Source organism: Pongo abelii, chromosome 16, assembly GCF_028885655.2.
Source record: "Pongo abelii isolate AG06213 chromosome 16, NHGRI_mPonAbe1-v2.0_pri, whole genome shotgun sequence".
Classification (NCBI taxonomy): domain Eukaryota; kingdom Metazoa; phylum Chordata; class Mammalia; order Primates; family Hominidae; genus Pongo; species Pongo abelii.
The window spans coordinates 63023659-63095747 of record NC_072001.2 but is presented as its reverse complement, the minus strand read 5'-3'; the positions used below and the strand labels follow the sequence as shown (position 1 = coordinate 63095747).

Sequence of the window (72089 nt, the reverse complement as noted above, 5' to 3'; positions counted from 1 at the left end):
GAAATGTCATGTAAATGAAATCACAGACATGTAACCTATTGTAGCTGGTTCTGTTACTTAGAACGAAGCTTTTAAGATTCATCCAAGTGTTGCATATATCAGTCATTCTTTTTTTTTTTTTTTTAATTGCTGAGAAGTATTTTGTTAAAAGGATGTACTAGTTTGTTTAACCATTCACTAGCTGAAGAACTTTTGGACTATTTCCAGTTTGGGACCATTATAAATAAAGCTACTATAAACACTTATATATGGGATCTTATGCCGTTATTATTTTTCTTGGGTAAATCCCAAGGAGTGGAATTTTGGATCATTCGGTAAAGGTATATTAAACTTCATAAGAACTACCCAATTATTTTACAAAGTGGATGTCCATTTTTTTTTTTTTTTTTTTTTGAGACAGAGTTTCACTCTTGTTGCCCAGGCTGGAGTGCAATGGCACGAACTTGGCTCACTGAAACCTCTGCCTCCTGGGTTCAAGTGATTCTCCTGCCTCAGCCTCCTGAGTAGCTGGGATTACAGGCATGCACCACCATGCCCAACTAACTTTGTATTTTTAGTAGAGACGGGGTTTCACCATGTTGGTCAGGTTGGTCTCGAACTCCTGACCCCAGGTGATCTGTCCGCCTCAGCCTCCCAGAGCGCTGGAATTACAAGCATGAGCCACCGCGCCCGACCAGTGGATGTCCATTTTCTATTCTCATCAGCACTGTATGAGAGTTCCAGTAGTCCTGTATCCTCATCAATACTTGGTATTACCAGGTTTTAGCCATGTTAATTAATGTGGCTTAATGGTAAGTCTTGAAATCAAGCAATTTCTAATTTGCATTTCCCTAATGAGTAATGTTTTTTAGCACATGACTTTTAAGTGCTTATTTGCCATTCACAATATCTTCCTTAATGAAGTGTCTGTTCAAATCTTCTGCTGATTTTTTTAGTCTCTTATTATTGAGTTGTAAAAGTTCTTTATATATGTTTTGGTATAAGTCCTTTATCAGATATACAGAGTGACCCTTGTGGCTTGTCATTTTTCTTAATTCCAGTGTATCCATTAATTTTTTTTTTTAATGGCTCAAGCTGTTGTATCCTCTCTAAGAAATCTCTAGCGAACCCAAGGACACAAAGATTTTTTTTCCTACTTTTTCTCCTGGACATTTTAGAGTTTTAGGCTTTAGATTTAAGTCTATGATCCAATTTGTTAGTTTTGTGAACAGTATAGGATAGCAGTTAAGATTTTTGTCATATAAGTGTTCAGTTTTTCTAGCATTCTTTGCTGAACAGACTTCTTTTAGCCATTGAATTACCTAGGCATCTTTATTGAAAGGCAAGTAACCATACATGTATGGATCTATTTCTGCTTTATGTCTATCTTTATGCCAACACCACATATCTTGGTTAATATGGCTTACTGGTAAGACTTGAAATCAGATAGTGTAAGTGCTCCAGTTGGGTTCTTCTTTTCCAAAATTGTTTTGTGTATTTTAGGTCTTTCAGATTTCCACAACAATTTTATAACCAGCTTACCAATTACAACAAAACCCTTTAGAGTTCTGAGTAAAAGAACAGCATGAACTGACTTACATTTTAAAAAGGATCACTCTGGTGGCTGTGACTTGCTCAATATCAAAGCTACTGGATAGACTACATTTGACTATCCATTACATAAGGATATCTCAATCCAGTGGGTCAAATGAAAAGTAAACAAGTGTCATCTTATTAGCAAGGGTGCTCAAATAAATTTCAACGTACTGTGTCACCTAAAGATTTTTTACAGAACATTTAAGAATATTAGAATGTTAAATACATTTGGACTAGGTCCAGCAGATGAAACTGACTTATGATTGCCTTTGACAAACTATTTAATGCTGAAGGGAGTGTCACCGAACCCAGGGAACACTTCCCAAAATAAAAGATGCTGAAGGCTGGGAGTAGTGGTGCACACCTATACTCTCAGCACTTCAAGAGGCCGAGGCAGGAGGAACCCTTGAGCACAGGAGTTTGAGGATAGCCTGGGCAACATAGCTAGGTTCTGTCTCTGTTTACAAAACAACAACAACAACAACAAAACTCTGGAATTCATGTGAATGTGTTGTACAGGGTTGCAAGAAGCTGTGGAAGTTGTCATTTGATTACTAACTAGGTTACTTTGGGCAAATAATTAAATCTGAGTTCCATATTTTCCAGCAAAATAGAGATATCACCATTAACTACCCTATCTATCATAAGACTTGTGAGAATCACATGTGACAATGTGTGTAATGACATTGTATGGACTCTGGAGCCCAGTGTATAAACCTTGGTCACTAGAATTGCAAAAAATATATAGGGCTGACTTTGTGGATCTGCTTATATGTTATTGTTTTTTATTACGTTTCCTGCTTACATATTTTAAAAAATGTATTTAAGCCAGTATTTATGGGATAGCTACAACATGGTACATATTATTATGGGGTAGAAAAAAACTGTAGTTAATCCAGGAGGTTATAATTTTATCAGGAAGACAAGTCTTGTACATGTAAAATAATGAGATACCAACAAAGTTCATATTTGGAAACACTTTTCTGCTTTGTGTGTTTGTTTGTTTTTGTTTTGTTTTGTTTGAGACAGAGTGTTGTGTCACCCAGGTTGGAGTACACTGGCACAATCATGACTCACTGCAGCCTTGACTTTCTGGGCTCACGCGATCCTCCCACCTCAGCCTCCAAGTAGCTGGGACTACAAGTGCATGCCACCACACCCGGCTAATGCTTTTGATTTTTTTGTGGAGATCACATTGTTGCCCAGGCTGGTCTCAAACTCCTGGGCTCAAGTGATCCTCCCACATTGGCCTCCCAAAGTGCTGGGATTACAAGTGCGAGTCACTGCACCTGGCCTTGAAAGCACTTTTCAATTTGCTGATTTCTCTCACACACTTTATCTCATTTCATTCTTACAAACAACTCTATGTAGTATGTAGCACAGTTATTTTCTGTTCTCATTTTACAAATGAGAAACCCTGGCCCAGGAAGCTGAGATTTCTTCAAAAGTATAAGGCTCATAAACAGTGGAGTTGGCACCTAAATACAGACTAATTTCTGACTCCTAGCCCAGAAAATCTGTTTTGATGGTTCTCAAACTTTGATGTGATTAAAAATCATTCAGGGAACTTGTTAAAAATGCAGGTTCCTGAATCTCACAGGCAGGGTTTCTAAATCACTTGATCTGTGTCTAAGAATCTGATCTTTAACAGGTATTTCATATGATTCTCTTTCAGATGGCCTGCAATTTGTTCCCCACCAATTTTTTTTTTTCTGGTGCACAACATAAAAAGCAGAAGCAGAGAGCTACTACCCTTCTGTGTAACTGGCATGCAGAGTAGAGTGGTTATGAGCACCAATTCTGGAGCCAGCTTGCCTGCTTTTAAATCCTGCTTCCATCATTTGCTAATTGGGCAAATTATGTAACCACCCTGTGCCTCAGTTTCCCTGTCTATACAACGGGGATAATACTAGTGCCTACCATGTAGGCCTATGATGAAGATGAAATAAATAATTGTTTAATTGTTTCTAAAGTAATTAGAGCAGTGCCTGGCACACAGCAAGCTTTGTGCTTGTGAGAAGGAACCCATAAAAATATGAAGGACGAGGAAGAACAGCCCTTCTGAGATGCAGAGGCCTCATTCTTCACCCTAGCAACCCCCCATTCCCTCCCCTCATAGTCACCCTTCTGATCTTGCAGTTATCCATTAGCATCAGGTCCTGGGAAGGCTGACTGTAGCCAGTTATCTCTGCTTGCAAAGGAAGTGGAAGGTTCCAATGGGCTCTCCGGCCCTAAGTCGACTTTGTTGCTTTATCCCATTTAAATCCACATTCTCTGCTAAAGAAAATAAACCAACACAGTAAAGCTTGCTGATAGCCACTCAATCTGCATTATGGCACACAATGATGGCTGGAAGTTAAAGGTTTGATATATAGGTCTATTTTTTTATTGCCAGTCCCTGCCCCTGAAGAAAGTATTAAAATTTCCAGATGAGTAACCAAACAATAAATAGATGAGACAGTTGCCGTGAATATCTGATTTTTTGCATAATAATGAGATATTGCTGGATAATGCACTCTGCCATCCCCAGTTTGTCTAAATTATCATTTTGATTGGTCAAATGCATAAGAAAGATATACCAATAAAGTCGTGTCAAGTGCTCCGTTGTAAATTGATGCCGGATGGGGGCTCTTTAGGGTTGAGGTGAGGTGGGGGCAGGGAGAACTGATTCTTCAGTAAGTAACTTTAGGTAGATGTTTTCTTCAGTCATTCATAATCAAAGGCATCTGAAATTCTAGCTTCTCCAAGGCCGCATGCATAAACATGAAGTAGTTTGTGCCTTCTAAGGCCTGGTGTGTTGTTTTTGGAATTGAAAATAAGAACCAGATTTGGAACAGAAGGGTTGTTCTAGGACATCTGAGGTTTGTTTTGTGTGGAGAATTTTCCCCTTGATTTTGCATCCCTGAGACATAACATCAGAGTGTTGATAGAACTTTTGAATCGAAAGACCGTTCATTAGGAAACAGGATGTCAGTAAATCCAAATAGCTCTTTTTCCACCTTAAAAAAAAAAAAAAGGAAGAATTCTACAAGTTCCAAAGTGGGGTGAAAACTAAAATTGCCTGAAGCAGTTTGACTTGCAACTCCTCTTTCTTCTTAGTTATATAACACTTGGTTTAATGTGTTTGGTAATTCATCCTGGATTCTATTTTTCAAATTTTCCTCCTGCTGTGTTGAATGATCATTTTTATCCTTTGCTGTTATTTAAGTGTTCCATGGCCCTGCCTTGAGGTCGGGAGCTACATCTTGGCATGATTTGTGTGCCCTGCAAGACTCACATATAGTAGGTGCTCAAACAGGGCAAAGGCCTGGCACTCAGCATTCTAGGATGCTAAATAAGCTATCACTTTTTGAAACATTTCAAAGCAATAACCATGTATAGAATTGTGTGGCATTTATTATAAATAAATATGGCAATCATTTATCAAGCACTAATCAGGAGCCAAACACCATGCAGACATTAGCTCCTTTACTACATACATGTCAGCAAAGAGAAAAGTCTTACCCCCGTTTTGCTGGGGGAAAAACTAAGACTCCAAAATGCTCAGTAGTTGGGCCAGGGTGACACACCCAGTAAGTGAACTTGTACGTGTCTGGCTCTAAGACTCTGCTCCTTTCACTAAGCCACACATCCTTTGCCGTTACCATTGTTAAACTTCTGTTACTCCATCCTTTTTTTGTCTCTTGGATATCCCAGTCAATACTAAGCTGACACCACCCCACCCCAAGCATTTGAGTCTTTTGCAGTTTGGCATCTAAGTTGGCCCAGCCATGACAGCTGGAAACTGGCATCCCCCAGAATCCCATACATCCAAGGGGCTATTGGCAAAGTGGAACTAAAAAAACCTCTTTCAAGTGACAAAGCTGAAGATTTCCTGGAAGTCAGCTTTCTGATGCAGAAGGCTGCATACTCTAGTAAATGGATACTCTAGTAAAAATTTAAAAAGTAATAAAACTGGGGAAATTTCCCTCTGCTGCCCAGGCTGGAGCGCAGTGGTGCGATCTTGGCTCACTGCAACCTCCACCTCCCGAGTGCAAGTGATTCTCTTGCCTCAGCCTCCCGAGTAGCTGGGACTACAGGAACGTGCCACCACACCCAGCTAATTTTTTTGTATTTTTAGTAGAGATGGGGTTTCACTGTGTTAGTCAGGCTGGTCTCGAACTCCTGACCTCATATGGTCTGTCTGCCTTGACCTCCCAAAGTGCTGGGATTACAGGCATGAGCAACTGCACCCTGCAAAACTGGGAAATTTTTTGCTTAAAAAAAATATACCTGTAAAGAAATCCCTAGATGCAATGGAGAAATAGAATTTAAGCTTATCTCAAAATCTGTAAAATATACAATGTGGTGAGTTGGGTATTGAAGGGAGACACTACAACCTCAAGAGAAGAATCTTGTTGGACAGATTTGTTGTGGTTAATTTATCATTAATTAATGACATCTGAGGATTATGGGAGGAAAGGGATACAAAGTGCGAACTAAACTAAAGTCTCTCCTGTATTTGTGAGTCACTATTGGAAATGACTAAAAGTGTCTAGGACACTAGCTATTCTGACAGATACAATTTACAGCTCATTGCTTTAAACTCTGTATGTCTGTGCACTGCTCTCCCTCCCCAACCCTGTTCCCTCTCCCCATCCAGTGAGTGTTTTTTTTTTTTTTTTTTTTTGAGAAGGAGTCTCACTCTGTTGCCAAGGCTGGAGGGCAGTGGTGCGATCTCGGCTCACTGCAACCTCCACCTCCTGGGCTCAAGCAATTCTCCTGCCTCAGCCTCCTGAGTAACTGGGATTACAGGCGTGCGCCACCAGGCCCGGCTAATTTTTTGTATTTTTAGTAATGATGGGGTTTCACCATGTTGGCCTGCCTGGTTTTGAACTCCTGACCTCAGTGATTCGTCTGCGTCGGCCTCCCAAAGTGCTAGGATTACAGGCATGAGCCACCACGCCTGGCTCCAGTGAGTTATTTGAAGGTACAGATTGAGTAGTTTCCAGAGCCGAGCATAATATATGAGCAGGATAAGTGTAGGTAATTTTGGTATAATACAAAATAGAAGATGGTGCTACCAGTGTAGATGTCTCTGACTCCTTGAGTTTGGCTGTTCTTTCAAAAATACCCTGTTACTCAGCATGGCCTATGGAGCCACAAGCTACTGTTACCTAAAAGGAGAAAAGCCGAAGAGGAGAGGAGGATACGGGTGGAAGAGAAAAAGAAGCTGGACGAACTGAAATGGATTTTGAGAAGTGGCAGAAGCCCAAGATTGCAGCATATTAAAGAAAGCGATCTCTTTGAGCCTGCTTTTCTCCGGAGCCGTAGTGAATGAATAAAGTTTCCTGTGTTGTGTGAAAATAACAATAATAATAATGATAATAATAATATTCGGGTTTTGTCCCTGGTTCCTGACGCAGAGTTCCTAAAACACTTGGAATTTACTGTCTTTTGTATGCTAATGAGGTGGCTCAGGGGATGGTGGGCAGTCTCTACAGCTTCTGGATGGGAGCTGATCACCAGAAAACCAAGTGATTACAAGGTTCGAAATTTCAGCCTCACCTCCTGACCTCTGGGGAAAGGAGAGGGGCTGGAGATCACATTCAATCACCAATGATCAATGATTTAATCAATTTGCCTTCTGCCTCCATTAAAACCCCTAAATAACACTGTTGGGTGGCTTTCAGTTTGGTGAACTCATGGATGCGCTGCGAAGGTGGAATGTCCAAGAAGGCATGAAAGCCCTGCACCCCCACCCCCTCACCTCCAAATACCTTGCCTTGTGCATCCTTTCTATTTGGCTGTCCTGAGCTGTATCCTTTATAATAAACCGGGCATTTGTTCTAGTGGATTACAGAATGGGGGCACGGAGACTCTGAATTTGCAGTCAGCTGGTAAGAAGTGCAGGTAACCTGAGGACCTCATTTGTGGCTGGTGTCTGAAGTGGGGCAGTCTTGTGGGATTGAACGCTTGACATGCGGGTTCTACACTAACTCTGGGTAGTGTTAGAGTTGGTGTAGGAATATGTAAGAATTGCTTGTGTCAGAGGCATTGGAACTGGAGCGACACCATCTTGAGTAGGGGCTGGGTAAAATAAGGCTGAGACCTACTGGGGCTGCATTCCCAGTAGGTTAGGCATTCTTAGTCACATGATGATACAGGAAGCTGGCAGGACTGGTATCACAAGATTCAGGTTCTAAAGACCCTGCTGATAAAACAGGATGTGGTAAAGAAGCTGGCCCAAACCCACCAAAGCAAAGATGATGATGAAAGTGACCTCTGGTCATCCTCACTGCTCATTACATGCTAGTTATAATGCATTAGCACACTGAAAGACACTCCTACCAGTGCCATGACGGTTACAAATGTCATGGCAGCTTTGGGAAGTTACCCTATATGGTCTAAAAAGAGGAGGAGCCCTTAGTTCTGGGAAATTCCTGCCCCTTTTCTGGAAAACTCATGAATAATCCACCCCTTGTTTAGCATATAATCAAGAAATAAGCATAAACATAACCAACCGGCAGCCCTCAGTGCTGCTCTGCCCCTGGAGTAGCCATTCTTTCATTTCTTTACTTTCTTAATAAACTTGCTTTTACTTTACTCTATGGACCCATCCCAAATTCTTTCTTGTGAGGGATCCAAGAACCCTCTCTTGGGGTCCAGATCAGGACTCATTTCCGGTAACAGTTGTGGTTGTTGTTCGGAAAAGACTAACATTTGGGGTCAGAAAAACAAACAAACAAAAAACCCCACATAACGTTTTATGAATGAATGAATAAATCAAAGAATCTTTGTTACCTGATGTGTTTTAGCCACATGTAAATGAAAACCTGATTCAAACTAGGAGACTAAAGGGCATTTACTCGTTCATGACACTTCAAATGTCAAAGGCAGAACTTGATGTACATCAGGTAGCATCCAAGAGAGTGACTCAATAACGTCCCAAGGACTGTTTCTTTTTCTCTCCACTCTTGCTTCTGCAATGCCAGCTTCATCTTAGCAGTTTCTCTGGGGTTCCTACGAGGGCAGCCAGCCACTCCCATCCACTTCTCACTCAGTTCTATCAGGAAAGAACAACTGACTTTGAAGCATTCCTGCCACATTTCTTAGAATCACTCTGATAGGATCAACTAAGGACCACATGCCTGTCTGACCAGTCACCGTGGCTGAGAATGGACTGCTTGTCTTAGTATAGGTTTCTTGGTAGAAGCAGCTTCCTTATTACTTCATGCACTCCCAAAGTGAAACTGTAGGTTTTGGAAAGGTGAGAATAGATGCTGGGAAGGCATCCAGCTAATCTTCATTCTACTAGGAATGTGCTTACTTGATCTAACAAGTAATGTGTTTCCTAAATTGATTCATTTGTTTATATACTACCGTATTATGACATATTTTAATCAACCAATCCCTAGCAAATGTTATATTCAGGAGAAGTCAGGTCTTACCATAAGCTAACTGTGTAGTGTTTTACATATTGGCTCAAACCTATGGCGTGTTTGATAGCACTTTGTAAACTACACAGTCTGTAAAAATATGAGATGGTCCCATGAGCAACTAGAGAAATATAAGGATATACTGAGAGTTGTGACTAGCTTCTGCTTTCTGATCCGAGTTCTGTAACAGGATATGAATAAATTTATTAACAGCTCCCACATTTACTATCAAATGGATTACTTGATAAAAATCTAGACTTCATCTTGGCTTTTTACCAGATTTGTAGCTCAGTAACCATCCAATAAATATAGGTTGGCCTACCACAGGCCAATTCATACTCCACATTTTTAGCTCAGATGTTGGCAAACTTTTTCCCTAAAGAGTCAGATAATAAATATTTTAGGCTTTGCAAGCCATGTGGTCTCTGGCACAACTTAACTCTGCTTTAGTAGCCCAAAACAGCCACAGAAAATATGTAAATTAACAAATATGCCTATCTATATTAAAACTTTATTTATGGTCACTGAAGTTTCAATGTCATATAATTTTCATGTGTCACAAACTATTATTATTCCTTTGACTTATTTCAAGCATTTAGAAATGTAAAAACCAGGCCTGGCACAGTGGCTCACGCCTGTAATCCCCGTACTTTGGGAGGCCGAGGCATGCAGATCACGAGGTCAGGAGACCGAGACCAGCCTGGCCAACGTGGTGAAACCCTGTCTCTACTAAAGATACAAAAAATTAGCTGGGCATGGTGTCAAGGGCCTGTAATCTCAGCTACTCAGGAGGCTGAGGCAGGAGAATCGCTTGAACCCAGGAGGCGGAGGTTGCAGTGAGCCAAGATAGCGTCATTGTACTCCTGTCTGGGCGACAGGGCGAGACTTCATCTCAAAATAAAATAAAATATAAACCATTCTTAGTACACAGGCTATACAGCAAGCTGAATTTGGCTCATGGGCTGAAATTTGCCAACTCCTGTTTTAGCTCAATGCCACAAACCCATAAAATTTATGGAGAGGAGATGAAAATGGTATTACCTGAACCAATAATTTGTGCATTCACAAAGAAAAAATCTCACTCTACTTTGCATGTAGGTTCTATAAGTTCAGTCATTATTTTTTGTCCCTTTCACTCTACTTTTGAAATCAATGGATGGTCCAAAATTTCTAGAATTCACACTTTTACCTTAAAAGTTAAAAAGATTTAAAGTTTTTGAGAAAACATGAGAGCAATTTCAGGTTACGGCTGGACACCTACAAGATTGGGCTACATCTTTGTTGGAGCTGGTGCAAGCTCAGCAGGTCCTCACCCAAACTCAACATTTTCTCCCAAAGCCACTTGCTCCCCACCATTGCTATTTTCCATCCATGGCATCTCATTTCTAGTTAACCAGGCTTGAAACTTAGCGTTACTGTATAGTGAGCATTCCAAAGGAATCCTGCTCAGCCTCAGGAATTCTGTGTAGTGGACCTGCCTGCCTGGGTCCCAGGGATGGAACTTGACCCATATGTGGCCAATCAGAGAACTATATCTCTTTAGTTACAGTGATGACCCAAAGAGAAAGAATCAGACTCCTCCATGGGACTTTTGCTAGAACTATCAGGTTAAGCTGAGTTTCTGTTACTTGCAACCCAAGTAGTCCTGACTAAATGAATTGCCATTCAATTACTTTGATCTTTACTTCTCCTGCCCAGCACCTTTTCTCCCACTATCTAGTCAGTTACCATGTCCTCTGATTTGTGGGATGTGTCTTCCAAATGTATCCGTTTCCTTCAATTCTTAATTACTTCACCATTACCTCTTTCTATTTGTCATGTTAGCCTCAGTGGTATCCTATTCAATAGATACTTTTTGAAGGACATGCTGCTGTATGTTACAATGGCAGTAGACTAAACTGGCAAGGGCACTGGATTTAGAGACAGGTAGAATCTGGGTTTGAATCTCAGTCAGCCCCTCATCAGGAAATGTATTAGCTCCTTTAGGTATCAGTTTCTTCGTGTGTGTAATAAGGGTAGCTTTTAGGGTTGATATGAGGATTAAAAAAGAATAACATATGAATCAGACCGTATACATACGCAGTGGGCATCTAAGAAATTAGAGTTCTTAGGACTGGGTGAAAGGAACTGTGAAAGCCCCAACTCTCATCCTTGAAGAACATTCAGGTGTCCTTCTCATGGGGCTTGCACCCTCTCCATCCATCTTCTCATTACTTCTTATCTTCCTGCTATGTGAGGCCATTTCTGTGTGCAGCCTCATTGCTCATAAATCTCCTAAGGCCTACACTGGCTCCACAGACTCTTTACTCTGGCCTCCAGAAAGTCCATCTGCTCTCTTCACCTGAAATTATCCCTATAAACATTATAAAAATTAATCAGGGAAGAAGTGGGGAGAAATGAAAATACACCATGCTTGTAGCACATTCAACATTAATCATTAGGTCAGCTTGCACTCTGAGCTGCTTCCTCATAATTTTTTGCCTGCTGCCCTAGGATCACTAGACCCTCGATTATAGTTCTCCTTAACTGCTCTACAGATGACAACCTGAGCATTGTGAAATGTTAGGTTTTCCATTTGAGATATTCTTTCAAGTCCTGCATGTCAATGAAACTACTGATGTCAGCTGGTCTGAAGCACCCCAAGAGAAGATGACTCACCAAAGAATGTGGTTTCTACATCCTGATAATTTTATCACTTATCCTGTCCAATCAACAACCCCAATTTTCCAGCCCCTTGCACTCCATGAGCCCCTTAAAAACTCAGCCCAGAGCTCCTTGGGGAGATGGATTTTAGTGTCTCCTCTTACCCCTCTTATCTCCTTGCTTGGCCACCCTGAAAGTATTAAATTCTTTCTCTGCTACAACCCTTGCTGTCTCTGCATATTAGCCTGTTGCTACACAGCAGGCATATGAACCTGTTGGTCCTGTAACACACTCAATATGACCTCCCTCTGGTCTCAACCATCAGGTCTCTTTCCACCAAGTGGGAAAAGTCACTATCTGCCAGATATGCCACCCAAAGTCCTTATGCTAGTAAACTTGAATTTGAAATATTTGTCTTCACCCAGTCCTAAACCCCAAATCCTCCCAAGGCCTTCTGTTCCTCCTCTTTCTCTTCTTCCTTCTCAGAACTTTCAGAGAACCTATTCTTTCACTGAGGCATGCTCTCCATGTGTGTCTTCTTTACTAGATGGTAAGTTCCTGGAAATCAGGATTTGTTGGGTATGTATTTGTAACTATGTCCCTGTTGCCAATTCCTAGCATAGTAAAGTATCCATGTCCATTGTTCAGTAAGCATCAGTTGAGTAGACTTTTATGGTGCTGATGGATTAAGTGATCCAGGCTCATAAACACTCTATTAGTCAGGATTCAGTTGGGAAAACAGAACTAACACTAGATGTTTTATTTTTAAATTTATTTACTTATATTTTTAAGAGACAGGGTCTCTTTGTTGCCCAAGCTAGAGTGCAGCAGCATGATCATAGCTCACTGTAGCCTCAAAGTCCTGGACTTCAAGTGATTCTCCCACCTCAGCCTCCCTAGTAGCTGGGACTACTGGCATGCACCGCTGTGACCAGCTATTTTTATATTTGTAGGCTGGGCACAGTGGCTCATGTTTATAATCCCAGCACTTTGGGAGGCCAAGGCAGGCGGAACACCTGAGGTCAGGAGTTCGAGACCAGCCTGACCAAAATGGTGAAACCCCGTCTCTACTAAAAATATAAAAATTAGCTGGGCATGGTGGCGGGCACCTGTAATCCCAGCTCCTTGGGAGGCTGAGGCAGGAGAATTGCTTGAGCCTGGGAAGCAGATGTTGCAATGAGCTGAGATCGCACCACTGCACTCCAGCCTGGGCAACAACGGGAAAATGCCTTCTAAAAAAAGAAAAAAAAAAAATCAGAACAGAATAGGGAGAAAGGGACAACAAGGACCCCAGTCTTTGCAACTATATACATCTTTAAAGATGGGGTGGGGGCTGTAATAACTCCAATGGCTAAGCTTGGCCACTGGAGTAATAGCCCTAGGACCTCCTATAGTGAGCGATCATGTGCAGTACCAGGTATAAACCCTTATTTGGCAATTTCAGCCATCAAACCAGCGTGAGACAAATGAGAAGCTTGGGTGAGCCTCACTAGCCTTATCCAGCCGAAACACATATACCAAAGCACAGCTCTATTAGGGAAAGGTTGACAGACTTTCCAGACACACAGCAAACTGGCAGCCCATAACTCAAGTTGGGAGCATAAACTGTTACTCAGGAGTCACTCAGAACTGAGACCAATGGTCAAAATGGAGGCTAGAGTTGGGACAGTAAACACAAAGACATACAACCTTCTTAAAATGCACACTTATAAAAACAGACAAATGCCAGCCTTTTGAGAGTTGCATTGAAAAAGCTATGTGAGTGCCCAAGCATACTTTAGAAAGCACCACTAATGAAGGCTGAGCATTAAGAGAAAACACCAAATGTTGGTTTCCTCGTTATTTGGTTCTATCAACAACAGATGAAACTATATTTACTGAGTTAGAAAGTTACATCATCCTGATTCTTCCTTCTTTTTAAAATCACATCAAAAGTGCAAAAATGGGTAGGGCGCGGTGGCTCACACCTGTAATCCCAGCACTTCGAGAGGCCAAGACAGGCGGATCACAAGGTCAGGAGTTCGAGACCAGCCTGACTAACACGATGAAACCCTGTCTTTACTAAAAATACAAAAATTAGCCAGGCGTGGTGTTGCACGCCTGTAATCCCAGCTACTCAGGAGGCTGAGGCAGGAGAATCACTTGAACCCAGGAAGCGGAGGTTGCAGTGAGCTGAGATCACGCCACTGCACTCCAGACTGGGTGACAGAGTGAGACTCCGTCTCAAAAAAAAAAAGTGCAAAAATGGTACTTTTTCCTCCTTCTGATTTATTTTATGATCTGATAGAGGCTGTCAGGGAAGAAAAGGGCACTTAGGTTGGTAATTTTCTTCTAACTATAAGAATGCATTCCTGCTTAGATTTCATGTGGCTGCCCTCAATTCTGGGAGATTTAAGTTAATCCTGATGTATGGATCCAGGTTGGTTGGCTATACACTGAGGTCCATTTTCAAGGATGGGATGGAGATATTTCAATGTGACTTTTTTGGTACATGATCTGACTGAGATCAAAGATCAAAAATTGCTGTAAGCTAGAATACAGGACTATGTTTAGTTCTATAGAAGGTTTTCTTTCCCCCAAGTAAGTTAAATAGAAAACAGTTTAGGAAGAAAATGCAGTTTAGTGAAAGTGTCTTTATATTAAACCAACCTTTACTGAGAATCCATAGGGTGTAGATAATACTTATTAGCTGGGTAACCTTGGGCAAGTTGGTTAAATGCCCTGTGCCTCAATATTACCATCTGTACAATGGGCATAACAAAAAAAGTGCATATTTCATAAAGCTGTTATTGCGATAAAATGAGTAAATTTTTTTTAAAGAACTTAGAACAGTAGGAATGATCAGCTCAGAGGATGGTGGCTCGTTGTTTGAAGACTATAGAAAAGTAGTTGTGAAAATATTACTTTGGTTTTATGATTTTTTTCCCCCAACAAAAATCATTGATCCCAATTCAGGAGAATGATTTCAATCTCAGTGACTAGTTACAGCATGAGGTGCGGACCTCATGCTTATCCTTCTTTATTCTCTTCTATCTGTTCCAACTGACAAGCACTGATGGGTGCCAGGGTCATGCCTCGTGCACTGTGTAGCCACCTTATTATTATTATTTTTCAAGATGAAGTCTTGCTCTGTCACCCAGGCTGAGTGCAGTGGCGTGATGTTGGCTGACTGCAACCTCCGCCTCCTGGGTTCAAGCGATTCTCCTGCCTCACCCTCCCCAGTAGCTGGGATTACAGGCACACACCACAACACCTGGCTAATTTTTGTATTCTTAGTAGAGACGGGGTTTCATCATGTTGGCCAGGCTGGTCTTGAACTCTTGACCACGTGATCTGCCTACCTTGGCCCCCCAAAGTGCTGGGATTACAGGCGTGAGCCACTGTGCCCAGCTGAAGCCACTGTATTAAAAACAAATAAGGTCTCAAGAACCCGGAGTGGGGAAGTCTGACACAAAAGTGTCACATAAGAAACGGCAAAACAAAATGCTACAACAAGGACACAAAGCCTGAAGTTCAGATTTCTTGCCTGCTTTTCCATCCCCTTCCCCTCAATCTCCCTTCTTGGGAATTAGTCATTTCAAAGCAGTCAAAGAAACAAATTGGTCAACATCTGTTGAGGGCCTGAACCCTTTGGACTCAAGGCAGTCTGTCTGGAAGACTGTTTGTAATTTGGGGGAAGATATCAGAAACTTAAGAAATGATTCCAATTCAAGGTGGATCTCTTTCTCTTGAGATTTGGGGTTAACCAATGACCATTCCCTCTAGTTGCACAAACTGCCCAGTACACCTATTTCAAAAGTGTACGGCGGGCCATGCAGTATGAACTGCCTTAAAATCATGCGCACTCACATTATCAGATAAAGACTTCATTTTTTCAATTTCAACACCTTCATAATTTTTTATTGTTAGTTGCATTTGTGTGGCATCTGTGGTAGGACTGAAGTTTTCTGTTTTACTTTACTTTTAGAACCTGACTCTGGTATTGTTAAATCATTGGGCTGCAGATAAGACAATATATCAGAGGGATTCACAAGTAAGTAAAATAAAGGTATTGGTTTACCTGGAATCTCTCAGGACCTTTCTAACACTAACATTCAGTGCTTTCATGATTCTAAGTCAAGCCGATATTGCTCTGGGTTCCTGGGTGCAGGGTAAATAGCAATGGAAATATAAGAGCAAAAACTGAAATCCTAAGTTAAATTTCATTATTGAATTTGCAGGAAGCTGTTAAGGAATTCAGTATACCAAAAGCTAATTTATTTTATGTAATTGGAACTAGTGTTTAGTTAGGTATAAAATATGTTCACTGCAACAGTCTTTGTATTAGCAAAAATAAACAAACAAAACCTAAAAGCATTCTAAATGCCCAAACAAAAAGAATTCACTCAGTGGCATACTATACAACCTTCAAAATCAATGGTTATTAAAAGTATGTAGCTAGATAGGAAAATGTCTATGATATGCTGGAGAAAAGCAAGATGTAGAAATGTATTACACTGAAATAACTATGGAAAATATTGGAAGAAGAAACGAATGATTTAAAAATATGCATAATGCAAAATATATAAAATATTTCTATAACAAAGTGTTTTTACAGTACAAACTAAATTTCTAAATGAAATAGAATATAACCAATTATATATTTAGAAATCAATATAAATCTCTCTCTAAACTGCACCATTTCTCATTGCAGTGAAATTCCAAGTAATTATTTTACATGATTTATTCAGCATCTGTCATTTTAAGAATTGGATAATGTTTGGCTACACAGCAAAGAATAATTAGCACTATAATTAATCAAATTGCTGTTTATATTTCTATGTCAAAGTTAATCATTTTCATTTTCTTGTTTTATGTGAGGGGTTCTCTTTTACTGAAGCCAATAACATCCACAAGTAAGCTTAAATGCATTTCACATATTTTAATTTTACAAACTTAATATCACAGCAGAAACTTAATCTCAGTCAACATTCTTAATTACTGACACCTGGAGCAAAAGCATAGCGTTCTTACTTAAGCTAAACCAATAGGACAATTTTCAGAACACTCACTCATTCAATCATCAATTTTTCTGTGTTAGGCACAGGAACTACTGTGTTAAGCATAATCTGGACTAATCTGATAGAAGATGTTATCCTTGGTTGTTCTCCCTTATTCTCCCCTTCCCTTTCCCTGTTTACCAACACACAACACAAGAATGGGAACACAACTTTACATCTTCTAGGCAGTCATAGAAATACTTGGTTCAGTCTGAAGAATCCATTCAATGTGGGAGGGTTGGGTCGTCTTTGGCAGTTTTTCTCCAATATGAAATCAAGCTAAGAATCTTCAAACAAACCATTATTTCAGCCTTTTTTTTTTTTTTTTTTTTTTTTTTGTAGCTCACCTGGCACCCAGAGTGATGTGGAACTTGTCAATGATCATTTTATTGTTATACATAGACTTTTAGTCTATCAAACATATGTAAATAAATAAAATATGTGTTGATATTTCCAAGCAAGCCAGACAATTGCAGCTCTGGTTTCACTGTAGCAGGTTTAGTGGGGAAGTTCAGATACTCAGAGTTTTCATGTTATGTGAAACCATTCTTGGCTGTAATGTCTCTCCAAGGAGCTGCTCTAATTAATGCAAAACACTGGATATTACTTAACAAATACTAAGCTTCTTCTAAGCACAAAATTAAAATCCTTTGCTGAACAGTTTCTCTATATGCTGTCATGTGCTGGAATTACCAATATGTTGTATTTCATGAAGAAGAGAGAAATCTGTAGCAAAAGCAGAGTTTGAAAGCAATTATTTCTGCTAACCAACAACTCTTTCGGTACCGTATACTTAGTAAACCCAGTTAACCGGGAACACTCATGGAGAGAAATTAACTGAGTAAATAAAAATATACACGCTGCAAAGCATGAATTAGAATCACAATGTCTCCAAACAGCAGATACTTAAAGAATGTGTTTTATCTCTGAGCTTAATCTGCTCTAATTAATGCTCCAAGAGTTTGTTCCTTCAAAAGACTGCAACTGATTTGACATCGGTTATTTGCAGACACAGGCAAAAGGAGGCTGCACCCAAAGAATGCTTTGTCCAAATATTCTTGAAGATACTCTAGAAGGACAGTCTTCCAGGAAGATTTTAGTTAGCCAACGACAATTTTTCATGGTTAATCTCTGATTAGTTTATCATTAGTTCCAGTGAGTTTGATAGCCTACGGTTATATGCAACCAACTATTTTTTCAACATCTTTTTTTTATACATACATATATATCTGGAGGTCTGAGCCACTTCCCCTTCTCAGTCCTATTCCCAGCTCCAGGCACAATCCCAAGAATTAAATGAAGAATAGTGTCAAATATGACTTCATAATTCTTGAAGCTAACATGAAAAATGTTAAAGGTACCTGGAAATAATACCAGACAAAATTTAAAAACACAATAGAAAACCTCCAAATATATTCTCCTTTAGATCAGATCTCATTTTGATTTCAAGTTTGAGAAAAATTGGTTTATTCCTCTGCAATCACATCTTGAAAGCTGATAAGTCTACTTCTTTATTTTTTCTTACACGGTCTCTAGAAATACCTCTAGTAGTCATTGTAACCTTTCTACAATGTTGGCGGATAAAAGTCCACAAAGTTTACCAAAACAAAAACTTCAAGCATGGCAGGCAAAAGATATAAGTATCCCCACAAGATTATCTCCATCACCCTGACACATGTAGCTTATTTTCCCCACTCCAGGGATGAAAAATGAAAATGTAAGAGAATTCTGACTTGGAAATTCTAACCAAAGAGTATCCTGTCTCCTGATTTTAACATAACCTGTTTAACTATCACAGTGCTCAGATAGGGTAGCTAGCAGAAAGTGGTGTGTGTGTGCGTGCGTGCGCGAGCGTGTGCAAGAGAGAGAAGAGAAGAGACTAAGAGAGACAGACAGGAGAGACAGAACAGGTGAGGTTGCAAGCTCAGCTATCTATCCTGTTATGACACCAAAGACCAGATACATTAGTTGAAAGAAGAAAACTTGATGACCCGGATGTGATTCTGGTTTTTGAAAACAAGCGGTTTATGTGATCCAAGCCTAGCAAAGAGGTAGATTTGGAGATGTGTATGATATAATGATGTTTATATTGACATAGGTAAAGATTTGTTTAAATTAAACTTATTATCTCAGACCTGACTGCTGATCACCAAGAGTTCCTTGAGAATCCCAAGTCCCACATTGCCTGCCCCCACTCACTTTCTTCCCCTCCCCCATTTTTTTCAGAAGCCAGAGGATGCCTGCTGCATCTTGCACTGTAGTGCAAACAGATTCCCCCAAAGAGAGAGGAAGATAAAATGAATTTAAATTCCAAAGGGGTTCCAGTGCCGGTTTCCTAGTCCCCGAGTCAGCAATGTGTTTGTGAAAATTCAGCCTTTTTGTCTCCCAGTAAAAAGGAGCTAAATCTACATCGGTGGCCCAGTCTCGGATTGCTATTCTTTGCATTTTCTATTCGAGTGAATGAGAGTGAATGAAGTGGCCGGGACCCTTCATTTGATCTACTCAATTGCATAAAGTGACAGAATTCTAATATATTTGTTTAATGCCCTTCAATGGGCTTTCACTTTTTTTGCCTGCAAATGAAGCATCCGTGGGCAAAGTTTCATCCCCCTTTAACACTGGGACATATTTCATAACTGAGGCCATGGTTTGCAGTAATCTTGAGAGGAGTTTTAGACTCAAAAAGTGGAAAATAAAGAAACAGATGTGAAGTTATTGTAAATTCCTAGAGTGGGCTCTGGGGCTATTGTGCCTCCACGGCGGGCGGTCCAGGGGCTGTGCCTTTCATGCTGTAATTGAAACATATTAATTAGATAATTTGTTGTTAGTTTAAACGAAACAAATGCATCCCCTTTGAGGCTTCACAGCCGGTGGGTTTGGGTGGTTTTGTTTTGTTTTTGTTTGGTTGTCTCTGTGCATATGTGGCTTTTAGGAGAAAAAAATTAATTGACATTTGTATTAAGAATTTAAGAATAGATCCTGATCCTTTCTGTTTCTTAGCTGAATACCTTTTACAAAGGGAATTTTCATTTGTAAAAGTATAAACCCGCTCCTCACCCCTACACTCTGCAATCCCCCAGTTCCCCCAGTCTTGCATAAACAAATGTAAATCTTACTCTCTGCAGCACCGGCTTGGACTCTTCCTCCTTCCTACTTCCCACCTCATCCTTCTTGAGCACCTGGCCATATTTATGCTTGCAAGACTCTCAATGTTCTCATCTCTTTAAAGGAATTAAACTCACTGCTATAGTATTTAGGCCATTTTGATGATCATTTACTAGCACCACTCCTCAGGGTTTTCAAAGCCCCCAAATCAGATAATAGAAACAGTGAGAATTTCTGTAGCTTCTCTCTTGAGAAAGTGCATGAAATTCATTCATTGTGTCAGCGCTTCCTCAAATCACAGAGAATCCTGTTTAAAAACTCAGTCAAATGCAGAGTGATGTAAAACCAAAAGTAACAGAATAGCCAAGTTTCCAAATAAAAAACCCGAAATCTAAGAAATCAATACTACTTGAATTTACAAAATAGAAAATAATATCACTTATCTCAGTTCTCAGGACAAATCCCACACAGACACCTTCCCACTCCATTGTGTTGTCTCTTCCAGTTTTATTTTAAAGCTGTGTGTATTGACATTGGACTTGAGCCAGGTGAAAAGATTTAACATGACAAAGAGAGCCATTGAAGGTATCATAGTTATAAACTTCCTTATTTGTGGGGCACTTCAGCTAAACAGGGCATAAGTCTCAAAGCTGGGGGGTGAGGCGGGGATGGAGTGGGGTGGAGGCATGTGTGTTTGGACGGCCTTTGGATTTCTGATCAAGGTCAAAATATCATCGATGGATTTTTTTTACTTTACTCATTCAACTTTGTCTGAGAAAAGATGCCTGCATTTGTGAAAGGAGGGCTCACAATGCCCAAGTTATTTCATTCTTTGCAATACACCATGACGAACTTACCAGCTGAAAAGAGCATTTTCAAATACTGAGTTGAAATCTCTCCTTTGCTAAAAATCAGAAATAGGATCTGTATCTTATTTACCTCTAGGTATTAAATGTGCATATGTACACCTCACTCATCTCTGAATTCTAGTGCCTACTATAAGAGGAACATTTATTTAAGCTGATGATTTATAAAATGTTTGAGGCCCATGTTAGCCCTTTATACTTCCTTCATCCCCAGCTTGAATTCAGTGTTACCAAATTCAATAAGATTAGCATATTCCAGAGATGGCCTTAATTTTCTTTTGCAGGAAACTGTGAAAACGTATTTAATTAAAAAAAAAAAAAGTATATGATTTCTTGTTGAGAACAAAGTTTTAAGAGTTTCCTAGCCCAGGGTGGTTAAGTTTTCCAGGCTTTCTTTAGCTGATCTTGTTGATATAATTGTGAATTGGGCTTGATGAATGAGTTTAGTTGTCCCCTGTCTGACAAGCTTTAGTAGCTTCATGCATTTTAATCAGTCCAATGATTCATTTATTTTCCACTTTTTTTTTTTTTTTTTTTTGGCTGTGTGTGGGATCCTTCTTTTTAAAAAATGGTCAGAACAGGATTAATTACCCTTTGCATAAATCCTAAGTTGTTTTTCAGGTAGTCCTCTAAATATATAATGGTTGCAGGTGCTAAGGATCCTCCTATGAAGTACAGTGATTGTGGTTTCTATGTGGCTCTCTCTGTGTTGCACAAGGGTCTCTTGTTTAATCATTTTACACAGTAAAGTGTTAATCACCCTTTAAGTTTCTCTTTGCCTTGTAACTTCATTAGGTGAATACACATTTCATTCTGGAAACATTGTGACCGTTTCAATGAAGTGTCAGTTAGCCTGGAGCCATAAATTCTTGGCAAATTTTAATTCTCTGCAAAAATATGAAGAAAAGCAAGTACTTAAAGTCAGGCATTTGAAGTAACTTCATTCATATCTTTAAAATAAGTGCATCAAGCATTATCTTCTCAGAGGAAGGAGTGAAAGAAATCTGTTCAGTTCAAAGTGAACAGGTATCTTGACATGAAGGTGAACCTTTAGGTAATTTCTATTTAAAAAATTTTAACAACTGCAATAATTTAAAGGAGCAAGGAACTGAATACTCACACTAAATAAGATGCATCAGAATATAAGCATTGAGTAAGCAAGTCTGTTTTTACTTTTTAAGTCTCCATATTTTCTACCTGATTTCTACATAAGCCTTATATTTATAAGTGCTATATTTCATAAAATGTATATTTTAATATAGACAAAAATACATATAAAATACTTATTGTTTCAAAAACAGGTTTTCTTTCACCACTGCACCTGTGCACCTGATCTTTAACAGAAATAGTCTGTTTCCTTTTTCCCTATACACAAATACCTTCAAAATTCTATCTGAATAATTTCTCCCACAATCTCCAAGTGCATAAGAGGAGGTTTGACTGTTTTCACAATATGATATGAAAAAGGCAAATTTACTCAGTGTATTGCAGAAAGCATGTTTAGGGAAGCATTACATCCATCTTTTGCAAAATTATTTGTAGCAACTCTTCAAAAACACACAAAACTAAAATTTGAATTTACATATTTTAATGAGAAAATATTATTTGGACTAGGTCATAATTTAATGTAGACACCTTTTTTTTTTTTAAATCCTTTGTTTTAAAACAGGCATGCTGGGAACAAGAACATCAATATTTAAAATGCCATGCTAATTCTGTACAGGGAGGGAAAATGAAAGGTAAAAATTTTACAGCTCTGATGACACTACAACTTTTTTTTTTTTTTTAACTTAAGCAGGTCACACCAGAACGACAGTTCGTTTTCCAGCCAATTATCTAAGATTCTAAAGGAATACAGCAAACAAAAGTGCATTTTACACAGTGTATAATCATTCCTATTCACAAGTATTTACATCTCTTTGCAGCCCTTTAGCTTCTTGGAAAAGTTCTGGTAGCAAACAGAAAGACTTGTCCGTGGGAGAGCTATCCGGTGACATCCCTTCATGTTACCAGTCAGCTTATCTAAGTTCTTCCCGGGTTGCCCTTGATGCTTTCTTGGTTTGGGCTTATTTCATTTTCTTTCCTTCTTTTTTTTTTTTTCAACAATAAAATAAATAGCTAAAAAGGTCTCTAAGTCATCGGAAAGCTAACATCCCAATTAACTTTCCCATCCCCACTTCCCTCCCTTTCTAAACCTGGCCAGAAATGAAGAGTAAACATTCACATTACAACAGGTACTTATAATATGGGCTTTGCCCGTTCGTCCGCCTAGCAAGACAGATTCAAGTTCACTGTTTACATATTACTGGGCGCTTTGTAAACAATACAAGGTTACTTTTAGTTTTGTTTTGCTGCGTGAGGACGAGCGTCGCCTTCTCAGCTTGGCAGCCTCTTTCCTAACTCCCAGCGCCTGGAGCCTCTGGAAGGAGACAAAACCCCAAACAACAACAAAATCTCCGCAGAAGCCCAGGAGGCAGGGCTGCAACCCCGGGAAGCTGTGGTCGGCCCAGCCCCTGCCGGATGGGCGGAGGCGAGTGGGGTAGGAAGATTAGTGGCTCCTTTTTGCTGCAGATTTCCAAGACGTAAAGAGATCCGGCCCTCCCCTGCGCTGTTGCAGCCCTCGCGGGGAGGGGGTGTGGGGGGGATCTGTTCCTGGAAACATCTGAGGCAGTTTCTCTAGTCTTGAAACTGCGCAGAGTTCGGGGCTCCGCCGATCCGGGCGGAGGGAAGACGCGCTTTTCTCGGCGAAGAGGGGGTGACAGGGTTTCCCCCGCCGGTCAAATAGGAGGGGGTTTCGGGGCCTCAGGGAGGGGATGACTCGGCTCAGGTGGCCCCGGCCTTCCTTGACGTGGGGGCGAGGACAACTCTCACGCGCCTCCCGGCCCATCTGCAAGTCTGTGTTTTGTCTCCTGGGTCCAAAACAAAGTTCTCTTGGGGCAAGGCGGGTTGGCCGAAGGTGAAATGAACAAGTTAGGGTGGCCGTCCCAGATTGGGGCCGGCAGGACTGGGAGCCAGGGAAGGCGAGTGAGGTGGTGGGGAGGAGAACGAGAGGGGGCGTCGGCTCCTGCGGGTCAGTGCACCGCCACCGAGTGCAAGGCGGAGGCCGGGCTGGTGAGCGTTTCGCTGGGGGTGGCGGGGCTGCTTTGGCTGGTGGCTGTTTGCGAGGACGTGGGGCTGAGCGAGGGCGGCGAGTTCGAGAGCAAGGTGGGGATGGGCGCTGGCAGCGCAGGCAGCGCGGGCACGGCGGCCGGCGTGGGCTTAATGGGCACGGGGATGGCGGGCAGCGTTTGTCCCGCCGCGTGGCACAGCGGCTTCAACGGCACGCCGTAGGCGCTGTAGTCGCCACTCGCCATGGAGATGGGGGTGGCCGAGTCGATCATGCCGGCGGAGCCATACACGTGTGGCCAGCCGGTGCCCAGCGAGCTGCCCATAGTAGTCAACTGGTTGGGGAGCGGGTAGGCAGCGGGCACCGGCTGCATGGCGGAGAAGGCCAGCCCCCCAGGCATCTTGTATTCCCGCGCGATGATGTTCTCGATGGCGAAGGGGTGCTTGAAGCCCGAGGGCTGCGCCACGCCGCCCAAGTTGTAGGCGGCGGGGGGCATCTGTGGCAGGTGCGTGCCCGAGGCCGCCAGCGCGCTGAGCCGCAGCTTGGCCTGCTGCTGCAGGTACTGCGCCGCGTCGGCTGGCTTGCTGGGCGCCAGGTGGTCGGACTTAATCACCTTGAAGCGCTTGCGGCGCCGCAGGAAGCTGCCGTTCTCGAACATGTCCCCGCAGCTTGGGTGCAGCGCCCAGAAGCTGCCCTTGCCTGGCTGGTCCGGCCGCCGCGGGATCTTGATGAAGCAGTCGTTGAAGGAGAGGTTGTGGCGCAGACTGTTCTGCCAGCGCTGCGTGTTCTCCCTGTAGTAGGGGAAGCGGTCCATGATGAACTTGTAGATCTCGCTCAGCGGCAGCATCTTCTCGGGAGAGCTCTGGATGGCCATAGCGGTCAGCGAGATGTACGAGTAGGGCGGCTTCTGGTCGCTGTACGTGTTGCGGCCGGGCCGAGGCATCTTCTTCCTCGCCCTCTTCTTGCTCTGGGTCCGCGCGGGCCGGCGGACTGCTCGGATCTGGGAAGGGGGTGGTAATAAAGGAAGGTAGTATGGATGTACAGAGACACCGGCGGGGTCAGCCAGGCCGAGTAACAGACTTCGGGGGTCGGGGGTGGGGCTTGCGGCGCTCGATCAGCCAGCGCCCGGACTCTTTCGCCAGCAACTTTGCGGGCTTAGTGGGCGCGGGAGGGGAAGCCGGCGAACGGCGCGAGGATAGCCGGGAAGTAAGTCGGCACTGGGGCAAGAACAGGGGTCAGGGACAGAACAGAGAGCTGCTCACCTTAAAGTTGCTTCAAGTTGTGCGTCCGCATCCGGGAGGGCGCCACTGCGCGCCGCTTCTCTCTCGGCGCGCAGTCCGCGCGCAGCGTCCGGGTCCGGTTGGACTCGGCGCGAACCTGGGCTCTTGAGCTCAGCCCCGCAGCGTCCCGTGCCGCCCGGTCCGCGACGCTCCTGGAGCGTCCTGCGGGCAGCCGAGCTCGGCGGCGGAGTCCCGGCGCGGGTGGTGGCAGCGACGTCTTAGGGCTCCGGAGGGCGCTGCTGTGGGCTCCGCGTCTCCGCTGAGCTAGGTGGCTGCTTCCATGTCCTCCCTCGAACCATCTGATAGTTTTAAGCGGTGACAGGAGCAGAAAAGACCCCTGTAGCGGCGCTTCATTAATGTGCCACTTCTTAGCTATCATATGACAATCGCCTTGGGAGGAGGAGGAAGAGGAGGGGGAGCGGGGGCTGCAGAGGGAGGGGACTGAGCGAGAAGGGAGAGCCCGGCCAGCTCTGGTTTCTTTCACACCTATTTACATGGACACCTTGGCCAATAGGAATCACTTCCAGCTCAAGACTGGGCGAGGGGGAAGAGCCTCGGCCACTGGCAGGCAGCTGGACGCGCCGGCAGGTGTGCGCCGTGTGAAGGTATGAGGAGGCGGCCGCCGCGTTTGCAGGGAGCCAGGCGACCACTCACGTTCGCAGATGGAGCAGCCGCGCAGATGATGTTTGACGTGGAAATTGCTTGGCTGGGGTATTCTGTTTCCTCTGCGTTGTATCCGGTTTGTATGATTAGGTAACTTTAGGCACGGCTTTCCCCTGAAGCCGACCCTTTTCCTGCGCTTAGCACTACCCGGGGTTGGTTGCATGGGTTATAATAATGAAAAGACACCCTTGCCCCCCAGTCCCCCGAGAGTTAGGTCGAAATTTGACTTGACCTTCCTATGCAGCTGCTTCAACTTTGTATAGTTAGGTGTGTAGCTTTGAAAAAGTGATGGGGTTTACAAATACTTTCAAAATGTGATTGGACATCCCCATTTAAGAGCCCATTTTGAATGTAACTGTATTGACCAAATTTTTTAAAATTAAATCCCTAGTGCATCTGGGCGAAGAGTCCAGGTATTTACTTTAAAAGTCCTCCGCGAATTTGGTTGGACACAGGATGGAGGCTCAGGGGCTGTTGGGGCAAATGTTGTGCGGACCTGGGGAGGGCCTGAGTTTGTTTGACACAGTTTATCACCAGGTAAGCCTCAGGGGCTCTCGCTTTTCCCAGGTGGTTTGAAACTTTAGGACTCAGGCATATCCTGGAAGTTTTCATTTTACACCCGGAACTCCCCGTCCCAGCCCTCCCACCCCCCAACCCCCACCTCCCACCCCCCATCCCCCCATTCCCGCTTTTTTTTGGTATAGAGAACTTATTTAGGATTTAGAGTGTAGCAAAAGCTGCCTGCGATCCCACTAAGACAGCAGTATCTTCTACAACTTGGGGAAAGAACCATAGAGTTTTCCTTCTTGGGGAGGGGGGAATGTGCCTCGGGTCACTCCGCCTGGTGCGAGCAGCAGGCTCCCTTCGGTTCGGATTCGCCTTGGGAGGGTTAAATGAATCATTATTATTATCATTATCCTCATCGTCGTCGCTGCCGTCGTCATCATCATCATCATCAAATTGCTATGAAATAAATAGTGAGTCGACCCCGCCTGCATGCACGCACTCTATGAGTACACACCAGGAGTTCTCACGGGTTTCTGCACATTCTCCGACCTTCAAGGTTTTTAAAAGACATTTATTTTACCGTTGTTAAAAACTCAATACCTACAGCCCACACAGAATCATCTTCAAAGTCCAGAAATGGGAGAACTTTTTTTTTTTTTTCCTAGTCGTGGTGGTCGTAGAGAATTCTGGGTGTTAAGTTTCAACACTTTAAGTGATACTAGAGCATTATTAGTGGAGCTGTTTGGGGTTAGCATAAAAAAGATCTTTCAGCGCGCGAATGCACACACACACACACAAACACACACACACACACACAACTTCATTAACTACAGTTTCGGAGGCGGTCAGTAACTCACCAAAACGTAACTTAAACACGATGAATTTAGGAGATTAAACAATTTCATTAATATTGAAATGGCTCTGGCTCTGGGCTGCCTCGCTTGAGATGCAAGCGCACGTTTTTCAATATTAACAGAAGTGCTTGAAGAAAAGAATAATGTCACCTTCTTAATTCGGAAAAAATAACCGGGAGGAGGAGATGGGTGCGAGGGGCTGGGGGAGGGATGTTGACCTATCTCTGGGGGTATGGCTCGAGAAGGGCAGATAAATGTATTGCCCTTCTCAGCAGATAAACCACTTGGACTCGGGTGGAACCTCTGCCAAGTTTTGGCCGGAGGCAGCCGTACTCGTCCCAGCTACTCGCGCTTCAGGTCATAACGAGGTGCGGCGTTTGGGGAGTTACTTGGTGAGGCCAGATTCGGATCGAAGGTCCTGGGGAGGAAGGAGCTGGGGAGTCCAAAGAGCCAGGGAGCCTGGGGTATCCGTGATGAGGAAAAGTGGGCAAGGCTTGTGTTTCCCAGAATGGAAAGGAGCTGGTCCACAGCTTTCCTGCTCCCGAGTACAGCTGGCCTCGGTACAAAACAGTTACTGTGGGCAAGGCAGGAGTGCTCCTGCGGTGGAAGGGTACCAGCATAGACCCCCCCAGGAATTTTTAGGATCCTGTTAGTAAATATGTGCATCCGTTCATACTGATATGTAGACCGATAAAATATCGTGGGCGGCTGGAATTGGGATGTAGATAGGAGTGAAAGGAGTGTCCCCCAGTGACAGCCAGGAAGATTCTTTCCTATCTGGCATGGGTGCGTGTTGAGGGTGGGGAATAAGGAGAGAGAAGTGTTTTCTTATTTTAACAATTGGCATTTTGTTGCCTGGCAAAGAGGCCGTTGTACGCCTGTCGAAATCATTGCTCAGAGTAAACAGGAGATTAACTAAATTCTAAGAGTAAAAACGTTCGGGTTAAAAAAAAAAAAAGTCTGAAGTTGGAATAAATCTTTGTCTATCTCCCCGGGGAAGTTGTCACCCCCAAGTTTGTAACATGCGAGGATACAAGTAGGAATTTGTTTCTGATGAATCTTTAAAGTTTGGCTAGTGTGGAGATCGGAGTTTGACGCACATTGCACACGACCAGGGTTACTTAAGTAAACCGAACCCAATAGCACAAGTTTGCCTTGGATGAGGAGAGAAGTTGTGAGATACACATTTAAAACTTGGGCTTTGCTACAAAAGTTTTATCTTGGTTCTGCTGGAGGTCTACAAAGCCCAGGGCGGGGAGGGAGGATTTGCATGTTATTGACAGCATTTTAAGACTGGTATTACGAAAAGGAGGAGGGAAGGAGCACTTTCCAGAAATCTTGAAAAGTGCATCAGAGTCTATTGTGCAGAACCCAAAGCAAACAGGGGGTGGGGGTTTGGGGGAGGCACATCCGACCCGGTGGCTTAGGGAGTTGTTGGGAAAACTGTATAAAATACACATAAGTCAATTATACCCATGTGCAAACCAAATGGAAATCTCTTTGGTGCAATAGCCATTCATCGCCTCCGCAGAGCCCACCACCGACCACCTTTCTGCTTGGAGAGTTTGCAATGGCCTCTTTTCCCACAAGCTGGACCACACACCGCTACAGATTTCGTAATAATTTATGCTAATTTCCCTCCATAAATCCACAATTCGCTTCAGTGGCACCCGGGTTGCTGAGGGAGTAAAAAGGAGACAGAGGGGTGACAAATACAATATTGATTTTGATTCCTTCTGTTGTCAAGCAGGTGTGTGTGTGTGTGCGTGAAGGGTGGAGCTGGGGCTTTGGGGGCGGGGGCTCCAGGAGAGGAAATCTGTCCCTAGTCCCCGCCAGCCCCTCCATGTACACTCTAGAAAATAACGCGCCCTGGTTTGTTAATATTTACCAAACATAGACGGGAGGCGGAGGGAAAGTACCCGGCAGCTTCCGAAGGTTTCCTAGGTGCCAAAAACAATACCCGTCGTCCTCACTTGGAAAATGAACTCTGCGCTGCCTGGAGCGTTTCGGCTAAGCCTTCCTTTGCCCGGTCCTCTTCTTTCTCCCTGAGTCTCCCTGAACTCCTCTCCGCTTCCTCAATCTGAGTCTCTCCCTCCCTCTCCTTCTTTCCCCTCTCCTATAGCACTCCGGTCCTTCACTCCTCTTCGCTACACTTTTCTCCTCTCCCTTCTGCTTTTTGCATCTCCTTTACCAAATTGACAGTGACATGTGCTGAGGGAGAGGGTCGAAGGCTGGTGCGCCGTCGATTTCAGGTTTTAGGGCCTTGCGAGTCTCCCCTGCCCCGCCCCACCTCTCCAGGCCGCCTCCCGCATTTGCCCCAGTGCTGCGCTAGCTCTGGGAACCCGCGCTAACGCATCGCGCCTCTTTGTCCCATCAGTCATTCTTCAAATCTGCACTTTGGTGGCGTGAAACGACTTAGCCTCCCTTTCAAAAGGATTTCGTTCCTGGGGTATTCAGCACTAAAACAAACTCCCTCAGCCTGTCAGTGGCCAATTAAAAAAAATTGCCATCCCGAGTGTCCTGGGGGCTGTTTGTCCTCGGAGTCTGCGCCTCCCCCACCAGCCCCCCAGCACCGCAAGGCCTGGCTTTAACGTGCTGGATTGCGGGACCAGAGGGAACTAGCTCAGAAAGTTCTCCTTTCCCGGGGTCACCGGACAACATCGACTTGGAGGTTTGGGTTGGGGGGCAGAGACGAGCACCCGGCGCGTGTCAGGGGAAACCTATCCGCTACGACTCTCCCACGACTGTCTTGGGAGTTTGAGCCCTCTCTTCCAGGCCACTCCGACTGAGTCTGGCGGGAAATCAAACTGCCCAAGGGAGAGAGGCGGGGGAGGGGACACACTTTCCGCTCTGGTGCCAACTGCCGACGGGCAGTGAAAGGACTCCGTACCCACCCACACCCCCTACCCCCGCCAGCGACCCCTGAACTGTGCTGCCGCAGGAGCATACTTTTTCCAACCAGTGGGGAAGAATGTCTGCCGGGGAACTTTGGAGCCAGCTATTTCATCCGTTGGTGACTGGGCTACAAGGGGACCTTAACTCATCACAGACAGGAAAAAAACAAAACAAAAAACTTTGACAACTAGTATATTGGCCATAATCAGATCTCCCCTCCGGGCTCAATCTTGTGGGGGTTCTAAGACAAGAGTCTCCACTTCCTGTTCACCCTTTACTCCCATCCAAACTGGGGGGCTCAACTTCAAGGGTGTCAGTTTTTTAGTCCCCACCAGAATAACTTGTCCAGCAGTAAATAGGGCCTCTGGCTGTGGCTGGGGCACCTAGAGTTAAATCTGTGTTTTGCTTGGGAGTGAGGTAAAGGGAGGCAACACCCCACACATTTTAATAGTATATCCCAAGCAGCTGCTGCAGTTTGGAGAGCATGGAAGGCCCAGTTTCCCCTCTACCTCAAGCATAAAATAAAGAGTAGCCAGAGTTAGGTGCTGGTGCAGCTTGATCCCCATCCCCAAGAGGTGCCACCCGCTCTCCTCTTCCCCCTCCCCCATCATAGTGAGCAAGCAATTTCAATGCCTGTGAAAACAACTCTTTCCCTGCTCAGCACAATGCCCTCTCTTTGGAATTGGTTTGCTAAATACCATTTGATGTTTGCTTGGCTGTGATTTGTTCTGAGACTTCAAGGCTTTAAAATCTTTGTTTCCAAATCAAATCCCTCCTTTGCACAAACAGTTGCATAGCTTTAAATTGGGCATTACCATGCGCACAAATGTATTTGTTTAAAAAGTGATTTGCAAAAGGTTGGTGGAAGGATTTTGTGTTGTTGCTAAACCCTCCCCATAAGTTTTGCTCTGTACTGTGTGAAATAGAAGAAGCAATTCAAATCTATTATTATTATTGGAGGAAATATTGCTAACGCCACCTTGGTATTGAAGGGATTAACTTGCTTTTCTCCCAGCCCCTAACTCTGGGGTTAAGACAGCAGTAGATCAACTGTATAATGTGTGCACTGTTCGCTCATTTGTACAAGCAGAACAAAGGTTGGACTAAGCCAAATTGCATTGCACTTGTGAACCGAGTCCCGATGTGAAGTATCTTTTACAGCGGGGGGAATGAGAACAATTTCGTGTATGTCTAAAAGGGAATAACAAAGCCACTTTCTCGAGCATCTCAAAGTGAAGTAGCGAGGCGTGACATTCCCAGGGTGAGAAGGGACAAAAGCAGGGTCAGGGAGATGAAAAAGAGAATCAAACAGCCACTTTCACATGTCTGCCCTCAACTGCTGCACCTCTCCATAATAGGAAACAAATGTTGTAAAAGGGGGGATTGCTCCCATTCATTCAAAATAGCAAATGATAGCTAAACAACATTGTCAAAACTGAATCAACTTCTGTGCAGTACCACCCAGAAAAAGGTATTGTGTTTTGTTTAATAGCGGGGTGGAGCAAAGGGGTTTTTTTTTTTTTTTAAGTGGGGAGGGAGGGAGAGAAAAATCATCCTATACTGTTCATATTAATTTTCTTTGTCGAAAATTATTGGTTTGCTGCGTTTTTTTAAAAAATCAGTATTTCTGGCTGGACACCCACTCTTAAAATGTTATTTTGGGGGGAGGAATTTTGGAAAAACTGCAACAGGAAAGTGATTTTCAGCTTTATAAAGTGTTTTAAAGCTTCCAATAAGTGGGAAAAACGGTTTAAAGCTCCTTCAAATGTAGGATTGGGGAAAAATAAGTTACTGATTGAATAGATTAAGGTAAATCCCGGACAGTAGGCTAAAATGTGCTTTGCTAATAAATTGGAATAAAATCGATGGGGGGGGGGCAACTGCAGATATGTGAAATGAAGAATATTTTGCATCTATAATATATATATTTTTTTTGGTGGATCCTTCTGCTTTAATTTGTTTTGAAAACGGATAACCTATAGATCTTCAGCCTTAGAACCCTGCGCTTCTGCTTTGTTTGTTCAGGCTGACCAAGGAGGAGAGCTTAACCAGGGTGAACGTGTGTAGTATGTGTTTTCTTAATGGCAGAAGCAGGTTTCGCTGAAGACCACAACAGCTTTCAAATGTAATAACTCGCTGTGTTCCTAGGAAGGTTAAAAACTATTTGTTGATCTCTCTCTGTCTCTCCCTCTCTCCCTTTCTCCTTCTCTCCCTCTCTCTCTCTGCTTTTTGTTTTCTTGTCTCCATGCGTCCCCCGCTGAGTTGCCACCCACAAAGCGGGTTTGAAAAAGAAAGAGAGAAAAGAAAGAAAGCGGCTGATCCGTACTGGCCTCCCCCAGCTAAGAATGGCTAGGGGGCGGGGCTTGGCGGGGCCTGCAGTGCAGCTAGGCGCTCGCCGTCCCTCCGCGGCAGAGTCCTTCCGTTCATTTCGGGTTCACCTGGGACTAGCGCGCCGCTTCGCGGGTCCTAGCGCGCGGTGCCAACCCCAGCGCGGTGCCAACCCCCCCGCGGTGCACTCTGGCCCTCCTCGCGGCCGGCCTCTGCTTTGGGCGCTCTAGCAGCGCGGGGGCTGTTGGCTGACTCTTGGTGGGTTGCAGTTAACTGACACAGCTTGTCAGCAGGGGAAAACCAGGTTGCCCTAAGGAGTTACCGACGCCGCAGAAATAGACCCCTGCCCCCTGCGTTCCTCTCCCCCATTTTCTCCCTCCGTCTCCCCACCCCTTCTCGTTCCCGCTAACCTTTCCCTCTCTACTCTCCTTCTCCCGCCTTTTTTCTCAGCCTACAGTTTCAATTCCAGCACAGGTATAAACACCAGATTTTAGGTCAGCAAACTGACTCGAGGCATTCCCAGTAGCGCAAACTTTCCGGGATTGGCAGGGCATTTTCTTCTGTGCTCAGCTAGCCTAACCAAAAGGAAAGAGGTAAAGAAGGGAGGGAGGAGAGAAGAGAGAAGCAGAAAACAGAGCCCCAGCATCCCCCCCTGCAGCGCATCACTGGCGCATCTCCGCGGCGTAGCGGTAGGCTATACCAGGTGGCTGGCGAGTGGGGTAAATCATTAACCCGATCTTCAGAGGATCGGCGAGGTTTTTCGAAAACTTTGCCACTTAAGAGTTGCGGCTGACGTCGTTCACTGGCCCAACGCAAGAGACCCTAGTTGGCACCCGCCCCCGCATTTAGTTTTACTTAATATTTTTACTGGGAAAGAATCTTGTAAATATATTTATATACAATATTTATGTACTTAAAATAACCATTAAGTCTGCACTGCCACTTTTCTCTTAAAGTGTCACCTCATCTCCATCTTTTGGATAAATCTAGAACCACGGAGGATTTAATAATTCCAAGAAGGCTGATCCAGCAAGTGATTTTCTTTGGAGTGGATAACCATTTGTTTATAGCCATAGCGATTTGATTGGTGGAGCCGATGGCCTCCCTTAGCCAAGGTAGGCTGTTTTTTCTTCCCTCGCAGGTAGTAAAGGAAACCTTCTCGTCACTTACTTCACCCCTGAAAGCAGTTTGGGTTCACAGTCTTTAAGGAACACTCCAGAATACCAGGAGTTTGGGGAGGATATTGATCTTTCCGTTCAGCCCATCCATCCTCTTTTTACCGGTTTTTTTTTTAATTGCAAAGAAAAAAAAAAGCTATACACAAACGGGATAAAATAGTTGATCCATAATGAGACAGTTGCTTCTTTTTCTTCAAGTCTTTTATCGCTTCCCAAAAGGACAGAGGGAACTGTGGGCCTCATAGGTTTCCCAGATTTTCCATAGTTGTTAGGAACTTAGGTTTTCCTTCGCGTCCGCTTCCCCGCGACCTGTTGATGACTCCGAGTGGCGGAGCGCGAAGCTCTGCGTTGAAGTTGGTTATGTAAACTGCTTGTGTATTTCACATTATCATCGCGCTGTCTGGAGGCAATGTAGATTTTCTAAAGATCTAATGAATAAACAACCAGCAACTGCTGGCGGTGTAATTTACATTGTTAATGCCTACATGTGTATAATAAATATGCATTTGTATGCCTTCAAATAAACTCTTTTCGGTTTCTAACCTGTGGTGATTTTTTTCCCCCAAAAAAGAAGGGGGTGGGGGACTTGTGTTTCCAAGGGAGGAGAGTTTATTTCTCTTGCATTATCTGGTAAAAATGGCTGTGATGTGGAGCCCAGATGTAGGGTCCGCAGCCTCGCTGCTGTGCTTTCTACCTGCCGAGGTAAGCTCGGCTGGAATGCTCCCCGGCACGGGCACTGGACTCGCCAAGAAAGGGAGAATGCGCCCAGGAATTTAGCTGTGCAGTTTTGAAGACGGCAGCGCTTCGTGAGGGTTGTGGGACCTGGATCCCGTCATTTTCGGGATCCAAGCATCCTCCCCGGAGCTGTCGCCCTCCCCCAAAGAGAAGTGTGAGCTACTTCTCTCAGGTCGCAAGCTGGGTTGGGAGAGTTGGGGCTGCTGCGGCGTCCACAACTCCTGCAAAAAGTTTCCCTGGGAATTTCCGGACCTACGATGTTTCCCCAAGTGCCCTCTGTAGACAGCACTTCAGACCAGCCCCGGGACCATGACCCGGACCAGGACCGCAGGGAGGAGAGGGCCCTGGGTCAGGGGCCGGGATCCTAGACTGCCCATCAGCCACTTCCTCCGGTAGGACAACACCGCTCAGGGTAGCAGGAGCACGGACGCACCTAGGAGCTATGGCCTCCCGAGCCGCCGGGTTTGGACCCAGCGTAGCCTCTGCTTTCTGAAGCTGAACACCTTCCCCGCGCGTCCCACGCCACTTATTTCAGGCTGGGCGCCGACATTTGATATCTCTCCCCTCCACCAACCAGGTGCCACTTTCTTAGCGCGCTCGAAGGCAAATGTCTCATCTTTCCCTGTCCTGGATCTGGAATACATTATTTTAATTAAGTCTATGGCGATTTACTTTCCTCTGAGATCTATTCCACGGTGCAATTAGGAACGTATTGGTGCTAGCTCATATGAATATTCAGGAGCGTGTCAATTAATTAGCAGACAGAAGAATCTCATTATGGTGCTCAAAACCCTTTTAGTGTTAAGCAGAATTAAGGGGGTATTTGGCAATGCGCTGGATTAGTGAATATTTTACTGTGCACTCGTTTAACTTCATTATCATAGCACTTACACTACTCTCTGATTTTATTAATTAAATTGCTCATTAATTTGTCCAAAACGGATAAAAGTTTTAATGTGCCACCCAATAACTTGGAAAGTAGACTTTCGCCCTGCTCAGTCTTTGTCCCATGGAGGCTATCGCAGCCCCAGATGGAGGCTCCCTTCCCCTCTCCCTCCATCCCTCAGCTTTGGGGAGCTCAGGGACTCGGGCGCCAGGCACTTGGGGATCAGCGCGACGCCTGGAAGGAAGGGCCACTACCTCTGAGCAGCCTGTTCGCTTTCTGCCTCCTCCGGCTGGCCTGGAAATCCGAGCCGTCCTTCAGGGCGCAAATAAATAAATAAATAAATAAGAAACTGTCACTGGCTCCCAGGAGTGAGGACCACTGGGCAAGGAGCGATTTGTCTAGGGACCCGGGAAATGCCCCGGGGGTAAGGATCAGGCAGCCCGGGCGTCTCCATCTCCCTGTCCTGAAGGCTCTCTGTTTCCCAAAGCCGAGCAAAATGCATTACGTGGGGTCAGCAACAGTAACGCCCCCTAAGGGCCTGCTGAGCGCAGCGCCTGCACTCCCTGCCACTTGAAGCCTGAGCGGGAACACTGCCCCACCACCTGGGCCACCCTCAGGCACCATCCAAGCTCGCCCCCGCGTGCTGCTCATAGCCACCTGCACCTCCCTCACCCTACCCCAAAAGGTTAGAAAGACAAATATTAAAATTACTTGCACAAAGGGAACTGCCAAAGAGATCCCAAATTAATATGCATGTAAAATTAATTAGCTGCATTTCGTGACATCAAAATAAGTACCTGGGAAACAGAACACCTTCTGGGCATTGGGAACATATGCTGGAATTAGAGTTAATTGACTAATTACATAAATTAGGCATTAATTTTGCAACACATCAAGTATAAAAGATATCTCAATTAATTGTGCATAAATTACCAGGTGAAACGGGGCGGCGGTCCGGCCAGGATCCCGGTTCTCAGACCTCTTTTCTCTTTAGGGCCCCAAAGCTAGGCGGCGTGGAGGGCGCACGGGTCGCACAGGCCGGCCGGCAAAGAAAGACGGAGATCTGCACCCGCAGCCGCAGCCCGCGCAAGCTGAGGACCACGGGCAATTGTTAATACGAAGAACCCCGCCCCCCTTCATTAAAATCAATTATGCGCAGTTAGATTGATTTGCTTTTGTCAGAAAGAGGAGAGAAGCAGACTCTTCACTGGTCTACCTCCCCCTACCCCATCAATCCACCTTAGCTGGTAACTATAGAGATGGGGGGTCGTGGCGGAGGGGCCTCGCTGAGCGGGTCTCGCTGTCCTGGCCCTCCATTCCTGTCGCGAAGGATGGCAAGGTTTCTGGATTAGGCGTTGGTTCTAGGCCGCTTTGGGTCCATGGGAACGCCAGTCTGGCGGTGCTGGGTGCTTGGTTTCTCTTGGTGGTTTACAATCCTCTCGGACTCCCCACCACTGATTCCTCACCCAGAAGTCCAACTTTGAGGGAGTGGTGCCAAATTATTTGAATCTCTTCGGTTTTGAAGTGGGTGTAAATTAATCCCGGGGAGATAAAAAGTCTAAGTAAAGAATCCATACATTCTCCCTGAAGACTGGTTTGTCAGAGCCCCCACTCAGCCCTCCTTTCCACATGATGTATATGATTTCTCTCCTTTCTTAGGGCTGGAAGAACAGAAATGAGATATAGCATGGATGTTCAGTTTAATTTTCTACGGCTCCCTTCTCCAAGAGTAGCTCCAGGGAACACACCTTAGTTAATTCCCCCTCAACAAACCACCAAATGTAACATTTGTTGTGTCCTTATAACAGTTCTATTGTTGTCAAAATATTAATGACCTTGGCCCTGACTTTCCCCTACGTTCTATACATATTTTAAATGGGAGAAAAATTCCCAAAGGAAAGTGGGTATTTGAGCATTGGATAAAGTCGTGCCAATTTCAAACCTTAGTGAAATAGCAGCAAAACTTACTATGAATTCCTCACACAAATGACCACAATTATAACAGTTTGGCTCTGTTGATCTCGTGGAATGTAAAACTAATGAGGACGTTTGCTATCCATAGTTGAAGACTTCTGAAGCTATCTTCATGTGCTTGGTTGTTTGTAAAAGTATCCGAAGTCACAGTCCCATCCCTCACTGTCCCCCCTACCTCCTCAGCCCCGTCTTCCAAGAGTCCTTAGCTGAAATTATTTTCTCCTTCTTCTTCTTCTTCTTCTTCTTTTTTTTTTTTTTTTGCCAAAGCAAACAGAGAGAAAGAAGGGTTATCCTGAGAAACACTTTATCATCTGATTCTATATATTCTCATCAAGGAGCCTTGGTGACATTTGTTACAATATAATCCTGACTGCTGATGAAATCCTGAGTTTACTGAGACATTCATTTTGCTGTAGAGGTTTCCTGCTGTAGCCAGATGCTGAAGGTACTTGAGGGAGCTGTTGACAAGTGGATAATTGTCAGCAGAACTAAAACAGACACTTTGTTTACAGTCGAGCATGATTAATTGAGAGTAAATAAAACAACAGCACTCTTTATGAAGTCACCATCCAAGTTCAAAAAAGACCGTAGTCTCTAGGAATAAAAGAAGTGGACTTATTGTACAAAGGCTTGTTTTGCCAAACCCTTGAAGCAGCAGCTGGCAGTGGTGTGGATGAGAAGTAGATATGCTTTATTGCTTTCCAGCTGGTCTCCTTTTTTTTTGTTTTAAAAAATTTTTGCCAAATCTATAGAGCTGGATTAAAAACATTTTTGTCCTAATTAGCTGAGTTTTAAATTTCTTTTATTAGATTACTCTTCCCATTTCCCTTCATTCCCCTCTTTAAAAATGTGAAATAATTTTCCATATTTAAAATGTGAAATTTGAAATAAAATGTGAAAATATTTAAAAATATTTAAAAATGTGAAATTTGAAATAATTTTCAAAATGAGCCAGATGTGATAAACCTAAACTGATGATGTCAAACAAGGCTATCACACGCCATTGTGATACGTCAGTTTGCAGGAGAACATTTCTATTCCCTGGAGTTCTAATGAATTGCAGAGGCCAGACTCCAGTAAACATCTTATGATTGTTCAACATAATAAATTTTAAGGAAACAGGACATATATTTTTCAAGGCACAGTGTGGCTTGTGTACAAGAAGTGCTTGGTTTTCTTTTGTTTTTAGGCCTCTATCCTGCTAGACTAGAGGATGAATAGGCCAATATCTTTCTAACAAACTTTGTTAATCATGTTTGTGCAAATTAGTGCTGCAGACATATTGATCAATTGCTTTGGATGGATATCATGGATGGATTGATTTATAGCAGCCTATAAATGGAAATTCTGTATATTGTAATATAATGCTCCATAAAGCTAAAAGCAAAAAGCCTAAGGTAGCTAGAAATACTTTTAGATCACTAACAACTGAATTAAATTCACTACTGTTTTACTGTTATATGGATGGATACAGAAACGTAAGCCCGGTGAATAAGATGCAAACCCGAACTTGTTTCGGCTGCTGGGAAGAGCTTTCTTTTGGGACTACTTGCAGTTAAGAACGGTCTCTAGGAGCTTCTAAGACAAAAACAAAGCAGAGTCTGTGATAAAAGCAAAGTAGTCTGTGAAGGAGACTGAGGGAGAAAGAGAGAGAGAAGGGGTGGGGGAGAGAGAGAGAGCGAGAGAGCGAGAGCTCTCTTTATGTGAGACCTGGCTTTTATGTGAACCAATACTTTTTCTTTTGCCTTAAGCCTGTTTGAGCTAAGTTCTGAAGTGATTATGACTAATATACTTTTCTTACTGTCATGAGATCCACAGCAGCTTTCATGCTGAATCTTTTGCCTACATCAGTTCTCCTCCTTATCCATAGGGGATATGGTCCAAGATCCTCAGTGGATGCCTGAAACTGTAGATAGTACCAAACCCTATATACACGATGTTTTTTTCCTGTACATACATACATATGATAAAGTTTAATTTATAAATTAGGCACAGTAACAGATTAGCAACAATAATAAAATAGAGCAAGTGTGATAATATACGGTAATAAAGTTATGTGAATGTGGTCTCTCTCAAAATATCTTATAATATTGTACTCATCTATTTGCAGACCTCAGTTGACCACTAGTAACTCAAAGATCGGAGAGTGAAACTGTGCATAAAGGGGAATACTGTGTTCCTTCCATTTCTCCTCACCAGCGTGAGCAACTCGAATTGATCCCTTACCGTTGAAGGGCCAGCTGGGTAACTCTTGGGATTTCTGTCCAAGGAATTGAGTCGTCTTCTGGTGGGCACTATATATTGCTTTGGTGATTGTTCACTTGTGAAGATACTTATCAGGGCTTCTAGAGTCTGTGAGTCTTAGGATGAAGTAGCTGAGACATTGTCTCCATCAGCAGATCCCTAAACATTTTAGGACATCTTAGAAGTCAAGCAGCCTTCCTGCATGCCCTCCCTCCCTCCCATCCTTCCTCTCTCTCCCTTCCTTTCTTCCTTTCTTCATTTTCTTTCTCTTTCCTTTTCTTCCTTCTGTATACATTTCTGAGGACTAATTCCATTTGAGGTCATACAATAGCAATGCAGGGCTCTGATAAATTCAAGAGTTTAAATTTCAATTGTTGAAAAAATATAAATACTCAAGAATAGCCAACAATGTCTCAGACTTGAGTTTTTCACATTGTAAGCTTGTCATGATTTCACAGTCTTTTAAAAATACATGTTCTCATTTGATCCTCACAGTAACTCATAGGGGAATGGAATCTGTGAATAAAAATGGCTAACAGCCATTGAGAGCTTTGTATTAGGCCAGTAGTTCTGAAAGCGTAGTTCTGGGACCTTGGCATTCTTTGATATGAGATAGAGATATAACAGATATGAGAATCCAGTTGTCTTCTATTAAGCCAGACATTAAAGAGACTTGCAAAAATGTAAAACAATGATACTATTCTCATTAAGTTTTTGTTTTGTTTTGGAAAATATAGGCTTTTAAAAATTAAAATATGTTATTTACATTAACATGTTATAAGTTTATATTTTTAAGTGAATTAATATTTTAAAATGTATTTATTTTAATATCTAACACATTATATATCTATAGATGTAACTCCAATAAAGAAAAGCCTTAGGAATAGGCTCTGTTATCATCTTTCTTTTACAGGTAAGGAAACAAAGGGTAAGAGAGAGCTTAGGAAACTCCAAGGTTTCATGATAATAGGCGGTGGAGACAGGATGGGAGCTCAAAGCTCTCTGCCTGCAGGATTTGAGATTTGACTTCTTCTTCTTCTTCTTTTTTTTTTTTTTTTTTGAGATGGAGTTTCACTCTTGTTGCCCAGGCTGGAGTACAATGGTGCGATCTCGGCTCACTGCTCGCTGCAACCTCCGCCTCCCGGGTTCAAGTGATTCTTCTGCGTCGGCCTCCCAAGTAGCTGGGATTACAGGCATGAGCCACCATGCCCGGCTAATTTTTTGTATTTTAGTGCAGACGGGGTTTCACCATGTTGGTCAGGTTGGTCTTGAACTCCTGACCTCAGGTGATCCACCCACCTTGACCTCCCAAAGTGCTGGGATTATAGGTGTGAGCCACTGTACCCGGCCCTTCCCTAGGTTCTTTATCCCTGGTCAGAACAGAACTGATAATTTTCTTTTAACACTCCCATGATCCTTTGTCCATACTTCTATTTCACCACTTATGCATCACCTCATAATTGCTCTTAGGTCTGTCACCAAAGCAGTAGAATGTGATAGTTAAATTCTCAGCATCTACAGCAGTGCTGGCCAATGGATATATAACATTAGACACAGAGATAATTTTGAAAGTTCTCATAGCCACATTTTAAAAAGTAATTATTGAATTAACGTAAGTGTAATTCAATAATATATTTCATTTTAACTCAAAATATCTAAAATATTATTTCAATATGTAATCAATATTAAAATTATTAATGCAATGTTTTACTTTTTTTAGTAATTCTTTGAACTCTGGGGTACATTTTTATACTTATTTCTCAGTTCATTCTAACTACATTGCAAGTACTCAGTAGCCATGTGTGGCTAGTGGCAACTATATATATTGGGCAGAGCAGGTATAGAGTCAGGTATAGAGTCAGTCTGCCTGGGTTCAAATCCCAGCTTTACCATTTACCAGCCAGGAAGCTAACCTGGCTTCTCTGTTTCTCAGTTTTTCTCTTCCTGAAATGGAATTAATAATGCAATTCTTATCATAGCATTATTGAAAGAATTAAATAAGTTAATATATACAAAGTGCTTAGAATAGCGGTATAAAACTTTCACACCATAAATGTTAAACATGATAGTTTTATTTTTAGATTGTAAGATTTCTAAAAATCAAACTGTATTTTATTCTTATTCTACTTGGCTATCTGGCTGGCTGGCTGGCTGGATGGATGGATAAATAAAAGCTGGTTTCTATGACTCACTTTATATGGCATCAAAACTTCAAATGAAATTCTGGATATTTTAGGCAATGGAAAGAGGACACTCTTCATCAATGGTGGGAAGAGGATTTGCAGATGTATTTTTAAATAATCTGCTTTCTTGAGGTATAACTAACATAAAATTCACTCAGCCTAAGTGCAGGGAACCCTGGCGAATATGAGTAATCAATATATAGTATAGAACATTGCTAGCACCCAAAAGCTTTTTTTGTGCTTTCTTTGTAGTCAGTCCTCTTTGCCCACCCTTAACCTGTGGCCACTATTGATCTGCTGTCTTCTACTACAGTTTCACCTTTTTAGAGTTACATATAAGTGAAACCAGAAAGTATGGAGTCTTTTTTTGTCTGGCTTTCTTTACTTAATGTAGTGCTTTGAGGTTCATCCATGTTGTTCTGTGTATCCTTAGTTCACTCTTTTTTATTACTGAGTAATATTTCATTGTATGGTGATATGGTTTGGCTCTGTGTTCCCACCCAAATCTCATGTTGAATTGTAGTTCCCAGTGTTGGAGATGGGGCCTAATGGGAGGTGATTGGGTCATGGGGATGGATTCTAATGGTTTAGTGCCATTTCCCAAATTCTGCCTCATGATAGAGTTCTCAAGAGATCTGGTTGTTTAGAAAGTGCATAGTACCTCTCCCCTTATCTTGCTCCCTCTTGCCAACCAGGTGAAGATGTTCCTGCTTCCCCTTCCCCTTCTGCTATGATTGTAAGTTTCCCGAGGTCTCCCCAGCCATGCCTCCTGTACAGCCTGTAAAACTGTGAGTCAATTAAACCTGTTTTCTTTATAAACTACCCAGTTTCACATAGTTGTTTATAGCAATGTGAGAATGGACTAATACATATGGATATACCACAACTTGTTATCCATTTTCCTATTGATGAATGTTTGACTTGTTTCTAGTTTTTGACCATTATTCTCTCTCTCTCTCTTTCTGTTTTTGTTTTGTTTGTCTGTTTGTTTTGTTTTTGAGACAGAGTCTGGCTCTGTTGCCCAGGCTGGAATGCAGTGGTGTGATCTTGGCTCACTGCAGCCTCTGCCTCCCAGACTCAAGTGATCTTCCCACCTTAGCCTCCTGAGTAGCTGGGACTAAAGGTGCATGCCACCATATCCAGCTAATTTTTTGTACTTTTTGTAGAGATAGGGTTTTGCCATGTTGCCCAGGCTCGTTTCAAACTCCGGAGCTCAAGCAACTCACCAACCTCTGGCCTCTCAAAGTGCTTGGATTACAGGCATGAGCTGGGCCCATTATTCTCTTAACAGTGTTTTCACAGAGCAGAAATTTTAAATTTTAATAAAGGTCCAACTTATCAATTTTTTCTTTATGGATCATACTTTTGGTGTTGTATATAAAAAAGTCATCACCAAATCCAAGGTCATCTAGATTTTCTCCTGTCTTTTAAATGTTTTATAGTTTTGCATTCTATATTTAGGTATGTGATCCATTTTGAATTGTGTGTGTGTGTGTGTGTGTGTGTGTGTGTGTGTGAAAAGTATAAGATCCATGTCTAGATTTGTTTCTTTGCATGTGGATGCCCCGTTTTTCCAGCACCACTTGAAAAGACTCTGCTTACCCATTGGCAGTGTTTATTTCTGGAATTTCTCTTATGTATTTCACGTGTCTAGTGTTACAACACTGCCACGTTGTTTTGATTACTATACCTTTATAGTAAGTCTTGATATCAGGGGTGATTAGTCCTCAAACACTGGGTTTTTTTTCAAAATTGTTTTGGTTATCTAGGTACTTTGCCTTTCCACATAAATTTTAGAACTAGCCTGTCACTTTCTACAAATACCTTCTGGAGTTTTGAATGAGATTATGTTGAAATATCACTTTTGGGGAGATTTAACATCTTAACAATATTGAGTCTTCAAAACATGGTCTTGTCTTTTCTATTCTTTTCTTTCTTTCTTAATTTCTGTCTCTCTCTCTCTTTCTTTCCCTTCCTCCCTCCCTCCCTCCCTCCCTCCCTCCCTCCCTCCCTCCCTCCCTCCCTTCCTTCCTTCCTTCCTTCCTTCCTTCCTTCCTTCCTTCTCAGGGTCTCACTCTGTCACCCAGGCTGTGGAGTACAGTGTCATGATCACAGCTCATTGCAGCCTCCACCTCCAGGACTCAATCAATCCTCCTGCCTCAGATTCTCAAGTACCTGGGACTATGGACTTGAACCACCACACCTGCTAATTTTTCTTCTTCTTTCTTTCTTTCTGTTTTTTTTTTTTTTTTTTTTTTGAGAGATTGGGTCTCACTATGTTGCATAGGCTGGTCTTGAACTCCTGGGATCAAGTGATCCTCCTGCCATGGCCTCCCAAAATGCTGGGATTACAGCTGTGAGCTATTGTACCTGGCCCCTTGCTCCATTTTTTACATCTTTAATTTTATTGATAATTTTTGATAATTATTTGATAATTTGATATTTGCTATTTTCTAGTGAATATTTGATTATTTTTAGTAAACAGATTTTGCATATTTTACTAAATTTATCCTTTAAGAAATTAATGTTATTTATTCTGTTGTAAATGGTATTACTTTTTAAAATTTCCATTTATTTGCTGCTAGTACATAGGAAGACAATAGATCTATATTGACTTTGTATCCTGCAAACTTGCTAAACTCACACCTTAGTTCTAGTAGCTTTTATATAGATTTCCTAGATTTTTGACACAGACTATCATGTCATCTATGCGTAAATGCAGCTTTACTTCTTTTTCAGTCAATATGCCTATTGCGTTATCTAGGATCCCCAGTAAAATGCCACATAGAAATAATGAAAGTGAACACCGCCACTTAGTTCTTGATTTTTTGAGGAAAACATTTAGTATCTTATCATTAAGTATTATGCTTACTGTTGATTTTTTTTAATAGATGCTCTTTATCCACTTGAGAAAGTTCCCTTATGCTTCTAGTTTTCTGAGGGTTTTTTAAAATCATGAGTGAATATTAAATTTTATCAAATACTTTGTTATCTATGAGATGATATAGTATGATTTTTCTGCCTGTTAATTGGATTAATTTTATTGGTTGATTTGAATATTAAATCAGCCTGCTTAGTCATTATGTATTACTCTTTTTATATTGCTGGATTCCATTTGTTGAAAAAACATGGTTTGTAGTTTTTTTTATCTTTTTCTGGTTTTGGAGTCCAAGTGATGTTGGCCTCACAAGATGATTTGGAATATGTTTCCTTCTTTTCTATTTTATGAAATAATTTGTATAGAATTAGTGTTATTTCTTCCTTAAATGTTTGGAAGAATTTACCAGTGAAGCCCTCTAGCCCTGGAATGTTCTTTGTGGAAAGGGTGTTATCTAAAACAATTCTTTTGTTACTGATATCACGCTATTCAGGTTTTCTGTATTTTCCTGAGGGGCTTTGGTAGTTTGTATCTTTAAAGAAATTTATCATTTCATTTAAGTTGATGAATTTATTGCTAAAAATTGGTTATAATATTCCTTTTTTATTTTTAGTCTTTTCTCATCTTTTCTTGATCAATCTGGTTAGAAGTATATCAATTTTATTGCTCTTTTCAGAGGATTAACTTTTGGTTTCATCAATGTCTATTATTATTCTGTTTTCTGTTTCACTGATTTCTGCTCTGATCTCATCATTTCCTTCCTTCAGCTTCATTTTGGTTTGATTTCCATTCCTTTCTACTGCTTTTTTGCTGAAGAAAGAAGCTTAGATTATTGAATTGAGAGCTGCCCATCATATTGGCATTTAATGGTATCATTTTGCTTTTAAACTGCTTTAGCTTCATCCACAACTTTTGATATGTTATATTTTTATTTTCATTCAGTTCAAAATATTTTTTAACTTTCTTTGTGATTTCTTCTTTGACCCATTTGTTATTTAGAAGTGTGTTAATTTTCAATTAGTTGGAATTCCAGATTTTTTATTTGTAATTGATCTCTAGTTTAAATTCATTTTTGTTACAGACCATGTTTTGTAAGATTAATCCTATTACATTTACTAAGAGGTTTTTTTTTGTCTTTTGTTTTTTATTTTTTTGTTTTGTTTTAATACAGAATAGAGGTTTAGTTCACAGTTTTTTTTATTCTGTTTTTAGACGAAGTCTTGTTCTGCTGCCCAGGCTGGAGTGCAGTGGTGTGATCTCAGCTCATTGCAACCTCTGCCTCCTGGGCTCAAGCAATTCTCCTGTCTCAGCCTCTGGAGTAGCTGGGATCACAGGCTCTCGCTACCATGCCCGGCCAATTTTTGTATTTTCAGTAGAGATGGAGTTTCACCCTATTGGCCAGGCTGGTCTGGAACTCCTGACTTCAAGTGATCTGCCTACCTTGGCCTCCCAAAGGGCTGGGACTATAGGGGTGAACCACCATGCCTGGCCTATACTAAGAGTCTTTAATAGCATAGTATATGATTTATTTTGACAAATATTCCAAGTACACTTGAAAAAAATGTTTACTTTGTTATTGAGTAGAGTGTGCCATTAGTGTCAATTAGGTCAAGTTGGCTGAGAATGTGGTTCAAGTCTTCTGCATTCTTACTGTAATTTCCTGTTTACTCACTCTATCATTCACAGAGAGGGGAATGCTGAGGTCTCCAACTAAAATTGTGGATTTTTCTATTTCTTCTTTTAGTACTGTCAGTCTTTGCTTCATGTATTTTGAATTTCTGTTTTAGTTGCATATACATTTAGGATTATTATTTTTTCTTTAGACTTGATCCCCTTTACTTATGAAATATCCATCTTTATCCCATGTTTATACCTTGTTTTGAAGTCTGCATTATCTGATGTTAAGATAGACATTTCAGCTTTATTCTAATTAAGGTTTCCGTCCTTTCACTTTTCAAGCTATTTGTATTTTTATATTTAAAGTGGGTTTCTTGTAGACAGCATATCTTTGGGTCTTGCATTTTAATCTAATTTCATAATCACTGCTCTTTAATTAGAGTGCCTAGGCCATTTATTAATATATTTATATTTATACAATTAGATAGAACACTATCTTGTTTTTTGTTTTCTATTTGTCCCACCTGTTCATTATTCTCTCTCACCTTTTATTGTCTTCTTTTTGGATATTTTTTATGACTCCATTTTTATCTCTATTAGCTTATTACCTATTCTTTTTTTCCTTTCTTTCCTTTTATTTTTTTCTTTTGTGGTTACTCTAGAATTTATAATATATAATTTTAACTTATCACAGTCTACTTTCAAATAACATTACAGTACTTCATGTGTAAAAATCTTCATAGCATACTCCTGTTTCCCCTCCTGTCTTTTGTACTATTGTTACAATGCGTTTTACTTCTGCATATGATCTAAACTCTAATACAGTGCTATTATTTATGCTAAAATAGCCAATTATATTTAAGGAAATTTAAAAATGACAACAAATGTCCTATATTTACCCCAATATATGCCATTTTTATTACTCTTTATTGCTTCATGTAGATCCAAATCTTTATCTGCTATTATTTTCTTTCTTCTGGAGAACTTTAACACTTATAATTCAGATCTGCTGGTGATAAAATCTCTCAACTTTTGTCTGAGAAAATATTATTTTTACTTAAATTTTGAATGATGTTTTCACTTGATGTTGAATTTTAGATAATTAGGTTTTTTCTTCCAGCACTCTAAAGTTTTTGTTGCATTGTCTCCTGGTTTGCATGGCCTCTTATAAGAAGTCTGATGATTCTTATTTTTTGTTCCTTTGTACATAATGCATGTTTTTTTCTCTGGCTGGTTTTAAGATTTTCTCTTTATTGCTGACTTCAGTTAATGTGATTATCACGTGCTGCATTAAGCTTTTGTGTGTGTGTGATTATTCTAGCAGAGGTTCATTGAGCTCTTTAAATCTGGGAGTTATATTTTTCAACAAATTTGGAAAAATTTTGGCCATTATTCTACAATTTTTTTGTCCCTCACTTTTTTCTTCTGGAACACTATGTGTATGTTAGGTTGCTTTACATTGCCCCACAGATCACTGATTATCAGTCATTTTTTTCTCTTTCTGCCTCATTTTGGCTGTTTCTATTCCTATGTCTTCTCATTTTGATAGTTTCTTCCACAATGTCTAATCAGCTATTAATCCCATCTGGTATATTTTCACTTCTGGTATTATGTTTTTTATGTCTAGAAGTTTCATTTGGGTCTTTTTGGCCCATGTATACTAGTTAATCATCTCTGTCGTTTCTGCCTCTGTTCCTATTGATTGATTTTTCTTCTATATGAGTTACATTTTTGCTTTTTTACATGCCAGGTAATTTTTGATGGAATGCTGGTCATTGTGAATTTTAAGTTATTGAGTGCTAAAAGGTACTTGAAAAAGTGCTGGACTTTATTTTTTTCGCATGAAATTTAGTTGTTTGAATCAGCTTGATCCTTTTGAGTCTTGATGTTACTTTTTTTTGTGGCTGGTTCATAGCAACTTTTACTCCAAAGCTATTTTAGTCCCAATACTAAGGTGTGATACTTCAGCGAACTCTACCTACTGCCCTATGTATTACAAGGTCTCTCCACTCTGGTGAGAAAGTAAACTATTCCTAACTGTATGTAAGCTCCAGTAATTGTTCTGGTTACTGGTTTTCAGTGGTTCTTTTTGTGACCTTCTGGATAGATCTGTACTCAGGTAAAGATTCCAGGAGGTGGCTCTGCAGATCTCTAGTAATCTAGCCTGCAAATTCTAAATGCCTAATCCTTCCCAAACTCTAGCATCTATCTCCTGAGCTCAGTGGCAGTGCCAAATTTTACCTGGATTCTCTCACTTTGCTCTGTGCACTAGAAACTATCTCTAGGCTGGAAGCAGGAGTAATTATAGGGTATGCCTCATTTGATCAGGGACTATAGTTCTCCTCTGTCTGAAGCAGTTTTAAAGTATATTTTTGGATGGATTTCTAATTGTTTATGAAGGAAAGGCAATTCCCACAGTAGTTAAATTGTCATGGGCAAAAACAGAAGTCTGTCTATGAATATAATTTACTGTAAAGATAGATTTTTTTCTGAGTAAAATATCTCCTTTTCTAGATATTTAATTAAAAGTTTTTTATTTTTCCATTTTGGTGTCACAAAGCCTCTTCTAATTTAAAACAAACTGAAAGTCTTCAATTCCCAACATTTTTGACCTAATAGGAAGAAGAGCAGTGCTTTATTTTTCCATACAAGTCAGGTTTTAAAAGTCAGTTGTTATACACATAAAATATTGTAAGGAAATACGTAATATTGGGATACTTGAGATTATATTTTCTAGAAAATGCACTACTTTTCTGTTCATTAAGCCCTTAGTAAAATCATTTTTTTCTTCCTAGTTACCAGTTGGGCTTTAATAATTGTACAAGTAACAATTTATATGGCATTTTGTATATTTGGTCTCTTAAAAATTTAAAAATGATAAAACATCAGTTGCTTTATATAAAGTGTTGACAAGTTATTTATCAGGATCAAAACTCAGTGCATAAGGAGAATAAGAAATATCTATTTATGGCTGACATTATTTAATAACATGTGTACTTCTCACTTCAATAGAGAACATTTGGTACCTCTTAGCAAGGAAATTCTATTCTCTTATAGCTCTTCCTAAACAGGTTATAAATATTTGTGATGTTCCTTTTTGAATTAGTCTAATTCTTTGTAATACACTGAGTTTCTGTGTTTTGCAGAGCCTTTGAAGACTAACTTAAAGGATAGGGATTTGAGGAATTATAAATTAACTGTGTTCTAATATTTCCTTCTGCTTATGTGTTAGGTATTTTGAGAAAATAATTACTCTCTAGGCTGGGTGTGGTGGCTCACGCCTGTAATCCCAGCACTTTGGGAGGCCGAGGTGGGCAGATTATGAGGTCAGGAGATCAAGACTATCCTGGCTAACCCGGTGAAACTCTGTTGCTACTAAAAATACAAAAAATTAGCTGGGCGTGGTTGTGCGTGCCTGTAATCCCAGCAACTCGGGAGGCTGAGGCAGGAGAATTGCTGGAACCCCGGAGGCAGAGGTTGCAGTGAGCCGAGATCATGCCACTGCACTCCAACCCGGGTGGCAGAGCGAGACCCTGTCAAAAAAAAAAAAAATTACTTTCTACATGAGCAGAATATCTGTAGAAACAACAAAAAAACCCTTTATTCTCATTTTCCAGAGACAAAATCTTTTTCATATATATATATAATTATTATTATTATTATTATTTTTTTTTTGAGACAGAGTCTTGCTCTGTCGCCCAGGCTGGAGTGCAGTGGTGTGACCTCGGCTCACTGCAAGCTCTGCCTCCCGGGTTCATGCCATTCTCCTATCTCAGCCTCCCGAGTAGCTGCGACTACAGGCACTTGCCACCACGCCCGGCTAATTTTTTTGTATTTTTGGTAGAGACGAGGTTTCACCGTGTTAGCCAGGATGGTCTCGATCTTCTGACCTTGTGATCCGCCTATCTCGACCTCCCAAAGTGCTGGGATTACAGGCGTGAGCCACCACGCCCAGCCAGTATTTTATTATCCCTGAATAGAAACAAGCTTGCCTAAAATATCTGTCATGTCTTGTAGTTGTATACCCTTCACCTTTAAAAACAGATACATTTGGAGACACTATTAGTTGGCAAGTCCTCCATTATTTTGTGTTTTTATATCCTAATAATGAAGCATAAGATAATCAGTGGAAATTATGACGATAATTAAGAAATTGTAAAGCACCTACAGGAAGGGATGGTTACATTTCTTTTAATACTATATTGGGCCGGCTGGGCACGGTGGCTCATGCCTGTAATCCCAGCACTTTGGGAGGCCGAGGTGGGCGGATCACGAGGTGAGGAGATCGAGACCATCCTGGCTAACACGGTGAAACCCCATCTCTACTAAAAATGCAAAAACAAAAAATTATCCGGGCGTGGTGGCAGGTGCCTATAGTCCCAGCTACTTGGGAGGCTGAGACGGGAGAATGGAGTGAACCCGGGAGGCGGAGCTTGCAGTGAGCTGAGGTCGCACCACTGCACTCCAACCTGGGAGATGAAGCGAGACTCCAACTCAAAAAAAAAAAAAAAAAAAAAAAAATGTATTGGGCCATTATTCTTGTATCTGAAAAAAAAGTTTGAATTCTGCTGGTTGTCATCATGTTTTGGACTATTGAAATTCTTATGTTTCTCTGGCCCTATTTTTGCTTGTTAATTATCAAAATAACGTAACTGACATCTACACAACAGGCCAAACTTTAAAAAATTCATAGCTTTTAATTTTCATTTTGTTTATATTTATGCTATGTGAACACCCTGCATTTTAGAGTTTGTATATTACTTTGGGGAATAACTGCAGAGTCTTCCCGTTTACATAATTGTATTTAATGATAAAAAGAAAACCATGATGTCATGATGCCTGTGGTCCTCTGATGTTCTTTGTTATCAATTAAAAAATAAACTAGATTTTCTAATTCCCCAGTTCCTTGAAGATTTATTTTAAAAAGTGACCTGAATTTTTTTAGCTTCATGCAAAATTGTTGCATTGTTTACAAGATGAATATTAAAATGATACAATTAGAATGAATAGATTTCCTTTGAGGTTCTCTTGAGAAAGAAAGTGCAACACCCAGACACTTTGGGATATAACATGAAATGTATATGTTATCTACAAACCTGATATGATATTAATGTATTCTACTCATCAAGTTTATTTTCCCTATTGACTGAAGTTAATATTAATCCTTTAATTTGCAAATAGTACAGTTCTAAAAATTACATTTCCAAGTTGATCGCTGATGGTTATGCTATATGGTGTCATTGTAAACTCACTTCTGAGAAGATTATTTACAGTTGCTCTAGAAGACGAAATTATCTCCAACATATCTTTCTTGCAAAATTAGTGGAAATACTGGTTTCTATTAAACCTGATCAGCTGGTATGATAGCAGGGTACTTGTAAAAAAAATTACTTACTATCTCTTTGTTTTCAGTCTTCACTGAGGTGAATATATTTAATGTAATTATTCAACTGCTAACCAGCCACTGATGTTAACTATCTCTGTTTAAATAAAGTGCATTTTAAACAAAATCTATGCCACACCAAAGGTTTTATTTTTTTTTCTTAAGAATTCTATTTTGTGTTTATATCTAGAAAAGGAATTTAATGAAGTATTGTGCTTTCTAAGCCCACAGGTATTATTACACAGAGAAAATCTGATCATTCTTGTATCTTCAGAAAGGGTGGCATCGTGTCAAATTAAAATTTTTGGATTTCTTAATCAGCCACTGATTTATAAGACAGTTTGGGGACAATTTACTTTACGAGTGCCTCAATTTATCTTTTCCACAGCAATGAAAACTTAGTGAGACCCCTTTGTATTTAGTGAAATACATTGGAACAAACCGATGAAAACAGCGACTGAACTATAAACTTCTCTTCTATTCTTACTATAGAAAAAATTACTCCAAGCCAGCAATGGCCAAAATATGTAAATATAATGCCCTTAGGTATACATGTAGTGCCTGTTGATTTCACGGGAAGCTATGCAAATGTATATTAATAGAATTTGATTCTGAGTCTCTTCAGTTGGCTCAACAATTTAGGTGTTCAGTTATGTTTATGTTTTACTATATCCCCCAAACAGCTCCCAGAATAAATGTATTTTATGTCTTGAATCATCAGCCGGTCTTAAAACTGCTCTTTCTTGCTCTACGTAAATATTCCGATGTAGCTGGTTGCCTAACAAGCTTGCTTAACCATCCAGGAAATCTCAAATCCAAGGCCTATTCATATTTCTTGGTTCTGATATGTGACTTTAAAGTGGAAAAGAATCTTTTCAAAAATATGTTCCTCCCCAAGCATCACTCTAAGGAGCAGAATGTAGCTTGGTTGGTTATTATTTGGGGGTTTGGAAACGCAGCTTAATGATATTCATATTAGAAATGATAAACCTGGAGAGTTATAACTTCTGTCTCCAATATATTAAGTATGAACTTTGGCTCAACTGCTATTTTGATGGAAAGGATGGAAAGGTTTGTGCTGTTTCCTGTGTTTATTTGAGTTGCCAGACTTCTTAAATGGCTTTTAAATATCTTAAGTAGAGCAATTCACTATTATATAGTAATTTTGTAGTTCTTTATGTTATTACTTGTTGAAAGTTAGAAGCAGTGTATTTTTGTTTCACAACAAATTTCTATACCCAGCACAATTTCCAGTTTATAGTAGGTGCTCAACAAATACCTGTTAAGTAGATGAATATCAGCTGCCTCTGTATTCTTTTGATTCCTTGCTCTTGTTGTACCTGCATAACCATGAGTTCCAGGTGTCACGCTATTGTACCCCACCTTCTACTCTAAAAAATATCAAAATAGGACCTTCGTTCAAGGTCCAACCAGAAAGAAGGAATCACTCTTCTTAAATCAGAGGAAATTTATTTAGTGCAAAGAACAGGTTACACAGGTGCAGAAAGAGCTGAGAAGATGAAAAGAACACAAGAAAGCCACACAGAGATTAGCAGTAGCAGGAAGCTACACCCCTAGACTGGAGGTCCAAAGGGAGGAAGTGGAGTGAAGGAAGTGGTGTTACCACAGCTCAGAGGCTGGGGTCACCTGATGGAAGCTGAAACCACAGAAGACCATTCTGATAGACACTGATACTAAAGAGGTGATGCAAGAACGTGATACCCGAGAGGCACCAGAAGCAGAGGACGGAAGAGGTCCTCTGGCTTTTCTCTTCCTTCTGCCCTCCTATTTCTCATTAGCCAAACCCTGTAAAATGCCCGTTGACATGGGGGCATATGGAAGGCAGCCTGCAATCCTCCCCAGCCCCCTAGACTGAGCAGAGCAGGGAAGGACAAAGAATAGATCTGAGAGCAAACAGGCCATGACCTGATCCACTACCAAAGGAAGATATTTGGGAATAATAATAATAATATTTTGGAATAATATATTTGTCAGTTTTGTGCTTTCCATTCCCTTCTGACACATCCCTGCCTGCCAGTCACTCTGCCTATTAACTCCTATCCCAGTGTGGCCTCACCAGTGATACTTCAGCAGCACCCTTTGATCCTGAGAGCCCTTCATGAGGCACAATCCAAGATCAGGCAGCTGGCCCTGTACTTTACATGCCTACTCGATCACCCAGTACAGAGGAATCCAGCCCAGTGGACCTTCCTCTGGAACTCATCCCCCAGCCTCGCAGCTGATTTCACTCCCAGAGACGGTGGATGATTCTCCTGAGCTCCTGGTGGAGAGAGCAATGCGATCTTGGTTACCCAGGCCAACTTCCAAGTTTTTAGTGGTGTGATTAGGGCAGCCTCTGCATCACCACAATTCCACCCTTATATTTTTCAATGAAGACTTTTTCTTTGGCAATTATTGTCCTTCACATTTTATGCTTCATTTGTAAGAATAATTTGCATTGCAACATACAGACAAGCTACAAATTAAGACATCTTATTATGATTATTACTATTCATAACATTTTTCACTAGGCATCTGCTTTGATTTCTACAACAACCACATGATGTTAAGGCAGAGTTTCCCACCATTAGCACTATTGTCATTTTGGGCTAGACAGTTCTTTGTTGTGGGTTGTCCTGTGCACTGTGGAATATTTAGCAGCATCCCTGACCTCTATTCGCTGGATGTCAGTGGCACAGTGGCACTCCCCTCCCCCTACTTGTGCCAACCAAAAATGTCTCCAGACTTTGTCAATTGTCCCGTGAGGGATGAAAATCACCCTTCTTTGAGAACCACTGTGTTAAGAGGAGTACAATTATTGTGATCCACATTGTACAGATGAAAATATGAAGGTCAGAGATGTTAAGGAAGCATTTCAGGGACTTCTTACTTATACTCCATCGTATATTTTAACTTTTTACACAGGCTAGACGTCAAATATCAATAAGAAATTCTTGGGGTGAAAAATTTGCTGATCTGGGGCAAAGTTAGAACTGGAACCCAAAATATAAGAAAAAAAGGCAATATTTACTATTTTGAAATCCATTTCTAGGCCCTAGAAATTAAAGCAAGAATCTTGATTTTGATAACTGTAGAGTTGTATAATATTATCCTAATAGCTCTGTGTTATAAGAAATTGAGTGTCGGGACTACTGGGGACAGCCCTGGAATTTACTAAGCAGGGAAAACAGCACTAGTGGCTTTCTATCTGGCATTGACGTAATGACTAAATTTTTTTTCCTATATTTAAAATCTTTGGTTTCTTCAAGATAAGAACACCTCAGTTTCCCTCATCACATCTGTCTGCTCACTAATGGGCATGTTTTCCTCTTTGTCAGCAGTTGGCTACCAGATGAAGTTTAGATAAATGGTTGTCAGCTTTCCTTACACTTGTTATGATGAGGTTTGGATGAAAGACTTATGGCAGATACTCTCAATGAGAAGAGTCCTGCACTCTCTACAGTTCATTGAACCCATATGGATCAGAACAGCTGGAAGGATGGATTTGCTACCTGAGGCCAGCAATTGTGTTGCCAACCATGACTCCCACTTGCTGACCCTCATATAATGCATTGCAGTTCAGGGAACGTTGATCACTCCTTTCCATTTTGTGATGGATGGTGCTGTTTAAAACTGATGGTCTTGGAAACCACTGGTGAGTTTCTACATCTCACAGATGCAAGTGAGGCAGATAGTCAATAAATAATGGCATGTACTAGAGAAACATACACTGCTCTCCACCATGTGGGCTAAATGGTCCTGCCAACAAGCAAGGGTGACATTAGCTTAGACCTGGAATGGAAAGGCGTCTAGAAAAAACTATTTCTGGCTGGTACTATAAGAAATACATGCTTCTTTCTGGACCTGTGTTTAAGATTGCTTTATGCATGTTGCTTGATTCTAGGGTGGCGCTAAAGCACCTGCACTACCTAGATGTTAATCTATGGCTAGCAAAGTGATAGCAAAGCTTAAGAGGACAAAGCTTTACTGAATTAGATGCACTCATTAGGGCTGGAGTTTTGGGTACCACTTCATGGAAGGCAATTTTCTTCAGTCATGTAAAGCTTGGCGAGGCATTCAGAGTCATCTTGAAAGAGTGCCATGATTGGTGCTGTTAAACTTGTACATCATTCACAAACTCGCCTGACCCTGAGTCCATTCTCCCAAAGCAACCTTCCAATTTCAGCTGCACTTTACAAGTAGTCTTATCTCTAAATGGCATATAAGGCAGACAAACAAATGGCACATCATAGTCACACCCTAGTTAATATATACATCAAGTATGTTTTTCATTATACAAAGTAATCAATTGGCAACAAGTATAAAAAATGATTAAAATCAGTTAATGAGTTTTCAGTTGTAAAAAGGTCAGCTGTAGTCCCTGTATTCGGCTGCATTTATTTGTTTGGGAAGAAGTAAAACGAAGCCTCAGAGAAGCTTTAGCATTTCATCAGGTATTCTTTAACATAGTTTTCCAGTTGTTTTGTGTGGGATCTTCTTTCCCCAAGAAGATGGCAAGGTTTTTTTTTTTTTAATTGATTAATTAATTTTTTTTATTTTTGCTATTTTGTACATTCTCTAGTACATACTACAATGCTGGGGATATGCTTAATGTTCATTTAAAAATCTATAGTTTGTTTTCCAGTTATCCTAATATATCTGGCTAATTAATTAAAGAGGTATCTGTAAAGATGTGGAACAGTATATCACAAGTACAGTGGCATCCTGTGAAATGATGGTTTGGTTGAATTACGCATCCATACAATGGGGTCAGTAGTAAATCACCATTACTATGTGATCATGATGTCTTTTACTAAAGGAGCATTTATCGTGAGTTCCAGTATGTGTGTGTGCCTTAAAAAGAAATGGTAGAGGCTACTGCTGTATTGAATTTACATAAAGGAAAGAAAATTCAAAATGTTTAAGGAGGGAGGATAGTTGAATTTGCTAGTAATACATTTATGATCTGAAGCTGTGTTGTGATATTTGGCTATTACTCCACCTCACTAAATGTGAAGATTAGAGCAGTGAAAAGCTCCTAAAAAAAAGGATTTTTTGAAATAATTCTATTCCAGATGCTGGTATGGATATCAGATAGCTTTAAAATACTAACACAGGCCCGGTGTGGTGGTTCACGCCTGTTATCCCAGCACTTTGGGAGGATGAGGCAGGCAGATTGCTTGAGCCCAAGAATTCGAGACCAGCCTGGGCAACATGGTGAAACTCCATCTCTACAAAAAATACAAAAACTAGCCAGGTGTGGTGGCATGAACTTGTAGTCCCAGCTACCTAGGAGGCTGAGGTGGGAAGATCACCTGAGCCCAGGAGGTCAAGGCTGCAGTGAGCTGTGATCAGATCATTGTACTCCAGCCTGGGTGACAGAGTGAGACCTTGTCTCAAATATAAATAAAATAAAATAAAAATACTAAGAGAAGGCTGATTCAAATAGAAAATTCTCAAAGAATAAACTACTGTTGATTAAAATCTGTACTGTCCCCATTTTTATAAGTTGTTAATGTATGTTAGTAATTTAATATTAGATTTACTTTAAGCTGCTTTGAATCTTGGGGTGTTTATGTCTTTGCTTGGCTTTGAAACACTGACTCAGTCTTTCTAGTAACCTCTGAATTGTCATAGACAAGATGTAAAATCTCCTGTACTTCATCGACAATTTCCAGTGAAATATTTTGGTAATAGCTCACTGTATTAATTTCTGGTGATTGCTATAGCAAAGTACTGCAACATGGAGACTAAAAACAACAAATTACCTGAAAACAACAGAAATGTATTCTTTCACAGTTCCTGAGCCCAGAAGTCTGAAATCAGTATCACTGGGCTGAAATCGAGGTAGCAATAGAGCTGGGCTACCCTCCAGAGGCTCTGTAGGGGCATCCATTTCTTGCATCTTCTGTCTTTGGATGGCTGAGAATTTCTTGACTCGTGGCTGTATCACTTCATTCTTTTCTTTCATGGTCATATTACCTTATCCTCTTCTGTGTGTCAAATCTCCTTCCACCTCCCTCTTACAGGCTATGATGTCATTGCATTTACAGCCTAGGTAGATAATCCAGAATAATCTCCCTATTTTAAGATCCTTAATCTAATCACATCGCCGAAGTCCTTTTTTTTTTTTTGCCATGTAAGAAAACATTCATAGGTTCCAGGGATTCGAAGGCAGCTATCTTTGGAGCGGGGTAACATTATTCAGACAACTTGAATTCTTTATTAATTGAGTATAGCACTTTAGTTTTAAGTCCTTTTCCCTCAGCACTTACAAGACATTTTTTTCTACTGCTTTCAATTGTTTGTTACATTTAAGGAGTCAGTGCTGTTTTAATTGCCATTCTTTAGTAAGTAATCTCTTGCACCATGCCCCCAAACATATATGCACATACTGGAAGCTTAAAAGAATTTTCTTTTTTCTCAAATGTCTCCAGGATTTGTCTGTATATTATGGTCTTCCCTGCTCCTACTATTTCTATAGATAGTTAACATGCCTTTTCCATATAATAATTTAAATATCTCTTCACTTCCTAGAAATATTTAGTATGTCTTTATTTGTTCCCCTCCATCTTCTCTGTCATCCCTTTCTAGAAATCTTATTAGAAATATTTTGGATATCAGATATGTTTGACTGCTTTTGTGAGACTGGGAGGATCTTTTGGTTTTTTTCCTATGTGTTATTTTTTCCATTTTTAATAATTTTATTTTTAATTGATATATATTATATATTTTCATGGTCCATGTGATAATTTAATACAGTCATATAATTAAAGATTTATCTTTTCCTTATGCTAGAAACATTTGAATTATTATTCTATTCTAGGTATTTTTAAATATATGGTAGATTATTATAAACTATAGTCACCCTACTGAGCTATCAAACACTAACGTCTTATTTCTTCTGTAAAACTGTGTATTTGTACACATTAATCAACTTCTCTTCATCTCCCTCTCCCCCTTACTCTTTCCAGCCTCATTTCACTTAACATAATGACCTCCAGTTCCATTCATGTTGCTGCACATGACAGGATTTCATTCTCTTTTGTGTCTGATTAATATTCTATTGTGTGTGTATATATATATGCACACATATATATTCGAATATATATATACATATATACATATATACACATATATACATATATATTCGAATATGTGTATATTAGAAAAAAATATATATATGTATTTTCTTTATCCATTCATCCATTGATGGACACTTAGGTTGATTCCATATCCTGACAGTTGTGAACGGTGCTGCAATAAACATGGGAGTACAGATAGCTCTTTGATATCCTGGTTTTTTAAAATGTATACCCAGTAGTGGAATTGCTGGATCATATGGTAGTTCTAGTTTTAGTTTTTTGAAGAGCCTCTATACTGTTTTCCAGCCATTAGTATGGCTGTACTATCTTACATTCCCATCAACAGTGTAAGAAGTTTCCCCTTTCAGATTGGGAGGATCTTGATTGCCCGAATAAGGAGTAGGTTTTCTAGTTTGGGATTATTTTTCTATACATATCTGCAGACTGGATATGCTATTATGAGTTCGAAGATTACAGATGGCAGTGAGGAGCTGAGCCACGGGATTTTCACAACATAGGTGAGCAGACGACTGGATGTAGGACTTAAAGCTTTGCCTTGTTGGGCTACAGTCAACCAGTGAGAAACTCTGAGCTAAATTGAAAATGCCTTTCATCAGAAGAGAAGCCCCATGGGCACTGGGAATGAATATATCTCACATTTATCTTGGATCTTCCAGAATTCCAGCAGAATTCTACCCTCGGATCAAAATCCACTAGCTTTACCATGGCCTCATAGGCCGTGGAATGATCTATTGCACTTTTTTGGGTTGACTGAGTTTGATTTGTTTTATCTCATTGTTTTCTCTGTCAAACTTGGAGTTATATACGCCATTTTCTATTCTTTTATTGATTGTCCTCAAAATTTTAATATGCATCTTTAAGTCTAAAGTTAATTAATATCTTAACCCAATTATGCCTGATGTTCCACTACTGGAACACTAAACTTGTGGGAGTTATTTATATCCTACTGATCAAGGTCATCGCCAAGGTCCGATTTTTCACACAACAAATTTGCAACCTCCAGCATAAATGGGTTAACCACCTTTCTAAATAATACAAGAACACTTTGGTCAGATTGCTACCTTTCAATGCTATAACATTCTTGCTCAGAATTTAGATGCTCTTTTCAACCCCATTAATTATATATTGTTATTTTGATATGGATAAACAACTGTACAGTTTACCAATATTTTTGATCATCTTTTCTTCTTTCATCTCAGACCTTTTTTCTTAGAGAATTTTCCTTCTTCCTAAAGAATATTTTTTAGAGATTTCTTTAATAAAAGTTTGTTGGTGGTAAACTCTCACCATTTCTGTTTCTATTTTTAAAATAAAAAAATGTTTAATTTGCCCTCATTCTTAAAAGTTGAGGATAATTTTAAAACTTAAAAGATAGCTTTGTTGGGTACAGAATTGTAGGCAGATATTTACTTTTCGCTCAGCTATTTGAGGTAATAATAATTCACCATCTCTTGGCTTCCATTGTTGCTGTTCATCTAATTGTTATTCTTTGGAGGTGCTCTGGCTTTTCTCTCTTGCTGCTTGTAAGATCGTTTTCATTTTGTTTTTGGTTCTCTGATGTTTTACCACAATATGTCCAGGATTTATTCAATCGTTTTAATCTGTTTGGTAGTAGCCATAATTTTTATACCTGTGAATTTATATCTTTCATCCATTCTATAAAATTCTCAGCCATTATTTTTGTTGCCTTCTTTTTATTCTACTTCTATTCTTCTAGGACTTTGATTAGACGTATATTAGCCCTTTCATTTCATTTCACCTTCTCTTAAATTCTTTTTTTTTTTTTTTTTTTTTTTTGAGATGGAGTCTCGCTCTGTCACCCAGGTGCTCACTGCATGCTCTGCCTCCCGGGTTCATGCCATTCTCCTGCCTCAGCCTCCCGAGTAGCTGGGACTACAGATGCCTGCCACTAGGCCCGGCTAATTTTTTTGTATTTTTAGTAAAGACGGGGTTTCACTGTGTTAGCCAGGATGGTCTTGATGTCCTGACCTTGTGATCCACCTGCCTTGGCCTCCCAAAGTGCTGGGATTACAGGCGTGAGCTACCATGCCCGGCCCTTAAATTCTTTAATATTTTTGATCTCCTTGTCTCTGTGTTACATTCTGAGTAACTCCCAGTGATTGATATTCCAGTATGCTACTTCTTTCTCCAGCTGTGTTCAATATGCTGTTTAATTCTGAATTCATTTTTTCTTCAGATTTTATCTTTAATATCAACTTTATTGGGGTATAATTTACATAAAATGCACCCATAGTAAGTCTACAATTTGATGATTTTTTCCTTCTTCCTTAAAGAAAGTCATATCAGTCATTAATATTTATTCCCCTGTGAAGGTCATTGTTCTAATTTCCATTATTCAAAGGGGAAGTTCTGTCCTTGATGACACCCAAAACTATGCTGTTATGAGGCGGCATCAACAGCATCCTCAGCACTGGAAGAAAAAGCCAAGCAGCTCATTCTTTCTACAAAATTGTTGCTCCATTTCATTATTACCAGGGCTCCTGCAAGGATTCCCACATGCCTTGTCCAGTGATGTCCTGAGGTCAGTAGAGTCACAGCTGAGCAGGGAACAGGCACTTCTAAGCAGGAAGGCATGACAGTATGAGAGAGGTTTTCAGCAGTGGAACCTTTCTGCAGTTTACACAACACTTCCGATGAACTGGGTATAGTTCCCCAGAAGAGATCAAAGTTCAGTTCTGATAGCTTCATCTTGCTCAATCATTATTTTTTAGGGCTACTTCACCTCTTAAACTGCAAAAAGCCAAGGAGGAGAAAAACAACTTTGAACTCCAGGATTTGAGATTCTCTAGGATTTGAGATTCCAACCTTCCACTGACTTGGCAGATGGATCCTGAAACATGCTAGGTGTCAGGCTTTGCTCCCTCCCTGTCTTTGGGAGGTGGCCTGATGGTTTCAGTAAGAGTAAGTTGGGAGTGGTAGCACATGTCTTAGCTTAACTTTATTTGACATTTTTCTTTTTCAAACTGTAGATTCAGATCTGACTATACATTGCACATTTTTGTTTTTGTTTTGTTTTTGTTTTTGAGAGAGGGTCTCGCTTTGTCATCCAGTCTGGAGTGCACTGGCATGATCTCAGCTCACTGCAACCTCTGCCTTCTGAGCTCAAGCAATCCTCGTATCTCAGCCTCCCCAGTAGCTGGGACTCTAGGTGCCTGCCACTGTGCCAGCTAATTTTTGTATTTTTGTAGAGATGGCGTTTCGCCATGTTGCCCAGGCTGGTCTTGAACTCCTCATACCTCGGCCTCCCAAAATGCTGGGATTACAGGCATTAGCCACCGTGTCTGGCCCAATTGCACATTTCTAAGTATTTTTTTTTCTTCTGCAGTTACAAATCCTTCATCTGGGGTGGTGTAGGTATAAAATAGAAATTGCCAAAAGGCAAATTATTCTATTTTCGTTAGAAATTTAACTTTAGTCCTGTTTCTATCATAGAACTATTTTCCAAACCCTAAAACTATTCTACAAAAAGCTGTCTCTGGTCTTTTTGCTTTACGAACTGGTAAAACTTCTACAACATTTTAATCGGTAGCAAACTATGTAACAAGCTTGTGTTTTCAACATAAAGCTAAGACTAATTATTTGAGAATACTACTTTTGGTTAAACTTTACACAAAAGGACAAGAAGAAAAAAAGTATAAGAAAACAGACCCTTTTTCTGCTTAAGTTCACAAATGGCAGATTTACAGTAGGCTGAAACAGAAACAGCAGGGTTCTTCAGAAACTCCAGTTTTTAAAGACAAGTTCTCACTATTTAGCCCAGACTGGTCTCAAAGTCCTGAGCTCAGGTGATCCTCCTGCCTCAGCCTCCCAAATAGTTGGGATTACAGAGCATGTGCCACTGCACCCCACTCAGGTCTTTTGATTAAGCTACCAATAAAGGTTAAGAGCATTCAGACTTATAAAATCCTTGAATGAGTCCTGTCAATTTCTGTGGTTCTCTAGATTCAATGTAGCCTAATGTCCTTTCTGAAGTTGTTCCTGAAGATAAGGACAGGGCGGATGGCCAGGGCTAGAGCATAACCCACAACAAGCCTAAATAAATGTGTATAGTGTGTAAGGCAGTAGCTCTCTACCTCTGGGAGGCATCAGAAATACCTGCATACCTTTCTAAACATACAAGGGCTTGGACCTCACTCCCTTCTTCCAAAGGTGAAGCTCCAGGCAGGTAGGTCTTGCCAAAATTTAGTTGGCCACTTTGATGTGTGCCACAGAGAACTAACTATTGGTGCAATGTTTCTGCCAGGCATATTCACAACCTCTATTTTGCATAACTGGAGATGATTTATCAACGGTGCATTTTACAAGATCACCACTGTAAGATTTCCTTCCTTTGTCTACCCTGGCTGCAGATTACCCAGCAGCAAGCATCAATAAAATGTCAATTCCCTTCATAACCAAAGTTAGAATTTTAAATGAACTTTTGTTTTTCACACTTTACTTCTTATATGTGGTAGAGATAGGCTGTTGCTTTTTGACTTCTTACTTGTAGCTAGTTTCACTGAAAATTCTTTTGGTTTTAGTGTGCTGCTAATCTCTTGTTTTAAAGATAAAGAGATTGTACATTCTTTTTTAAAAAAAAACATACAAAAAAATTCATCTTAGCAATTTCTGATAAAAGGGAAAAAACCCTGATTTTAACTTACCACTGATTTTTACTAAACTTTTAAGCTTTAGTTTAGGCAACAGCATCACAATTTCTTTCCCCAATTACTAAAACCCAGATTGTTTCAAATCCCGAAAAGGGAAGTCCAAAACATCGTGCTGTAGAATCCCTATGCCTTAGCTTCTGTGACATTTCTCTGCAAAGGGGCCAGGATGACCGCAACATTCCTGTCTTCACTCTTGGAACTGTACAAATTATGCTTTTCCATGTATTCTTGGACAAGATCTGGTACCAAGTAGCAAATGCTCTGGCCCCTTCTGAGGGCTCTCCAGATTTTTGTGGATGAGATGTCATTAGTAATCCATTCCTTCACAACATGAATGTTGCTCCGGTGTTTCCACAGCACATCAGATTCATAGAAGAATTTCTGCGCATCATTTCCAGCCTAACTAATACATATGCGCCCATAGCCTGCCACGATTTAGGCGATATCTTCACTCTTCACAAAGGACTCCAATAAATCTGCCCCACATAGCAGCTTGACCTTTGGCACACCTTTCGTTTTGGGCTCTAGGGATTTCTTTTGACTAGACTCTTGTCTTTGTTCATTCCACTTCTTCTTCCGTCCAGGCCTTTCTAGTGTAGATGAGTTCTGCTAGTGATCACAGTTACTGGCCTCCACTTTCTCTTGATGGTGTCTTAACAATCTCTGTCCACTGCTTCTGAAGACTTTCTGGGTATTAACTCCCACCCATTTGGAATTCTTGGTGGCAAGTTCTGCCATGAAGACCCAGTGATGGGCAGGAATGAGTCTTTTCTCCTTCTTTTTTTTTTTTTTTTTTTTGAGACAGAGTCTTTCTCTGTCACCCAGGCTGGATGGAGTGCAGTGGTGCAATCTCGGCTCACTGCAAGCTCCGCCTCCCGGGTTCATGCCATTCTCCTGCCTCAGCCTCCCAAGTAGCTGGGACTACAGGCACCCGCCAACATGCCTGGCTAAGTTTTTGTATTTTCAGTAGAGACGGGGTTTCACTGTATTAGCCAGGATGGTCTCCATCTCTTGACCTCGTGATCTGCCTGCTTCAGCCTCCCAAAATGCTGGGATTACAGGTGTGAGGCACCACGCCTGGCCCCAGGAATGAGTCTTTTCTTCTAATATGCATTGCCAACAGGAGAGATTATGACTTTGACAACTCTGTATCTTTCTGTTCCATTGATGTAGCCTTTGCCAGCTCAAACAATCTGAGGTGCATGTTGGTGATTAAAGGAACCGCAAGCAAAGAGAACCACTTCAGTCTTCTCTGAATTTTCCATGTTAAGAACTTGAAGTTGTTGATCTAAATGGAAAACTGTGACATCTCTCTTGTTGTAGTTCCACATAGCTGGGGAGGCCTCAGGAAATTTAGTCATGGCAGAAGGTGAAAGGGAAGCAAGGCATGTCTTAGATGACAGCAGGTGAGAGAGAACCAATTGGATGGTTTTTGACAAATACACTTACCTGTGCAATCACCTCCCAAAATAAGATTATTAACCATTTTCACAACCACAAAAGTTTTCTCTTGCCTCTTTGGATCTGTTCTCTACCTGCCCTAATCTTGATCCCTGGCAACTACTACTCTGCTTTCTGTAACTGTGTTACCTTTTTCCATTTTAGGATTTTATACAAATGATTTTATATAAAATAAGATTTTATATTATATGATTTTAGGAATCATATAATATGTACTCTTTTGTATCGGGCTTCTTTCACTTAGCAAAATGTTTTTAACATTCATACATGGTGTCATGTGTATCGGTAGTTTTTACCATTTTATTTCGGAGTAGTAGTCTACTCGATGGATATACCACATTTTGGTAGTCCCTCTTCCTATTGATAGCCATTTGGGTTGTTTCTAGATTTTTGGCTCTTGTGACTGAAGCAGTTATGAACTTTTGTGTACAAGTCTTTGTGTGGACATATGTTTTTATTTTTCTTAGGTAAATACCTAGAAGTTGGATTTCCAGTTTGTGTGATAAATATATGTTTGACTTTAAAAGAAAATGCCAAACTTTTGCTAATATTGCTGTATATATTAATTCCCATCATAAATGTATAAGAATTCTGGTTGCTCTATATCCTCATCAATACTTAGTATGGTTAGTCTTTTTAGTTTTAATCCTTCTAGCAGGTATGTAGTTGTATTTCATTGTGGAGTTTTGTTTCTTTGTTTCTTTCCTTTTTTTTTTTTTTTTGTGACAGAATCTTGCTCTGTGGCCCAGGCTGGAATGCAGTGGCATAATCATAGTTCACTGCAGCCTTGACCTCCTGGGCTGAAGTGAGCCTCCTGACTCAGTCTCCTGAGTAGCTGGGAGTACAGGCTAGCATCACCATGCCTGGCTAATTTTTAAAATTTTGTAGAGAGTGGACCTTGCTATGTTTCCCAGGCTTGCCTCAAACTCCTGACTTTAAGCCATCCTCCCACCTCGTCCCCTGAAAGTGCTGGGATTATAGGTGTGAGCCTAGTCTCATTGTCATTTTAATTTGCATTTTCCTAATAAAGGAGTTGAAAAATATTTTTATGTCTTTAATGGCTATTCACTTAACTTCTTTGGTATAATCTCTTTTCAAATCTTTTGACCATTAAATTTTTTAAATTTTATGTTGATAAGAATACTTAACATGATATCTCTCATATTAAAATATAAAATTAACTTAATTTTTAACAAATTAAATTATTAAATTAAATTAATTAAATTAAAAAATTTTTTGAGATAGACAGGGTCTCACTTTATTGCCCAAACTGGGGTGCACGACTCACTGCAGCCTTGGCCTCCCAGGTTCAGGTGATACTCTGACCCCAACTTCCCAAGTAGCTAAGACTACAGGCATCTACCATGACACCAGGTTAATTTAAAATTTTTTTTTCTAGAGATAGGGTCTCACTATGTTTCCCAGACTGGTCTTGAACTTCTGGGCTCAAGTGATCCTCCCACCTCAGCCCCCACAAGGTGGTAGGATTACAGGTGTGAGCCAATGTTCCCAGCCTTAACAAATTTTTTAAAGTGTATAATATATTGTTGTTGACTATACTTACAGATTTCTAGAGCTTATTCATTTTGTTTAGCTAACTTTATGCCCATTTATTAGTAACATCCCATTTCCACTATCCACAACCTCTGGCAACTACTATTTTACTCTTTGAGTCTATGAATTTGACTATTTGAGGCCCCTCATATGAGTGGAATCATGCAGTATTTGTCTTTCTGTGACTGGTTCATTTCACTTAGCATAATGACCTCAAAGTATGTAGATGTCATCACATATTGCAGAATTTTCTTTTTTTAAGGATGTATATTATTTCATTGTGTGCATGTACCACATTTTCTTTATCCATTCATCTGTTGATAAACATTTAGGTTGTTTCCACATCTTGTCCGTTGTGAACAGTGTTGCAATGAACCTAGGAGTGCTAATATCTCCTTGGAATACTGATTTTAATTCTTTTAGATAGATACCTAGCAGTGGGATCACTGGATCATATGATAGTTCTATTTTTAATTTTTTGAGGTACCTCCATATTGCTTTTCATAGCAACTGGACCATTTTGCATTCCCACCCACGGTGTGCAAGTGTTCCAATATCTCCACATTCTTGCCAATACGTTATGACAGATATAAGATGATATCTCTCTTTTTTTTTTTCTAGACAGAGTCTCACTCTGTTGTACAGGCTGGATTGCAGTGGCGTGATCCTGGCTCACTGCAACCTCCACCTCCTATGCTCAAGCAATTCTCCTGCCTTAGCTTACTGAGTAGCTGGGATTACAGGTATGTACCACCATGCCCAGCTAATTTTTGTGTTTTTAGTAGAAACAGGGCTTTGCCATGTTGATCAGGCTGGTCTCGAATTCCCAACCTCAGGTGATCCACCCACCTTGGCCTCCCAAAGTGCTGGGATTATAGGCATGAGCCATTGTGCCCAGACACATATTGATTTTAGGAATCAAATAATATGTACTATTTTGTGTTGGGCTTCCTTCACTTATCAAAATGTTTTTAAGATTCATACATGGCATTATGTGTATCAGTAGTTTTTACCATTTTATTTCAGAGTAGTAGTCTACTCGATAGATATACCACATGTTGGTAGTCCCTTTTCCTATTGATAGCCATTTGGGTTGCTTCTAGATTTTTGGCTCTTGTGACTGAAGCAGTTATAAACATTTGTGTACAAGTCTGTATGTGGACATATGTTTTGATTTGCATTTACCTGATGGCTAGTGATGTGGAACATTTTTAATATACCTGTTGGCCATTGGTATAATATGTTGGTATAATATGTCTTCTCTGGAGAGATGTCTATTCAATTTCTTAGCCCATTTTAAAATCAGGTTAATACCGGGGGGAGGAGCCTAGATGGCCGAATAGGAACAGCTCTGGTCTACAGCTCCCAGCGTGAGCGACGCAGAAGAGGGGTGATTTCTGCATTTCCATCTGAGGTACCGGGTTCATCTCACTAGGGAGTGCCAGACAGTGGGCGCAGGACAGTAGGTGCAGCACACCGTGCACCAGCCAAAGCAGGGCGAGGCATTGCCTCACTCGGGAAGTGCAAGGGGTCAGGGAGTTCCCTTTCCTGGTCAAGGAAAGGGATGACAGATGGCACCTGAAAAATTGGGCCACTCCCACCCGAATACTGCGCTTTTCCAACGGGCTTAGGAAACAGCGCACCAGGAGATTATAGCCCGCACCTGGCTCGGAGGGTCCTACGCCCACAGAGTCTCGCTGATTGCTAGCACAGCAGTCTGAGATCAAACTGCAAGGCGGCAGCGAGGCTGGGGGAGGGGCACCCGCCATTGCCCAGGCTCGCTTAGGTAAACAAAGCAGCTGGGAAGCTCGAACTGGGTGGAGCCCACCACAGCTCAAGGAGGCCTGCCTGCCTCTGTAGGCTCCACCTCTGGGGGTAGGGCACAGACAAACAAAGAGACAGCAGTAACCTCTGCAGACTTAAATGTCCCTGTCTGACAGCTTTGAGGAGAGCAGTGGTTCTCCCAGCACACAGCTGGGGATCTAAGAACAGGCAGACTGCCTCCTCAAGTGGGTCCCTGACCCCTGACCCCCGAGCAGCCTAACTGGGAGGCAACCCCCAGTAGGGGCAGACTGACACATCACATGGCCAGGTACTCCTCTGAGACAAAACTTCCAGAGGAACGATCAGACAGCAGCATTCACGGATCACGAAAATCTGCGGTTCTGCAGACACCGCTGCTGATACCCAGGCAAACAGGGTCTGGAGTGGACCTCTAGCAAACTCCAACAGACCTGCATCTGAGGGTCCTGTCTGTTAGAAGGAAAACTAACAAACAGAAAGGACATCCACACCAAAAACCCATCTGTACATCACCATCATCAAAGACCAAAAGTAGATAAAACCACAAAGATGGGGAAAAAACAGAGCAGAAAAACTGGAAACTCTAAAAAGCAGAGCGCCTCTCCTCCTCCAAAAGAACACAGTTCCTCACCAGCAATGGAACAAAGCTGGACGGAGAATGACTTTGACAAGTTGAGAGAAGAAGGCTTCAGACCATCAAACTACTCCAAGCTACAGGAGGAAATTCAAACCAAAGGCAAAGAAGTTGAAAACTTTGAAAAAACTTTAGATGAATGTATAACTAGAATAACCAATCTAGAGAAGTGCTTAAAGTAGCTGATGGAGCTGAAAGCCAAGGCTCGAGAACTACGTGAAGAATGCAGAAGCCTCAGGAGCAGATGCGATCAACTGGAAGAAAGGGTATCAGTGATGGAAGATGAAATGAATGAGATGAAGAGAGAAGGGAAGTTTAGAGAAAAAAGAATAAAAAGAAATGAACAAAGCCTCCAAGAAATATGGGACTATGTGAAAAGACCAAATCTGCATCTGATTGGTGTACCTGAAAGTGACGAGGAGAATGGAACCAAGTTGGAAAACACTCTGCGGGATATTATGCAGGAGAACTTCCCCAATGTAGCAAGGCAAGCCAACATTCAGATTTAGGAAATACAGAGAACAACACAAAGATACTCCTCGAGAAGAGCAACTCCAACACATGTAATTGTCAGATTCACCAAAGTTGAAATGAAGGAAAAAATGTTAAGGGCAGCCAGAGAGAAAGGTCAGGTTACCCACAAAGGGATGCCCATCAGACTAACAGTGGATCTCTCGGCAGAAACCTTACAAGCCAAAAGAGAGTGGGGGCCAATATTCAACATTCTTAAAGAAAAGAATTTTCAACCCAGAATTTCATATCCAGCCAAACTAAGCTTCATAAGTGAAGGAGAAATAAAATCCTTTACAGACAAGCAAATGCTGAGAGATTTTGTCAACACCAGGCCTGCCCCACAAGAGCTCCTGAAGGAAGCACTAAACATGGAAAGGCACAACCGGTATCAGCCACTGCAAAATCATGCCAAAATGTAAAGACCATCGAGACTAGGAAGAAACTGCATCAACTAATGAGCAAAATAAGCAGCTAACATCATAATGACAGGATTAAATTCACACATAACAATATTAACTTTAAATGTAAATGGACTAAATGCTCCAATTAAAAGACACAGACTGGCAAATTGGATAAAGAGTCAAGACCCATCAGTGTGCTGTATTCAGGAAACCCATCTCACATGCAGAGACACATATAGTCTCAAAATAAAAGGATGGAGGAAGATCTACCAAGCAAATGGAAAACAAAAAAAGGCAGGGGTTGCAATCCTAGTCTCTGATAAAACAGACTTTAAACCAACAATGATCGAAAGAGACAAAGAAGGCCATTACATAATGGTAAAGGGATCAATTCAACAAAAAGAGCTAACTATCTTAAATATACATGCACCCAATACAGGAGCACCCAGATTCATAAAGCAAGTCCTGAGCGACCTACAAAGAGACTTAGACTCCCACACAATAATAATGGGATACTTTAACACCCCACTGTCAACATTAGACAGATCAACGAGACAGAAAGTTAACAAGGATACCCAGGAATTGAACTCAGCTCTGCATCAAGCGGACCTAATAGACATCTACAGAACTCTCCACCCCAAATCAACAGAATATACATTTTTTTTCAGCACCACACCACACCTATTCCAAAACTGACCACATAGTTGGAAGTAAAGCTCTCCTCAGCAAACGTAAAAGAACAGAAATTATAACAGTCTCTCAGACCACAGTGCAATCAAACTAGAACTCAGGATTAAGAAACTCACTCAAAACCGCTCAACTACATGGAAACTGAACAACCTGCTCCTGAATGACTACTGGGTACATAACGAAATGAAGGCAGAAATAAAGATGTTCTTTGAAACCAACGAGAACAAAGACACAACATACCAGAATCTCTTGGACACATTCAAAGCAGTGTGTAGAGGGAAATTTATAGCACTAAATGCCCACAAAAGAAAGCAGGAAATATCCAAAATTGACACCCTAACATCACAATTAAAAGAACTAGAGAAGCAAGAGCAAACACATTCAAAAGCTAGCAGAAGGCAAGAAATAACTAAGATCAGAGCAGAACTGAAGGAGATAGAGACTAAAAAAACCCTTCAAAAAATTAATGAATCCAGGAGCTGGTTTTTTTGGAGGATCAACAAAATTGATAGACCACTAGCAAGACTAATAAAGAAAAAAAGAGAGAAGAATCAAATAGATGCAATAAAAAATGGTAAAGGGGATATCACCACCGATCCCACAGAAATACAAACTACCATCAGAGAATACTACAAACACCTCTATGCAAACAAACTAGAAAATCTAGAAGAAATGGATAAATTCCTCGGCACATACACTCTCCCAAGACTAAACCAGGAAGAAGTTGATCTCTGAATAGACCAATAACAGGATCTGAAATTGTGGCAATAATCAATAGCTTACCAACCAAAAAGAGTCCAGGACCAGATGGATTCACAGCCGAATTCTACCAAAGGTACAAGGAGGAACTGGTACCATTCTTTCTGAAACTATTCCAATCAATAGAAAAAGAGGGAATCCTCCCTAACTCATTTTATGAGGCCAGAATCATCCTGATACCAAAGCTGGGCAGAGACACAACAAAAAAAGAGAATTTCAGACCAATATCCTTGATGAACATTGATGCAAAATCCTCAATAAAATACTGGCAAACTGAATCCAGCAGCACATCAAAAAGCTTATCCACTATGATCAAGTGGGCTTCATCCCTGGGATGCAAGGCTGGTTCAATATATGCAAATCAATAAATGTAATCCAGCATATAAACAGAACCAAAGACAAAAACCACGTGATTATCTCAATAGATGCAGAAAAGGCCTTTGACAAAATTCAACAACCCTTCATGCTAAAAACACTCAATAAATTAGGTATTAATGGGACGTATCTCAAAATAATAAGAGCTATCTATGACAAACCCACAGCCAATATCATACTGAATGGGCAAAAACTGGAAGCATTCCCTTTGAAAACTGGCACAAGACAGGGATGTCCTCTCTCACCACTCCTATTTAACATAGTGTTGGAAGTTCTGGCCAGGGCTATTAGGCAGGAGAAGGAAATAAAGGGTATTCAATTAGGAAAAGAGGAAGTCAAATTGTCCCTGTTTGCCGACGACATGATTGTATATCTAGAAAACCCCATTGTCTCAGCCCAAAATCTCCTTAAGCTGATAAGCAACTTCAGCAAAGTCTCAGGATACAAAATCAATGTAGAAAAATCACAAGCATTCTTATACACCAATAACAGACAAACAGAGAGCCAAATCATGAGTGAATGCCCATTCACAATTGCTTCAAAGAGAATAAAATACTTAGGAATCCAACTTACAAGGGACGTGAAGGACCTCTTCAAGAACTACAAACCACTGCTCAATGAAATAAAAGAGGATACAAACAAATGGAAGAACATTCCATGCTCATGGGTAGGAAGAATCAATATCGTGAAAATGGCCATACTGCCCAAGGTAATTTACAGATTCAATGCCATCCCCATCAAGCTACCAATGACTTTCTTCACAGAA

At 41.1% G+C, this 72089-nt stretch overlaps 1 protein-coding gene and 1 pseudogene across 1 annotated transcript; both read right to left on the bottom strand.

Annotated features, from left to right (window-relative positions):
- Nucleotides 1-21152: 21152 nt before the first annotated feature.
- FOXB1 (forkhead box B1) lies at nucleotides 21153-25637 on the bottom strand. The gene is made up of 2 exons (XM_002825513.4): nucleotides 25015-25637; nucleotides 21153-24752 (listed from the first exon to the last, which is right to left on the bottom strand). Exon 2 carries the CDS (start codon nucleotides 24693-24695, stop codon nucleotides 23718-23720), a length of 978 nt encoding a protein of 325 aa, XP_002825559.1. The 5' UTR covers nucleotides 24696-24752; nucleotides 25015-25637; the 3' UTR covers nucleotides 21153-23717.
- Nucleotides 25638-63135: 37498 nt separating this feature from the next.
- LOC100446274 (nicotinamide/nicotinic acid mononucleotide adenylyltransferase 1-like) lies at nucleotides 63136-64398 on the bottom strand (annotated as a pseudogene).
- Between the last annotated feature and the right edge of the window lie 7691 nt (nucleotides 64399-72089).

Excerpts from the sequence above, each read along its gene's own strand:
- FOXB1 (XM_002825513.4), bottom strand. The coding sequence starts at position 24,695 with ATGCCTCGGCCCGGCCGCAACACGTACAGCGACCAGAAGCCGCCCTAC.